The sequence below is a fragment of the Callorhinus ursinus genome, unplaced genomic scaffold, assembly GCF_003265705.2.
Source record: "Callorhinus ursinus isolate GAN/ISIS: 27379988/994484 unplaced genomic scaffold, GSC_fseal_2.0 scaffold51, whole genome shotgun sequence".
Lineage (NCBI taxonomy): Eukaryota > Metazoa > Chordata > Mammalia > Carnivora > Otariidae > Callorhinus > Callorhinus ursinus.
Window position 1 is genome coordinate 9,736,362 of NW_027397113.1, and position 71,895 is coordinate 9,808,256.

The window sequence follows — 71,895 nt, forward strand, 5'->3', positions numbered from 1 at the left end:
ATCCACTTGGTATTCATATATTCAGTTTTTTTGGCTTTTTAAAAAAGATTTATTTATTTCAGTGAGAGAAAGAGAGAGCAGTAGGGAGGGGCAGAGGAAGAAGGAGAGAGAAACTCAAGCAGACTCCATGTGGAGCCCAACGTGGGGCCCAGTCTCACAACCCTGAGATCAGGCCCAAGCTGAAACCAAGAGTCCAACACCTAACTGAACGTGCCACCCAGGTGTCCCCATATATTCAGTTTTATAATGGTTTACTGTTCACCTACTGGATGAACTAGATACTGGAGATAAAAAATAATTTGATGTAGGTTTCATCTATAAGGTGTTCACAATGGTAAGTATACCAAGATATAAATAGATAGCAATACAATTTAGCAAATCCTATTATAGAAATAGATTCTAAGTGCTTTATGGGAATGTAAAAGATGACCTAATTTTGAGTGCCAGGAAATGCTTCATTGAGGAGTGCTATTTGATCCATGTCTTGATGGATGAGTAGGAATTCCTTAGGCAAAAAGATCAGATGAAGTAAGATAAGAATTGAAATCCAGGTAGAAAAAAACAGTGGATACCAAAACACCAGGTTATGTTGCAGCATTGTGTGATGGCAGATGGTAAGCAGTTAGATATTGTTAGGTATTATGCTAGGTGCTATAAATTGAATCTTTGTGTCCCTCCAGATTTATATGTTGAACCCTAATCTCCAATGTGATGGTATTTAGAGGTAGACTCTTTGGGAGGGAGATTAGATTATGGGGCTGTGGGGCCCTTGTAAATGGAATTAGTGCCCTTATAAAAGGACCCCAAAGAGCTCCCTTGCCCCTTACTCCATTCAAGGACACAGTGAAATTACCAGCTATGAACCAGGACTCTGAATATGCCAGGACCTTGATCTTGGACTTCCCGGTTTTCAGAACTATGAGTAATAAATATTTGTTGTTTAAGCCACTTTGTCTTTGGTATAGCAGCCCGAATGGACTAAGACATAAATAGATACCAAGAAGTGGGAGTGCTGCTGTAACAAATATCTAAAAATGTAGGAGCAGATTTGGAACTGGGTAATGTTTGGAGACTGGAGAAGGTTGGAGGTGCATACTAGATAAAGCTTATATTGCTGTGAATGGACTATTGAGGGCAGTTGTGGCGAGGGCCCAGGAAGAAAAAAGGAGAGCCATAGATAAAGCCTCAGTCTTCTTAGAGAATACCTAAGTAATTCTGAATGAAATGTTGGTGGAAATATGAAAGATAAAGGTCATTCTGATGAGGTCTCAAACAGAAATGAGGAATATGGTATTGGAAACTAGAAGAAAAGTGATCGTGGCTATAAAGTGGCAAAGAACTTGGCCAAATTGTATTTGTGTTCTAGTGTTTTATGGAAGGTAGAACTTGCAATAGTGAATGAAATGATGAAATTTCGTGTAGTAAATATTATTATTAATAATTAATAATAAGTATTTTATGAAATAAATAATAAAATTTAGCTGAAGCTATTTCTAAACAGTGTTGAAAGTGAGGCTTGGCTCCTTCAGACAGCTAGTCGTAAAATGTGAGAAGAGAGAGATTATTTAAACATGGAATTGTGAAGCAAAAATGAAGCAGGACTTAATGGTTTGGAAGATTCCCAGTCTAACCATATTGCAAAAATTGAGAACACTGGGAGCATGACCAAGCGACTTGTTTGGTGAAGAAATTGGTATAGGTCGGCCATCTCAACAATAGCCAGAACCTATTCTCCAAAACAGTGGAAGAATGACACCAAAGGTGATTCAGAGAGCATCAGGGCTGCCACTCCTATCATGGGCCCAGAGTAAAAGGCCCTGGGAGAAGAATGGTTTCAAAGGATAGGACCACCTCTCTGGTTCCAAGCTGAGCCAGAATGCCCCCTTTCAGTGTCTCAGAGGCGGGCCACTGCAGAGAGCTGCTGCATGGGCTGCGACCAGCTGAGCCATGGGATCATGACCACCTCCACTGAGATTTCAAAAGATAGTGCTGCCTGACAGAGACATGGGCTTGGGACCCCAACCCAGAAGAGCCATAGACATAGGACTCCAGCCCAGAAGAGCCAGAGGACCCAGGAAGAGAGCTGCTGCAGGGGCAGAACTCAGGTGATGAGTTACCGTGGGGCCTTCCTGCTGAGCCATAGGGGTGATGTCACCCCCACAGTGAGCTTGGAAGTGAGAGCACTGAGCCAAAGAGGATTGTTTGTGAGCCTTAAGGTTTGTTTTGCCCTGTTAGGTTTCAGACTTGATCGGGACTTGAGCTTTATTTTTTTTTTTCCCTATTTCTCCTTTTTGAAAGAATACACCATTGTATTTTGGAATTTTGGTATCATAACATGTTTGGTTTCATAGGTTCACAACTGGAGGGGAATTTGCCTCAGGATGGATCATATCAACGTTGAGTCTTACCCCTATCTGATTTAGATGATATTTAGATAAGACTTTGGGCTTGACTTTAAAGTTAATGCTGAAACAAGATAAAACTTTTGGAGCTATTGGGATGGAAATGATATATTTTTCATATGAAAAGGACATGAATTTGGAGAGCGGGAAGGGATGGAATACTACAGAATGAATGTGTTCCCCCTAAATTCATAAGTTGAACTCAATCCCCACCGTGATAGTATTTGGAGGTGGGGCTTTTGGGAGGTGATTAGATCATGAGGGTGAAGCCCTTATGATTGGAATTAGTACTTTTATAAAAAGAAACCCAGACAACGCCTTTTCCCTTCCCTCCTTGTGAAGGCACAATGAGAAGACAGCATCTATGAACCAAGAAGTGGGCACCCACCAGGCTCTGAATTGACTAGCACTCTGACCTTGGACTTCCAGCCTCCAGAACTCTGAGAAATTTTTGTTATTCAAGCCACCCAGTCCATGGTATTTTTGTTATAGCAGCATGAATGTACCAAGACACTAGGCCAGGAAATTTGAGCTTGAGCTTAAAAAGTTTTTTAAACAACTAAATGACAGCAACTGATACCACCTTTAGCCAATGCTTCCCATTCTTCACAATTTTTCTTTCTTTCTTTCTTTTTTTTTTTTGAGAGGGGTTGTCATTACAGACCAATCTACTGAGTCTTGTCAGCCTGTGTCCTTTCTAAGGTCATCCCCAGAGTCAGAGTAGACTACTTGTTCTATTTGATGAAGTGATTGGAACTCTGAGTGATTAAATGACCTAATTATGTTTACCTATTTGATTGATGGCTGGCCTAAAATGAGTCTTCATGTTCTGTTATACTACACATTGTCATTCCCCACCTAATTGGTTTTCACATCTATATTTTATCGCCATTGGAAGGCTATCTATGTGAGGATTAATAGCACTTTAAGGGACATTTCTGCATTTTTACTTTCAAAATTTGTTTCATTTGAATAGTAATTATTAAATTACTGTTCAAAGATTTGGAACCATGAATTATAATTTCTTTAACTTTATTCAAGATTTTAAGTGTACTCATCAGTGATTACCAGGTGCTAGACAAGGTTCCAAAGTCATCTCAAGTAATAGTTATTGTATTCCTATGAGGTTATTTGAAAGAACTGAGGTTCCAGCCAATGTCACAGAGCTATTAACTTGTGAAGCTAGGAGTCATATACTGCAGTTGAATTCTAGGTCCTGTGCTTTTTTTCTCTCCATCTAATCTATGCTAATTTCTAATACATGCTTCTTTATAATAACCACTTAAATTACACCTTACTCCGGGTGGCTATGACTGAAGACTATATAAAATAATGCTTTGGGCGTGGTGATTGGCACAGAGAAGTTGATCTGTAAATAGTAAGAGTTCCCTTTCCCTTTCTTCTTGAGATCAGGGTGCATATTACATAGTACCTTTGCATTCTCGTACTTTGCACATTGCTATGCCATTAAAAAGCCCTTTTGGTGGAATTAAATTGATTAGTTATTCAGTGTGAGTAATTTGTTTTAATATTGCTCCTAAAAAGTTTCATACTCTTCTGTGGTTGTATCAAGAAAAGAACAATACATCAAATACCTGGGCTCAGATAATATAATAAAAAAATGCAAGCTTGAAATAAAAAATTATAAAAGTTGATACTCATTCATGATAAAATGTTCTCTATAAATGAGGATAAGTTTAGTCTATGAAAACCCTATAGGTAACATCATACTTAAGGGTAAAATGTAAAACTTTTCAGTCTGTGGTTTGAAACAAGAAAAGATTGGGTATACTCAGCATTAAAAAAAAAAAAAACCCAGCATATTCCTGGAGGCTCTACACAGTACAATAAGTCAAGAAAAATAAAGAATAAAATTTGCAGATAAAAATGTTTTCATTTACTGGTATAACCATTGTCTACTTAGAAAATTCTAGGAAATCTATACAGAAGCTACTAGAATTAATAAGTTCATTAAAGTCTTAGTATACCAGTATATAAAAATAAATTACATTTCTATATGTAGGAATGGATGTTAGGAAAATAAAGTTTTAAAATATATGTATGATAGCAAGAAAAAACATGAAATAGGGATAAATTTAACAAAATATGCAAAAGACTTATACACTGAGAACTATAAAATATTGCTGAGACAAATGAAAGGAGATGTAAGAAAATGTAGACATATTCTATGACATGGGCAAGCAGACTAAATATTACTAATAAGTAAATTTTTCCTAAATCATTTATAAGTTTAGTGAAACTCCAATCAAAATCCTAGTAACATTTTTTAAGAATTGATAAACTAATTCTAAAACTTATATGGAAATGTATAGGATGTAGGACAGCCAGAAATTATTTTGGAAACAACAAAGTTAGAAGATTTACACTATCCAATTTTAAGAATTATTCTAGGGGAACATCAGAGAAGGAAGCAGAATAAGAAGCTCCTGGAATCTCTGTTCATCTAGACAACAGTTGTACTGGCAGAAACACTCTGAAATAAACTACTTTGCAATTCTGGAGTCTATGCGAACACTTGCAGCTTCCAGAGGAAAGGTTGGCTGGTAAATTCATGGGTTATGTCAGTCAATTTAAGCCTTCAGCATGGTAGTGACTACTTATCTCCCACTCCAAGCCCCTGACAGGCAGCTGGGAGATGGCAACTCATGTTGCTGGAGCCAGGGTGGGCAATTAGGATCATGTCTTCCAAGTATCAGGTTTCTTTTTTTTTTTTTAAGATTTTTTATTTATTTATTTGACACAGAGAGACACAGCGATAGAGAGAACACAAGCAGGGGGAGTGGGAGAGGGAGAAGCAGGCTTCCTGCGGAGCAGGGAGCCCAAAGCGGGGCTCGATCCCAGGACCCTGGGATCATGACCTGAGCCGAAGGCAGACATTTAACGACTGAGCCACCCAGGCACCCCTCAAATATCAGGTTTCTGTATTCTTATTGCAGATTGCTGTTTCTGATCACTGATGTGTAGACACAGAGGCTAGATGCCATTATTTCAACCCGTACTGGCTGAAACCACTTCTAGAGAAAATTATTCAACTTCCAACTATTTTTGTTTTTTGGGTTTTTTGGTTTATTTTGTTTTCTTGATATTTAAAAACAATGGTATTTATGGGAGAATGTAGAAACCCACCATGCATGAAATGTTTCCCCCTGAGATCAAGAATCAGATAAGAATGCCGGCTTTCACCACTGCTACACAATATTGTAGTGGAAGCTCTAGACAGTACTGTTAAACAAGAAAAAAAGTAGAAGTCATCCAAATTGGAAATGAATAGGTGAAGCTATTTCTTTTCACAGATGCCATAATCCTATATAGGGAACATGACAAGGAAACCCAGGAAAGTTATTAGCACTAATAAACAAATTCAACAAAGTACAACATACAAGACCAACACACAACCATCAGTTGTGTTCCTGTATACCAGCCATAAGCATTCTGAAAAGAAAATTCAGAAAGCAATTCTATTTACAGTTCCATCTAAAATAATTAAATACTGAGGAATAAATATCATCAAGGAGATGAAAGATTTCTGTGCTAAAAGCTGCAAAATATTGCTGAAATTAATTAAAGTATGTCTAAATAAATGGAAGGGCATCCCGTGTTCATCATAGGAACAGTTGACATTGTTAAGATGCCAATACTACCCAAAGCTATCTGCAGCTTACATGCAATTCCTATCAAAATTCCATCAGCCTTTTTCTCAAAAAGGGCAAAATCATTTCTCAAATTCATATGGAATTCCAGGGGACCGAAATGGTCAAAAAACATCTTGAAAAAGAATATGTTGAAAGAATCACACTTCCCAACTTTGAACCTTAATACAAAACTACAGTAATTAAGACAGTATGGTACTGGCATAAAGGCAGACATACAGACTAATGGAGTCGAATACAGTCAAGAAATAAACCCTCACATGTATGGTAGATTGATTTTTTTTTAAGATTTGTTTATTTGAGAGCGAGAGTGCGTGGGAAGGGGCAGAGGGAGAGGGAGAGAGAATCCCAAGCAGACTCTGCCCTGACCATGGAGCCTGACACAGAGCTCAGTCCCACCACCCCAAGATCATGACCTGACTGAAACCAAGAGTCAGATGGTCAACCAGCTGCGCCACCTAAGCACCCTCATAGATTGATTTTTTTTAAGACTTTATTTATTTATTTGACAGAGAGATAGAGAGCACAAGTAGGCAGAGCAGCAGGCAGAGGGAGAGGGAGAAGCAGGCTCTCCGAGGAACAGGGAGCCCGACGTGGGGCTCGATCCCAGGACTCTGGGATCATGACCCAAGCTGAAGGCAGCCCCTCAACCGACTGAGCCACCCAGATGCCCCATCATAGATTGATTTTTGACAAGACTGCCAAGACCATTCAGTGGGGGAAATGATAGTCTCAACAAATAGTGCTAGAAAACTGGATATCCACGTGCAAAAAATGAATTTGGAGCCCTGCCTTACACCATATATGAAATTGAACTCAAAATGGATCAAAGGTCTTATGCTAAAAGTAGCGAAAGCTATAAAACTCAGAAAATATTGAGGGAATTCTTCATGACATTGGATCTGGCAGTGATTTCATGGATATGACACTAAAAGCACAGACAACAAAAGAAACAAGTAGTAATTGAACCTCATCAAAATTAAGAACTGTCATGAATTGAAAAATACTGCCAGAACATGAAAAGACCACCTACAAAATGACAGAAAATATTTGCAAATCATATATATACTAAGGGCTAATATCTAGAATGTATAAGGAACTCCTATAGTTCAACAACAACAACGAAAACAACCCAATTAAAAATGGGCAAAGGACTATATAGGTATTTGTCCAAAGAAGATATATAATCAATAGGTGCATGAACAGCTCCTCAACATCACTAATTCTAGGAAATTCAAATCAAAATCACGAGATATCTACCACTGCATACCCATTAGGGTGGTTATTATAATGAAAGGAAAGGAAATAACAAATGTTGGCGAAGATGTGAAGAAATTGAAACCCTTGTGCACTGCTGATGGGAAGGTAAAACGATGCAGCCATTGTCAAAACATTTTTACAGTTTCTCAAAAGGTTAAATACAGAATTACCATATGACCCAAGGAATCACACTCTTAGATATATATATATATATATATCCAAAAAGAATTGACTAGAACAGATATTTGTATACCAATGTGCCTAGCAGCATTATTCACAATAGCCAAATGGTGCAAAAAAGCTGTGTCCATCAACAGATGAATGGCTAGACAAAATGTGGAATATACACAAAAATGGACTACTGTTCATCTATAAAAGGAATGAAATTTTTATAGGTGAATATGAATGAACCTGGAAAACATTATGTTTAGTCAAGTAAAGCAAATACAGAAGGATAAGTATTATATGATTTCACTTTTATGAATTATCTAGAATAATCAGTAGATAATGGAAAGTAGGTGTAGAGACATAAAATAGACTAGACTTTACCAGGGACTGGAAGGAGAAGGAAAGGGGAGTTATGTTTATGGTACAGAGTTTGTATTGGGATGATGAAAAAGTTTGGGCCATAGATAATGGTGATGGTTACACATCATTCTGAATATATTTAATGCCACTAGATTGTATACTTAACAAATGGCTAAAATGATAAATCGTATGTTATGTATATTTTCCCACAATAAAAAAGGTTACTATACTAAAGCTGCAGAAATTAAGACAGTGTGGAATATGTGGAAGGATAGACATACAGATCAATGGCACAAAATAGTGTCCAAAAGAGACCTATAAATAAGAGGTCAATTGATTTTCAACCAAGGTGCCAAGGGAGTGGGGGAAAACAATGCGTCTTCAACAAATAGCATTGGCATAGCTGAATATCTCCATGGTGGAGGGTGTATGAACGTCTTACCTCACAGCTATATAATATGTAAAAGTTAGCTTGAAATCTGTTAACAGACCTAAACACAAAAGCTAAAACCATAAGACTTCTATAAGAAAATAGAGAAGAAAATCTTTACAATCTTGGTATAGGCTAAGCTTTGTTAGAACACGAAAAGGACTAACTATAAAAGAAAATATACCGTAAGTTGGACTTCAACAAGTTTGTTATTTGAAAGAAACTATTAAGAAAATGAAAAGGCAAGCCAAAGCTTGGAAGAATATTAGCAATACACATATCTCAGAAAGGGACTTGTATTAAGAATCATTTAAGTTTTTATAACTCAATAAGATAATGCAATAAAAGTTGGCTAACAATTTGAACAGACACATCTCCAAAAAAAAAAAAAAAGATGTACAAATGGACAATAAACACACAAAAAAACTCATCATCATTTGTCATCAGGGAAATGTAAATTAAAACTACAATGAAATTCCACTTTTTCCCCACTAGAAGAGCAAAATTATTAATACAACTGGCAATTCCAAGTGTTGGTGATTATATAGAGCAACCTGGCAGGGAGAGAAGGAGCTATGTCTGAACAGAGACGACTGGATAGCAGAAAGGACAGGAAAAAGAAGTATAGTTATCTCAAAGGGTGGAGTGAACCGTCAATGTTATATACCTCTCATATATTGCTGATAAGAATGCAAAATGATATACCACTTTGGAGAACTGTTTGACATTTTCTTACAAAGTTAAACATCCACTTGCCATCTGACCTAGCAACCAAATCCTAGATACGAGGCTCCAAGAGAAATGAAACCATATGTCTACACAAAGACATGAACTCAGATGTTCATGGCAACCAAATGCCCATCAGGAAGTACATGGGTAGACAAATTGTGGCGTACCCTCACATAAACTCTCACATAAAAAGAACATAGTATTGAGACATGCAACATCATGGATGAAGCTCATGAATATGTTGCTCGGTGGAAGAAGCCTAGACACAAAAGTACTATTTATGATCCATGTATATGAAGTTTGTAAAAGTAAAAACTATCAAGACAGAGATAGTGACTGTGAAGAGGTTCCAGAGAATCTTTTGGGATGATAGGAATTCACTATATATTTTTTTTAAGATTTTATTTATTTATTTGAGGAGAGAGAGAGAGAGAGAGAGAGCACAAGCAAGGGGAACAACAGAGAGGGAGAGGGAGAAGCAGGCTCCCTGCTGAGCAGAGAGCCCAATGTCGGGCTAGATCCCAGGACCCTGGGTTCATGACCCAAGCTGAAGGCAGACCCTTAACCAACTGAGCCATCCAGGCGCCCCAGGAATTCACTATATCTTGATTATGATGGTAGCTAAACAGGGGTTTACAATTTGTCTAAACTCCTTGAATTAGGTACACTTAAAATGGGTGCATTTTACTGTTAGTAAATTATACTTCTATAAAATTGATGTAAAAAAGAAAAAACTCCACCTAACACAGGGCATGGAACTGTTTTTTGGGATTTAGAGAGCAGGTTCTAGAGCCTCATTATTTTAGTCAGAACTATGATTTTGTACGACACTGGAGAGGGTACTCTTTGTGCTTTAGTTCTTTCATAGGTAAAATAAGGGAGTGTTGATAGTTTTGATGAGTATCGCTGTTAAGTATTTTTCTTCCCTGCTTCCCCTCTGGTGAGGGGATTGTCTCACACATCCTTATGGCCGAGGTATAAGCTCCCCATGACATAGTAATATGGATTCCCATTAAGTCTGCTTCTCTTCATATATTTTGTCAGGGAGATAAGGAGCTATGTCTGAACAGAGTCTACTGGATACCGTCGAGGGCAGGAAAAAGAAGCATAGTTATCTCAAAGTGTGGAGTGAGCCATCAATGTTAAGCTTATCTCTCCTTGACCCTCTTCACCTTAGAAGTTTTAGTTCAGCATCTGAGAATACTGCTCTGGCAACTAATAGACCAGAGGTCATCCTGCAGTGTCCCAGTGGGAACCCGTTCTTAAAACAACACTGAACGCACCTCATCAGAGTTTGTCCAGCACTTGCTTCTGAAGGAGGCGATAGTCACAGCAATGCTGAGCTCTGCTATGCTGATGATCAGTAAGACTGACAAAATTCCCTGCAGATGAGGATAAATATATGGCATTTGGAATGAAAGCTGTATCATATTAAAGATATAAGCCAAGAACTACTTAACACTGTATGACCAACTAGGGGAAAATCCACATTTTAGATGCTTCTATAGCCATCAGTGAGTGAACAATTTTCATCTTATGTCTTTTTGATAAGCAGAGAAAACAAACTCCAATGCTTATAGGGGCTAGGCAACCATCCCAAATGAGTAGAACAGTTAGGAGGGGAGACAGTAGAGAATAAGGGTATTCCTAGAATGTGTCCGTTAATCAGTTCTGAACAATAGTTACCACGTGGGAACATGGGCCCATGATGATGTTTTTTTTTTCTTTCCTAGGAAACTGGATATGCATGTTTTTTAAAAGATTTTATTTATTTATTTGACAGATAGCAAGAGAGGGAACACAACCAGGGGAAGTGGGAGAGGGAGAAGCAGGCTTCCCACTGAGCAGGGAGCCTGATGCAGGGCTCGATCCCAGGACTCCCAGGATCATGACCTGAGCCGAAGGCGGTCGCTTTATGACTGAGCCACCCAGGTGCTCCTGGATATGTATATTTTTGTGAAATTTTCCAGCTATTCATTCACTTGTGTGAACCAAATAGAACATATCTGCAGGCTGGATATAGCCCACAGATTGCTGTTTTGCACACTGCTTTAAGGTGATAGACCAAAAAAGCAGGGTGAGAAATAGCATGGTGTCCAGAAAGCTTGGGCTGGGGAGACTGGAAGAGCTGGGTGTGGTCAGGCCACACTTAACCTGGCCAAGCAACTGAGTCTGTCTGAACCTTGGTTTCCCTGCAACAAATTCAGAAGCGTGGGTATTCCCCCATTTATTGGTAAAACTGAAATGTATGAGGTGTCTACCGTAAATTTGCTATTGGACAAGATAGACATGCTCCTGGTCATTGTGGAACTTATATCATAATAAGGGAGGCAAACAGTGGCATTAGACATAATTAGACAATTATTTACTTAACTAAGTTAGAATAAGTGCCATGAAAAAGTATTGGGAGCTATGTACTACTGTAATGGGAGATCCAAACGGGCTGGCACTGAGAAGGGTAGAGGTGCAATCAGGAAGGACTCCTCAATGAAGCTTAGTTTAAACTGAGGTTCAAGAACGAGGAGGAGTTTTAACTGGGGAGGTGGAAAAGGGTAGGCACCAGGCTGGGAAACATTGGAAGCAAGAGAAAGCTGGTCTTATGGTCCTGGGGCAGTGGGTATTTAACACATTAAGGAATTTGAGGAAGTCCCAGATGTATGGAGTAAGAAGGATAAAGACCTGGAATGATGTTGGAAATGTAGGCAAGGTAGGTGTTATAGAGTCTTGTAAGCCTTTTAAGATTTGTGTCTTAATTCTGTGTTCCACAAGAAGCCATTGTGTAATGTGCTCAGATTTGCATTTTTAAATGATGGCTCTGGCCATAGTGCAGACAGTGGATTGATTTTTTGAGACAGAGGTCCATTCAGCAGATGTCTAGAGCCCACTGTTCTGCTTTTTTTTAAAAACTTATTTATGACATTTAAATTACACCAAGGAATTGTGGAGTCAGACACGTGAGATCTTGGAACAGATTCTCCCTGATTCTGTATATAGAAACTAATCCTGCAGTTGCCATCCATGCACAGTCAAAAATCTTTCAGTATACAGTTTCTTCCTGATACATACTAACATAATGTACAGTAGTGGTCTCCAATCCACTAGAAAAAAGAGTAATGGATTATAATGTTGTATGTCTCGGCCCAATTAGGACAGGGTTGTATTCCTCATACAGTTTTCTGGCTTTCCTTAGTAACTTTTTTTTAGTCTAATTCTGGAGTTTATCTCAGAACATATGAGAGTGTTCTTAGGCTTGCTTTTATGGGTGATTGTGAGGATTAAATAAAATCTCATATCCAGGAACTGATAGCTCTTTTCTCTTTACTTCTTTATTGGGGGAGACAATTTTCCATGATTCTTTTTCACTTCCATCCAAACAGGTCAAACCTCATTAACGTTCTAGGACCAAAGCCTTCAAGATGTGGCTGACAGAAATAAAATGAAAGCCCAGGATTTACTTGGGGAAGTAAAGGGCAAGGCTTTTTGGAGTCATTGACATGCATAAAAATGATGTCATTGAATGCTTATTAGATATATACTGAAAATTACACCTGCAGTTGTATTTCCTGGCAATGATACATCTCATCCGCTGTAATGAATAAAATTGCTACATTTGTGTATAATGACTTATGTTCTAAAATTGTTAAAATACTTTATTAAGTGGCTCAAACATCTGCTCCCACTATATTTTTTTTCAGTATTAATTGGGTAAACTTTATTTTTTTAAAGATTTTATTCATTTATTTATTTGAGAGAGAGATGGCGAGAGAAACCGCACAGGCTAGGGGAGGGGCAGAGGGAGAGGGAGAAGCTGATTTCCCACTGAGCAGAGAGACTGATGCAATGCCAGGCTTGATCCCAGTACACGGAGATCATGACCTGAGCCAAAGGCAGCCGTTTAACCAACTGAGCCACCCAGGTGCCGCGATTTAGGTCATTTTGTTCCTCACTAATTCTTTAAAGGTAAAATTTAATCCAATCCTTGTCAGTACTAATAGTAATAGCCAAAACCTGTTGACTGTTTACACTGTAGCGGGCAGTGTTCTAATTTAAGTGATGCTCATGACAACCCAATGGAGGATGTATCTTATCATCTTCATTTTCCACACACAGAAAACTGGGGCTCAGAGAACTTACAAAACCAGGATTCAGATCCTGAATCACAATATACTTCTCAACAGTCAGCTCAAATGCTAACTCAACTTCCATTATTGGAATCAAAATTAATGAATTGATGCATCATTAACATAGTCCAAGTAAGATTGTAGATTCACCATACAGAGTAGGACCACTTACATTGAAAAGAATTCTACCTATAACACATATTCCTTCGAGGGAAGGCATCTGGCAGTACTTGTGCTGGTATCTGTAGCTGATAATGGTTAGAGTAATCCCAGCCACTGCAACGAAGGAGCTGATAACGTTCATGGCCGTGACACCTCGTCTCTGAAAAATAGTTTTTAAAATAATATTAAAATAAATAAAAACCAAACCGAACCAAAAATACCTTGTAAGACATTCTTAGTGCCTTTGTCTTTCCAGATACCCTTCAGGGATGAATTGCTCCGTCAGGTCAGTATGTCTGAAAGGCATAAGTTAAATCCTGATTCATTCAAGTCAAAAGACAAACTAAATTTTAGAATGAGCCAGGAAGCCAAGAAAGAGAACAGGTAGAGAAGAAGGAGTGCTCTATGGTTAATGCTAAAGAAAACATTCATTTTCTCCTAATGCATGGTCTTTCGTAATCTACAAGCAAAACGGTGTGTTAGGAAATATCTTCGCCTTGTAATTAGACCTGATTTTGAGTCCTGGAACTAGGACCTTGTGCAAGGTAACTTAATCTCTTGGAACTCTCAATTTTTACCTCCAAAAATGAGAATAACGTCATTTTAGGGCAGTATCCAATTATTCATTTATTTTAACAAGTGTTTAGTGTGCCCCAACTATGTGTCCAAGCACTGCATTAGGCCCATAAGACACAAAGATCGACACAGTAGATGAGGTCCTCCCTTTGTGAGGCTTACATTCATTCCCCCAGGGATTCAAACAGTAACCAACCAAATCACTAAAATATTTACTGATGGCAACAAATTTAGGCTGGGGTCTTAATGATTTCCATTCTTGACTTCAGTGTCTCAACATGGAAGTTATAAAAAGTCCAGATTGCCCCACCAAATTCCCTTCACTCTTTAAGGAAAGGAAAACGCCAGGAAGGGGGAACTGTCTTATTCATACCTACTCCCAGCACTGCTATTGCTTTTTTAGATGAAAAACAAAGAAAAGCCTCATATCTCAATTCAGTAGATGCTTACTATATCTTGATTGTGTATGCCTGTTGTGATACGTAAAGCAGTGGTGCATTTACACAGCCTGTCCTATCCAGGAGCAGCTGTGGCTTAGTGTGGCAGGACTTGGAAGTGTACCTATGACAAATGCTCACCCCAAGCACAGGTCTTTACTACAGACAGGCATTTTGGTAGAAAATGCACAGGGACATACAGATATTCTATCTCTGTCCTCAGTCCTTTGCTCTTTCTGGGCTCTGTTCTGGCTCCCGTAGGACATTTAATGGACAAAGATTTCTAAGTAAGCAATCCCCCATATGTATTGGGCTTCATGGTTTACAAAGAATATACCCAGCCTTTGTCTTATCTGATCCTCGTTACGGTTTTGTGATGTAGGCAGATCAGTTGTTATCCCCACATTACAGCTGAATAAGGTTCAGGGACTAAGTGATTGTGAGTAATCCTGCAGTTGGTGGAAGAGCTGGGATGGAAAGCCACATCTTCCGATGCCCAATTCAGTGTCCTGCCTCCGTGGTGTCTTGCCTGCCTTTGTCTGTGTAGAGCTCAGTGAGTCAGGGGTCAGTCTGCCTATCCTTAGTTTATTCCTCAGCTCTGAAGGGAATCGATATGGAGAGAAGAACAGCATTTAGGCTTTATCTGCATTGTCTGTATTTATTTCTACAGGTAGAGAAAGATGGTAGCTTTCATCCTCTCAGAGCTTTCCTATGGTCTATAGCTATCCCTAGAAGAAAATGGCAAAGGACCATAAAAACACAGTTAAAATGGCTTTAAGAGAACCCTTTTATCTCCAGAGCCTTAAAAAAAAATAAGTTGTTAGAAGGGAGTACAAACTTTTAAGTATCTTTTATACATAATATCTTTTTTTAAAAGATTTTATTTATTTATTTGAGAGAGAGAACAGAGCAAGAGAGAGCACAAGCAGGGGCGAGAGGCAGAGGGAGAGGGATAAGCAGACTCCCCGCTGAGCAGGGAGCCCAATGTGGGGTTTGATCACAGGACCCTGAGATCATGACCTGAGCCAACCAACTGAGCCACCCAGGTACCCCTATACATAATATCTTACTAAATTCTCAGAATAACCCTTTGAAGTAGGTACTTTTCCCTTCAAGTTGACACAGCAATGAATGATAGCCTTGATCCCATCCCAGAATGTTCTGGCATCAATATCAGACTCTTTCCTTTAGACTTTGAGCAGGTCCCAAAGAAAAGCTTCTGTTGGCAGCGGTGAGGGGCAGGGAGATTACAGGGATTTGGTTTTGGTTAGAGTAGGGTTTCTCAAACTTTGCACTACAGACATTTTGGGCTAGATCATTTATTTTTTGTTATGGTAGACTTTTCCGTGCATTTTAGGATGTTTAGACACATTCCTGACTTCTACCTGTAGGTAACAATAGTACCCTGCAACCCAGTTGTGACAACTAAAAATGTCTTCAGATACTGTCAGATATTTTTGGGGGAGGAGGCAAAATTATTCCCAGTTAAGAACCACTGAGTTAGAAGAATGTAGAATGGTTTCCAACAAGTAACTCTTTCAGATTACTTCACCAGGGAAATGGAAACTAGTAGAAGGGTGAAGGCTAATGGTGACATTGGCAAATAGGAATGCTTTAAACTGCAAATTTGATGTCTAAAGATTTTCTTGGGAGATCCTTTATTTTATTTTATTTTATTTTTTTAAAGATTTTATTTATTTTACAGGGAGAGACATAGCGAGAGAGGGAAGTGGGAGAGGGAGAAGCAGGCTCCCCACTGAGCAGGGAGCCCAATGTGGGGCTTGATCCCAGGACCATGGGATCATGACCTGAGCCGAAGGCAGACGCTTAATGACTCAGCCACCCAGGCACCCTGGGAGATCCTTTATTACTAAAGGCTTTACATACAAGATGATGTAAAACAAGTAGAAGGTCATAAATTACATAGAAGTCACAAAAGCAACTTACCAGACGTTTTTCCTTGTCATTGATTCCTGTGAGGTATCCTGTAATAACATACTGTTAAGAAGAAAAGAAATAAAAGTTAACAGGAGATGTGTTTGATTCCCTTGTAATATAATCTCCAAAGTAAATTATATTGCAATATTATATATTATAATTTCCTTTGGAGATTATATTGTAGTCGATATGTCTGTGACTATCCTTGACCATATAGTCTTTCCATCTAAGCATCAAGAAGGAAGAGTAGGCACTGATGTAAGATGAAATATTGTGTCGGGCATACTTAGCACTGAACAACACCCCTTTGCCAGGGTCATCTGGAAGAGGCAGGCCCCTCCTTAAGGTCCCAAACATACCACCCAGATGTTTTGCCCAGCTGGGCTCTAAATAGAAAGATAATTCTGGGCTCTGGGCCTGCTGGAGGGAAGGGACAGGTGAGCTGTGTCTGCTGTAGCTGATGGAAGGAGACTTTCTCATGGCAGAACTCTCTAAAGGCTGATATGGGGGCTTGAATCTAGTATAGTTATCTCAGCTACTTCTTTATCTGGAACATAAAGAGTCTACCTACCTATCTATGGCCCCTTAGGTTGCTCCCATGTCTTGGCTCAATGTAATCCCTATCAAAATACCAATGGCATTTTTCACAGAACTAGAACAAATAATACAAAAGTACTAAATTTGTATGGAACCACAAAATTCCCTGAATAGCCAAAGCAATCTTGAGAAAGAAAAACAAACTGGAGGTATCACAGTTCCAGATTTCAAGATATATTACAAACTTGCAATAATCAAAACAGTATGGTACTGGCACAAAAATAGTTTTATAGATTAATAGAACAGAATAAAGAGCCCAGAAAGAAACCCATGATTATATGTTCGATTAACTGTGACAAAGGAGGTAAGAATAAACAATGGGGAAAAGACAGTTTCTTCAATGAATGATGCTGGGAAAACTAGACAGCTACATGTAAAAAAAAAAAAACAAACTAGACAGCTACATGAAACTGGACCACTTTCTCTAACACCGTACACAAAAATAAACTCAAAATGGATTAAACACCTAAACCTGAAACTATAAAAATCCTAGAAGGGAACATAGGCAGTAATTCCTCTGACATTGGCCATAGAAACATTTTTCTGGACATGTCTCCTAAGGCAGAGGTTTCACAAAAGCAAAAATAAAATTATTGGGACTACCTCAAAATAAAAGCTTTTGCACAGTGAAGGAAACAATCAATAAAATTTTAAAAGATAACCTACTGGATAGGAGAAGATTTTTGCAAATGATATATCCAATAACAGGTTACTATCCAAAATATATAAAGAACTTATACAGCTCAACACCAAAAAAAGCAAACAGTCTGATTAAAAACTGGGCAGAGGACCTGAATAGACATTTTTCCCAAAGAAGACATACACCTGGCCAACAGATACATGAAAAGATGCTCAATGTTATTAATCAATGCAAATCAAAACCATAATTGAGATATCACCTTACACCTGTTAAAATGACTAAAATCAAAAAGACAAGAAATAACAAGTGTGTTGATGATGATGTGGAGAAAAAGGAACTCTCACGCAATGTTAATGGGAATGTAAATTAGTATAACCACTGTGGAAAATAGTATGGAGGTTCTTCAAAAAATTAAAAATAGAAATGCCATATGAACTAGTAATTCCGCTACTGATTATTTATCCAAAGAAAACAAAAACCCCACTAATTCAAAAAGATACATGCACCCCTCTGTTTATTGCAGTATTATTTACAATAACCAAGATATGGAAGCAACCTAAGTGTCCCTTGATAGACAAATAGATAAGGAAGATGTGATATATACAGTGGAATATTACACAGGTATAAAAAAGGATGAGATTGTGCCATTTGAGACAACATGGATGGAACTAGAAGGTATTATGCTCAGTGAAATAAGTCAAACTGAGAAAGACAGATACCATGTGATTTCACTCATATGTGAATCTAAAAAGAATGAATGAACAAACAAAAAGCAGATTCAGACCTATAAATACAGAGAACAAACTAACAGTTGCCAGAAGGGAGGGGGGAGGGGGATGGAGAAGATGGGTGAAGGGGAGAGGGACAAACAGGCTTCCAGTTATGGAATAAGGAAGCCATGGGAATAAATGGCGTGGCATAATGCATACCGTCAGCAATACTGTAGTAGAGATGCATGGTGACAGATGGTAGCTACAATTGTGGTGAACTAGCATAATGTATGAACTTGTCAAATCACTATATTGTACACCTGAAACTAAGGTAACATTGTGAGTCAACTACACTCAAAAATTATCTACTCTCAAACTCCATTTCTGTATTTGCAAAGGAGAAGGTAGGGTATTTGCCCATCTGATCTCCCATTGGTAGTAAGGAGCAAATGACTTGTTCTACACACAGGGCTTTGGAAACTTTTAAACACTGTACACCTAAGAGCATTATTACTGTGATGATGGTGATACAATGACCAAACGGGGTCACTTCTCTTGCCACAGAAGGGACTGGTTATCTGGTCTCCTTGGGGACCATATTCATGGGATTCATTATTCCAGAACCTGAGGCAGTTCAAACCAGTTGACTGTAATTTGTCAAAAGCTCCTAACTGACAGTACTCACAATAAGTGCTCCCCAGAATGGATATCCTGTGAGGAAAACGAGGGGAAATTTCTGGGAGAAATTGATGTAATTAAATGCAAATATAGTTCCGACACCCCCGGTGATCAGTGCCAGCAGGATCTGGATAGCCTGTGAGGGAAGAAATGGGTCCATGAGATCACAAGTGCCCCAGCCTCTTTGGACTCTTCCAGATCCCTGGGGCATCCCGCTATGCTTATGTCACACCTCCCTCCACGTGAATGCCTTCCTCTTCCGTGTGCCAACTGCCTTTAGATTTGCAGAAAGTCCACTGTCTCTTTCCTCATCACACTTACATGGGTCCTTCAAGTTCACATTCGTCACTGTCATCTTTCACTACCTATTATATCCCCTGTATTACCAATTTACCTTGCACCAGACAGATTTAACTATAAACTTGCAAGCTTCTTGAGGACAGAGACTGCAAACCATTCACCCTTACCTTTTTTTCCTTCTGTAGCTCCAGCATCCTACTTTTATCTCCACCCCCCAGCGCACATTTTCCACATCCAATATATGCTTTTGGAGTTACGGCTCAGCCCACTTCTCTAAAAGTTTGAAGTTTGCTGATCTAGAGTGGAGAAGCTGGGGTGAGTTCTATGTCTCATCTGCTCTTCAGGCAAGGGCCTGCCTAGAGCTGAGAGTAATCCAGTGGCTTTATCAGCCTGTTAGGAGTCTGCACCATGGTGGTCTTGGGGTTGGCAGCTCTTCTCAGGACAGAGCTTCTCCTCAAGCATTCCGGGTTTTTCCCCAGGCCACAACTCTATAGCTCTGCACCACAAGTGGTGATTTTCCTCTTGTACCAGGGATGAAAACTGTGTGTATAGCCCTCCTTTAGGTACATTTATGATTGAAAAATTTTTTGTCTACCTTGTGGCTCACTATGGAGCTTTGAATATAATTTTCAAAGAAGTCTCAATGCCTATAACAGCACAAAAGGGAAGTTTAACCTCTCCATGAATGGCTTTTAGCTCCAAGGGAGGTGCCACCACACCCTGAAGTCACCTCCTCAATAAAATATTTGGAAAAATTACACCAGTTTCAGGCATCCTCTCTGTTAGGATTCAGAGAGCAGTACTAACTCCTCATGAAATAGCCTGAGGATTTCCTTATTGTTAGAAAGTTATAGCCAAACTGTGGAAAGAGCCTCGATGTCTATCAACAAATGAATGGGTAAAGAAGATGTGATCTATATCTACAATAGAATATTACTCAGCCATCAAAAAGGATGAAATCCTACCATTTACATTGACGTGGATGGAACTGGAGGGGATTATGCTAAGTGAAATATGTCAATCAGAGGAAGACAGTTATCATACGGTTTCACTCATGTGGAATTTAAGAAACAGCATGGAGGATCATAGGGGAAGGGAGGGAAAAGTGAATGGGAAGAAATCAGAGAGGGAGACAAACCATGAGAGACTCTTAACAGTAGGAAATAAAGTGAGGGTTCCTGGAGGGGAGGTCGGTGGGGGGATGGGGTAACTGGGTGATGGGCATTAAGGAGGGCAGGTGATGTGATGTGCAACTGATGAACTGAACTCTACATTTGAAACTAGTACTATATGTTGGCTAATTGAATTTAAATAAAAAAAGAAAGATGCTTTCTAAATAAATACATAGGGGCACCTGGGTGGCTCAGATGGTTAAGCGTCTGCCTTCAGCTCAGGTCATGATCTCCAGGTCCTGGGATCGAGCCCCATGCCGGGCTCCCAGCTCAGCGAGGAGTCTGATTCTCCCTCTCCCCCTGCCTCTCCCCCTGCTTATACTCTCCCTCTAAATAAATACATAAACAAACAAACAAACACTCTATTTCCCAGAGTTAAATAATCCCCCAGAAGCATTTCTAAGACATGCTTATAAATAAGACATTTCTAAGGCACACTGTGTGCATTTCTAAGCAGAACTTTTATTTCTCTTGTTTATCAAAATCTAAGGAAATGGTATTATTGGCTACATATTGGCTCTTCTACTGATGATCAAATTATTTGTACAAGCAAGTGACTTAGAGGTTTTTATGATTAATCAAGATGGAAACACTATAGACAAAAGGTAAGAGAAAAGAAGGGGAATCAAATCCCTTCCTGAAAAAGTACCCACGCAGACACACCTGGAAAAATATCTTCTTTTCTCCCTTCCAGGAAAACCCATGGATGGGAGAGGACTTACCCCTAAGACTTTTGGTTCTCCCTTCAGGAAATCCAACAGAGAGGTATGAGGTTCATAGGGAAATGCAGTCAGTACTGTATCATTTGGTTGTATAGTGATGACTTGGGTCGATCTTTTGACCTCGGATGATGACTCCATGATTCAATGGTAGAACTCTGTTAGAAGAGTGAGTGCTTGAACATTGCAGCTAAAATCATGGTCTTCCATCAGTTTCACATGGAGTCCTTAGCAATGAGTCTTAGTGATTGCTCTCCTCACTCCTAGAACCACAGAATCACAGTCATTGAGTCACAGAGTCTTAGAATTCTAGGGCATATCCAGGCCCTGGATCCTGGTAAAGGATCAGTCTGGTTTTCCAGAAGACCTACTTTCTTGTCAATTTGATTAGAAGCAGTTGGTAAACACAAAATAAATAGATGATGTACTTGAAAACAAATCCCAGTACCTATGTTCATGAGATATAAAGGAACTGAAACTTATGGAATATCCATTATGTTCTAGGTACTGTAGAGAGTGTTTTGTTTTGATATCTATTAACCCTGTTAACAATTCTGTAGTGTCAAAACTGAGGTACAGAAAGACTACGTTGCCCACGGTAACATACTAAGGGATTGGGAAAGGAAGCAAACTCCACCTGTCTCTAAAATCTGTGTTTCTTCCACCCTCTTTCGAAAGGAGTTTCCCACTTGTTGATGAATTGTCTCACTTGCTGTTTAATCCTATTCCCTTGTAGTGTCAAAATCCATATTTAAGGAGGTATAGGACCAGATGTAGTTGCCACTTTAACAGAGAATATTTTAGCTTTCAGAAAGACAGGTAAAGCTAATGCTGCTGAAAGCCCTCCTGATTTAAACTACGCAAGTACAATGAAAAGAACAGAAAGTGCCTTTTGGAATTTTGCTTCCCACATTTAATCCTTAATGATCCTGTATTTGTTATGATTTTAACTATCAAACCACAAAGGTAAATGGTTTCACAAATCCAAAAAAATTATATGTACACATGTTATCTTGAGTATTTCCTAGTTTGTGGCAACCATGGCTAGCAGCGTTTCTCAACCTCAGCCCTGCTGGCATTTGGGGTCTGCTAATTCTTTGCTGTCAGGAGTTGTTTTGTGCATTGTAGGATATTTGGCAGTGTCTCTGGCCTCTACTCATTAGATGCTACTACCACATCCCCAGTTGTGACAGCCAAAATTGTCTCCAAACATTGCCAAATGTCCCTTGGGGGTGGGGAGCAAAATCATTTCAGGTTGAGAACCCCTGATGTAGAGAAATAATTGCAGACAGTGTTCTCGTTAATTTTTTTTTTCTGATAGAATGACTCTTTGTTTTCACATCCAGACTTCAGAGAGGGTACATATTTCTCAATACAACATTTTTCTACCAACATTTATTCAAGTAAATTTTAATTTAGGTACCCAAAGTGGAAGGCAGCATTTTATTTTTTTTATTTTTTTTTAAAGATTTTATTTATTTATTTATGAGAGACAGAGAGAGAGAGGCAGAGGGAGAAGCAGGTTCCCAAGGAGCAGGGAGCCCGATGCGGAACTCGATCCCAGGACCCTGGGATCATGACCTGAGCCGAAGGCAGACGCTTAACCATCTGAGCCACCCAGGCACCCTGAAGGCAGCATTTTAAACAAAACAAAGTGTGGGACAAGTCTGTATTTAAATTGTAAGCAGAATTGATAGATCATCAGAATCATGTGGAGAAGTTTTGAAAAGCATGCTGTGTCAATAAAGGGGTAGTGTCCCCAGGATGGTACTGACTCAAACTGCAGCCATGCACTGCAAAAAAAAAAGCATCAGTTTGTTACCAACCATTGTGATTATTTGGTGATCAAGGAATTATAGTACTTTAAGCATTTTTATAACCTGATCTGTTAATTTACTATTAAATATTACTATTTAATATTTATTATGACTAGATATTTTACTGCCTCTTACTTACACTTTGGGACATTGGATGGGAGTTTGGGTTGACTAATAGCATATGGTTTTTCCTTTAAAATGGTGGGAAAGAGGCACCAGAGTTTTGAACTGCACTGCCGAGGCTGGAGTAGGCGTCCTCTGCGTGGTCGCCTGGATGCAGCTCGCCGTGGCCGGACCCTCCCTTGAGGAGCTGGACTCCTTCAAGTATAGCCACCTGCAGAACTTGGCCAAGAATCTGGGCCTCTGGGCTAACCTGAGGGCACACAAGTTGTTAAAAGCCTTGAAAGCCCGCCTTAAACACGAGGTAAAAAAAGAAAATGATAATCGGGATGGAAGTCAAACTTCCGCATCATCTTGTGACCAGGCTGAGATGCAGAGCGGCAGCCAGGAACAAGCTGAGAGGGAGCCGGTTGGCCATGGCACCAAAACCAGGAGAAGGTGCAGGACGGTCCACAGGAACCCGGACTCCCAGCAGCATGATTCAGAGATCAAAATAAGTGATCACGCTGAATTGCAGAATCAAGAGAAGCAGGAAAACCAGAATCTCAGAACAGTTGCAGAAGTTCCTTCACCACCAAGGAGAGCCAAGGAGAGGAGAATGCTGTTTCCTCAGGAAAAAGAAGAATAAATGGTAATGAAGATTCAAAGGTACCTTCAGAAAGAAAGAAGCCTCTCTACACAGATGGGTTTTCGAAACCTGGAAAAAGCAAAAGAAATATAAGCACTACTCCAAACTTTAAGAAGCTTCATGAGGGTCATTTTAAGGAAATGGAGTCCATTGATCAATACATTGAGAGAAAAAAGAAACATTTTGAAGAACACAGTTCATTTAATGAACTGAAGAAGCAGCCGGTCACCAAGGGGGCAGTGGTGACTCCAGTTCCTCCCTGGGGAAGGCTCCCCGCGGCTTGTACCAGGGCCGGCCCCTGGCCGCTGCAGGTTGGAACACCTTGTGTGGGAAGGGCTCCGCCAAGCGATCCCTTCTCTCAGCGACTAAAATGAACGTCAGGTTTTCAGCTGCTACCAAAGATAATGAGCATAAGTGTTCACTGACCAAGACTCCAGCCAGAAAGTCTCCACATGTGACCATACCTTTGGGAGTACTCCAAAAGGCCAGGCTGCGCTCGGGACGTACAAATTAAAGACCACAAATGGAAATTTTGCTTCTGTTAGCCCATTAAAATTGACAACTCAGGCAGCACAGACTCCCGTCTCCAGCAAGAAGCCAGTGTTTGATCTCAAAGCAAGTCTGTCTCGCCCCCTCAACTATGAGCCACACAAAGGCAAGCTGAAACCATGGGGTCAGTCTAAAGAAAATAATTCTCTGAGGGAGCATATAAACAGAGTTACCTTCCACAAGAAAACTTAAGAACAGCCTCCTCTACAAGACTAGGGAGGAACAACGAAACAATATGAGCAAAGACAAAAGGAGAAGAAAGCAAAGGTTTTAGGAGCTCAGAGAGGCCTCATTATGGCTGAAGATTAATTTTTTAACATCCTGTAAAAAGTATTTTATTCTGAACCCATTCTTTATTGTAAATATTTTTCTACCGTCTTCCCCATTTTAGTCAAAAGACTTTTTTCTGCTCTTTGTTCACTATCTACGTAGCGTTGGTGGTTCTTTTCACATACTACATCCCTGAAAAGATGTTATTGACCTTAAAGCTCACGAATTCTTTGAAATGGTTTTTACCTAAGTCTCTGTACATTTCAGTTTTCTAATGAGACTCATCCTATAGATTCTTGACCTAGATTTTTAATGTCAAGTTCCCTCTGCTGACAGAACTGGAATCCTCTTCTAGACAGAAGCATTTACCTGAGGGTAGGTAGTTCTACCACAAGCTTTAGTAGAACCTAAACCACTAACAAGCTGAGAAAGCCACCTCATCCTCCTCCAGAGAATCTAATTGTCTTAATGAAACAGGGAACCAAATGGGTTGGTAATGGCATAAATATTCTACCTATGTGAAGTGTTTTGTTACCTATGCACATTTGTTCCAATCACTTGATGGAATTGCCCTCTGTCACTCAATATATTCTTAAAAACTCTATTGCTCATTCTAGCCTTAAAAATACACAGGGCCATACTGAAATCTGAGGATTGCTGCTTCAAGGATCAATGTACTCTGTCAGAGTTACATCTTACTCACTTTATGGAAAAGACTAGAGTTGCTTAGTCTCATAGCCATGTTTGTTGCACCTAAGTGGAGCTTCAGAGCTTTGTGCTGTTTAAGATTTTCATAAATGTTTTCTCATGGTGGTAGATTCTTTGTAAATAAATTTATTTCATGATTGAGTTGAAAAAAAATAAAAATAAAATGGTGGGAAAGAACTGTCTTCATGCAGAATACCTGATTTTTAGGAAAGAATAAGTGATATTAAGCAGGAGACACTTAAGATTTCATCTGCCTTGGTTATTTCAAAAATGCATCTCATTTTATTATTTCAACTAGGTTATAGTTGTCAGCCTCAGCCCTTTGCCCCTGCTTCTGACTTTCAAGCTTCTTAAAGATGGGTCCTCTAATATCAGTCCACAGACTCAAACCAGAAGGCAGGAACTAGGCTATTCCATGGAGAGGTGAAATGACAGGATCTCTGTGGGACAGCTACAAGCTGGGTGATACTCTTTAGGTGGAAATGGCATTCCCTCTTGCTTTCCACCTGCAGAAGACCACACTTAGCATTTGACAGGTAACACCTAGCATGTGCCAATGCTGCTTTAAATAAAATGAGGTATTTACTCCCTCACTAAACTCCTTCTGCATATACTGTCACATCCATTTTAAAGAAGAGGAAACTGAGGTCCAACGTTACTGCTGGTAAGGGTTGAAGCCAAAACTGAGCGTGGCCTACCCCCTTTCATTTTCCATGCAACAATCTAGTGTGTGTTAGTTTTTGTTTGTTTGTTTGCTATTAATTACCACAAATTTAGTGGCTCAAAACAACATATATTTATTATCTTATGATTTTCATGGATCAGGAGTTGAGGCATGGCCTAGCTGGGTCCCTCTGTTCAGGGTCTCACAGGGATGTCTAAAATCAATGTGTCAGACAGCCTGTATCTTCATTTAGAGGCTCAAGTGGGGAAGATCCACCTCCAAGCACAGTGAGGTTATTGACAGAATCCATTTCCTTGTCCTTGTATGACTCAGGGCCCTGGGTTTTGCCAGTTGAATGCCCTGTTCCTTGCTTTCTCAACATGACTGCTTATATCAGGCCAGCAGGGAGAATCTTTCACCCCCTATTCATTAAGATGGGAGGAAGGACAGAGAGTTTGTGATAAGGATTTGGGTATGTGCGGCTCAGCCACTAATTTTGAGTTGCCTTTTGGGGAACCTGCAATTTTTTTCTAAAACATTGAGAGTACACAGAATTCTAGTATGTATGTTCAGTATCTGCAGTGTCTGCTTGGACTTGGGTGAAACTGTTCATTCCTTTTCTTGCCATGAATTTATTCACCTTTCTTGCCAGTGGTTGTTGCCTAATTGGGTCCCCAAAGGGAATATGGTAGTGAGGCAAAAGGTGGAGTCAAAAATGGCTCCTAAATTTCTGACTTTAGAAATTGAGTCGATGGACATACCATTTATGAAAGACAACCAGGCTGGGGGAGTGTAGGGATGTTGCAAATGAAATATTCGTTGTCCTTACTGCACCTACTATCAGTTTGGAATATTATTCCAGATAATTCTGAATATATTCCAGATAGTATTACTTGAAGTATTATTCCAGATAATTCTAAATATAATTCTTCAGATATTCTGAAGAGCCTTCCTATTAACAGAGAAACAAACAAGAAATAGGTCCTGGATTAAATATTTTATTGCATTGCTTGGCTTACAGAATGAGGAGGAATCTCCAAGGCCCTCCACCCCCAGTGTAAGATACTAATACACACACACACACACACACACATATTTGAAAACACATAAACAGGAGCTGAAAACCTCAGTGGAGAGTAGTAAGTGAGTGTCCTAGCTTACAGACTAGTGGGGGTAGGCATACGATTAACAAACAAAGAAAATACATAGTATGTCAGATGGTAGTGAGTGCTTTGGGGAAAAAATAAAAAGTGACTGGGAGAGAGGCCCATAATTTTATGTAGGTGGGTGGGGGAAATTTTACTGCAATTAATAGATTTGAAGAAAGACTTGAAAGAAGTGAGAAATAAAGCAATAGAAGTAATTGCAGGAAAAGTACTCCAGGTAGAGAGCCCGCCAGGGTAAAATTTCTAAAGAAATGTGTCAAGTGACAGCAAAAGGCCCATGTGACGGACTGGAGTAGAGGGAGCAAGGGGGAGTAGTCAGAAGGTCAGAGCAGATACGAGAGTTCAGATCCTGTAAGGACATTTAGGGACTCTAGCTTTTATTTGGAATGGAATGGAATGGGTTTGAGCAGAGGAATGACATTGTCTGATTTTAGATGGGGAAAAAAAAAATCTGCTGTCTGCTATACAGAGAACAAACCGAGTGGCGTGGGTGCCCAGCTGGTCGCCTGTTGCAATAATGCCAATGGGAGACAAATGAGCCAGAGTACTCGTGAGATGGTGAGAAGTAATCAGACTCAGTATTTTTTGATGTTTTAATGATAGACTGGATAATGGTGTGTGAAAAATATAGAAGAGCCAAAGATGACTCCAAGGTTTTTGGAAGATGATGTTTCAAAGGAAATTGACTATGGAGAAGTGAGGGATGGCTTAATAACTAGATAGACCAAGGGGGTCAAAAGTAACTTTTTCAAAAACATTTTTATTCAGTTATAACATAGAAGCAAGTGAACACAAGTCATATATGTATGACACCAGCATCCAGATCAAGGAAAAGAACATTTCTGCAAGCCCATAGACCCTCTGGGTTCCCTTCCAGTAACTACCTACCCCCCCAAGGGTAACCACTATCCTGCTTCTAAAACTACCTACTAGTTTAGCTTCTAAAACTCCACATAGAATCACATACAGGATATACTCTTTTATACATGACCTTTTCTCCCCTGAACATCATGTTTGTGGGATTTATCTATATGGCTGCTGCACCCTCCCCTTGGGATAAGGACTCAAGGCCTAGACCCAGGGGACAATATTGGGACCCTTTTTATTGGGTAGGTCATGTTGTTTATTCCAATACAGTAATAAAGTAGATATTATTTCTATATGGCTAATTACTTATTTGGTCTAGAACTTAGGTGGGGAAGAGCATTATGATAAATAATAATCTTTGAAGCCAGATTAAAGTCATTAAATGAGACAGAATATTGAGCCACATTCAGTTGACAGAAATTCACTTCATTCAGTTGGCAGAAATGGAGCCATGTATGTTTAAAGTACTTTTAAAAGTTTTTGCAATCTCTAATATCCAATGTTTAAGCAATATAAGTGTGAAAATACTACAGGAGTGGGGCGTGCATAGCCACGAGACTCAGCCAGTTCACACTAGCACAAGAGTGCACATTTTCTTTTCTTATTCATGGGTAGATGAATTGCTTTCTGTTCAGTTTACCCACCTGGGCTTTTGAGAGATTGTTTTCAAGAGCAATGAAATTACTAAGAGTGAGCTAGTGCAAAACAAAGGCTGTTTTCTGAAAGTTTCTTTCAGTGTGTAAAGTAGCTGAAATTTCAGGAAAGTCTAATCACACTTTGCCAGGAGCACTGCATTTCTCCTTTTTCTTCTGAGGCGTTACTTCTATCCATGACCTTGAAGAGCTTTTTGATGTGTTGGATATGACCTTGAAGAGCTTTTTGACGTGTTGGATATAACCTTGGCAAGGAAATTCACTCTAGAAAAGAGAAAGTGTATTAGCAGATATTAAAAGTCTGATTTTGGAGGCTTTCTTTGATCCATATTTAGAATGCATTCCCCCCACATGTTGTACAGTAGTAGCCTTTCCAACTTTACCAAAATATATGATTGCATCAATATTAGTTTCAAACAAATTTCATTCTTCGATCTGTTAATCATGTTACCATTTACTAATAAGACCATAATTGAATCATTAGTCTGTCCCTTTAAATAATTTCTTTTTTTAAAAAAATTATGGCTTTTAGAGGAAAGGCAAGGATTTTTAAATTGTGATGACATGCCCTAAGAGGGTTTACGAAAGAACACAGAAAAGCATAAACAGAACAGAGATGCCCTAGTAAGATCTCATCACATTAACAAAGGAATGGGGCCATGGAGACTCTAGGGAGGCAGGTGGCTGTGTCCATGACAAGAAGAAGGAGATGCAAGCTTTCATTCTCAGCCTGTTGGTCTGTATCACTCAATCTCCAAGTGATTTTATCCAAGCCTCAGTTCTTTCTTTCATAAGAGATTGGGGCAGGTGATTTCTTTTTTTTTTAAGATTTTATTTATTCATTTGAGAGAGAGAAAGCACAAGTGGGAGCAGGCACAGGAGGGGCAGAGGGAGTGGGAGAAGCAGACTTCCTGCTGAGCAGGAAACCCGAATCAGGGGTTGATCCCAGGACCCTGAGATCATGACCTGAACCAAAGGCAAATACTTAACCAACTGAACCACACACCCATCTGGGGCAGGCAATTTCTAAAGCCATTCCAACTTCATATTAAGCAGTTCTCTAACTGGCTTGCTGGCCAGAAGGCACCCACTAATAATCTCAGATACCGGGGTCATCATGAAGGAACCCATTCATAGAACTCTCTCCTCACTATGAAAGTCACCTACATGAACCACATGATCAATAACTGACTCCTCTTTCTGACACTTTTTCTCAACCTGGATCATCACAGCTCACATATTGGGACCCAATAGGTGTCATGTGACATGTCGAATACTCACCCCAGGATTGTTGGAGTACACTTGTTTCCACCAAAGGATGGAAGCATATGCAGCCAATAAGAGCTCCAGCACAGTGAAGACCAGCATCACCACCAGCACCCCCTGTGAATCAAGCCAGGGATGGTTGGTGTCTGACTAGAGCAAGGAGACTGGGGGGTGAGAGCTCTAGCAGTGGACAGAAGCAGGGAAATACGCAGCAACAGATAAAAGAAGTAAACCCTGTTGTTTTTATTGTTATGATGTTTCTAGTGTGGATTTGTTTTTATTTATCCAGGAACAGTCTCCGTTCATACCTTCCATCTGAAATCTCATGTCTTTAATTATGAAAATTTGCTGGTTATTTCTCTTTGCGTATTTCCTCTCTCCCTGGCCATCCTCCTGGAGTTCATGTTAGATGTGTATTGACCTTTTTTGCTTCACTCTGTCCTCCCTCTCTGTTAACCAGTCACTCATATTTTTCAGATTTCTACTATAATGTGTTGTGCTCTTGTGTTATTTAATCAGACCTAAATTTCATCTCACTGTTTTTTTAATTTTATTGTATTATGTTAGTCACCATACAATATAACATTAATTTTTGATGTAGTGATCCATGATTCGTTGTTTTCATATAACACCCAGTGCTCCATGCAGTACGTGCCCTCCTTAATACCCATCACCGGGCTAACCCATCCCCCCACCCCCCCTCCCCTCTAAAACCCTCAGATTGTTTCCTGGAGTCCATAGTCTCTCATGGTTCATCTCTCCCTCCAGTTCCCCCCCCCCATTTTTCCCTTCCTTCTCCTAGCGTCCTCCCTGCTATTCCTTATGTTCCACAAACAAGTGAAACCATATGATAATTGACTTTCTCTGCTTGACTTATTTCACTTAGCATAAGCTCCTCCAGTCCCATCCATGTTGATGTAGAAGTTGGGTATTCATCCTTTCTGATGGCTGAGTAATATTCCATTGTCTGTATGGACCGCATCTTCTTTATCCATTCATCTGTTGAAGGGCATCTCAGCTCTTTCCACAGTTTGGCTATTGCGGACATTGCTGCTATGAACATTGGGGTGCATATGGCCCTTCTTTTCACTACATCTGTGTCTTTGAGTGCAATTGTTGGGTCATAAGGTAGCTCTATTTTTAATTTTTTGAGGCACCTCCACACTGTTTTCCAAAGTGGCTGTACCAACTTGCATTCCCACCAACAGTGTAAGAGGGTTCCCCTTTCTCCACAACCTCTCCAACATTTGTTGTTTCTTGCCTTGTCCATTTTTGCCATTCTAACTGGTGTAAGGTGTATCTCAATGTGGTTTTGATTTGATTTTCCCTGATGGCTAATGATGATGAACATTTTTTCATGTGTCTGTTAGCCATTTGTATGTCTTCTTCAGAGAAGTGTCTTTTCATGTCTTCTGCCCATTTTTTTTTGACTTGATTATTTGTTTTTTGGGTGTTGAGTTTGAGAATTTCCTTATGGATCTTGGATAACAGCCCTTTATCTGTAGTGTCATTTTCAAATATCTTCTCCCATCCTGTGGGTTGCCTCTTTGTTTTGTTGACTCTTTCCTTTGCTGTGCAGAAGCTTTTTATCTTGTCGAAGTCCCAAAAGTTCATTTTTGCTTTTGTTTCACTAGCCTTTGGAGATGTATCTTGAAAGAAGTTGCTCTGGCTGATGTCAAAGAGGTTACTGCCTATGTTCTCCTCTAGGATTTTGATGGATTCCTGTCTCACATTGAGGTCTTTCATCCATTTTGAGTTTATCTTTGTGTATGGTGTTACAGAATGGTCGAGTTTCATTCTTTTGCATGTGGCTGTCCCAATTTTCCCAGCACCATTTATTGAAGAGACTGTCTTTTCCATTGCATATTTTTTCCTGCTTTGTCAAAGATTATTTGACCACAGAGTTGAGGGTCCATACCTGGGCTCTTTATTCTGTTCCATTGGTCTATATGTCTGTTTTTGTGCCAGTACCATGCTATCTTGGTGATCACTGCTTTGTAATATAGCTTGAAATTGGGCAACGTGATGACCCCAGCTTTGTTTTTCTTTTTCAATGTTTCCTTGGCAATTTGGGGTCTTTTCTGATTCCATACAAATTTTAGGATTGTTTGTTCCAGCACTTTGAAAAAATGTCATTGGAATTTTGATCGGGATGGCACTGAAGGTATAGATTGCTCTGGGTAGCATAGACATTTTAACAATGTTTATTCTTCCAATCCATGAGCATGGAATATTTTTCCATCTTTTTGTGTCTTTTTCAATTTCTTTCATGAGTGTTCTGTAGTTCCTAGAGTATAGATCCTTTAGCTCTTTGGCTAGGTTTATTCTTGAGGTATCTTATGGTTTTTGGTGCCATTGTAAATGGAATTGTTTCTCTAATTTCTCTTTCTATAGTTGCATTGTTAGTGTATAAGAAAGCAACTGATTTCTGTGCATTGATTTTGTATCCTGACACATTACTGAATTGCTGTATGAGTTCTAGTAATTTAGGGGTGGAGTCTTTTGGGTTTTCCACATAAAGTATCATGTCATCTGGGAAAAGAGAAAGTTTGACTTCTTCTTTGCCAATTTGAATACATTTTATTTCTTTTTGTTGTCTGATTGCTGTTGTTAGGACTTCTAGTACTATGTTGAACAATAGTGGTGAGAGTGGGCATCCTTGATGTGTTCCTGGTCTTAAGGGAAAGGCTCTCAGCTTTTCCCTGTTGAGGATGATATTCGTTGTGGGTTTTTCATAGATGGATTTTATGAACTTGAGGAATGTTCCCTTTATCCCTATACTCTGAAGAGTTTTAATCAGGAAAGGATGTTGTATTTTGTCAAATGCTTTTTCTGCATCAATTGAGAGGACCATATGGTTTTTCTCTCTCTTCTTATTAATGTGTTCTATCACATTGATTGACTGATGTGTTTTCGTTCCCATTGATTTCCATGAATTGTTTAAGTTCTTCTTTGATTTCCTGGTTGACCCAAACATTCTTGAGCAGAGTGGTCTTTAGCTTCCAAGTGTTTGAATTTCTGCCAAATTTTTTCTTGTGATTGAGTTCCAGTTTTAAAGCATTAGGGTCTGAGAATAGGCAGGGAATAATCTCAATCTTTTGGTATCAGTTGAGACCTGATTTGTGACCCAGTATGTGGTCTATTCTGGAGAAAGTTCCATGTGTGCTCGAGAAGAATGAGTATTCTGTTGTTTTAGGGTGGAATGTTCTGTATATATCTATGAGGTCCATCTGGTTCAGTGTGTCATTCAAAGCTCTTGTTTCTTTGTTGATTTTCTGCTTAGATGCTCTGTCTATTGCTGCAAGTGGAGTACTGAGGTCTCCTACAATTAACGTATTGTTATCAATATGACTCTTTATTTTGGTTAACAGTTGGCTTATGTAGATGGCTGCTCCCATGTTGGGGGCATAGATATTTACAATTGTTAGATCTTCTTGTTGGATAGACCCTTTAAGAATGATACAGTGTCCTTCTGTGTCTCTAACTACAGTCTTTAGTTTAAAATCTAATTTGTCTGATATAAGAATTGCTACCCCAGTTTCGTTTGAGGTCTGCTGGCATGGAAGATGGATCTCCATCCCTTCACTTTTAGTCTGGATGTATCTTTAGGTTCAAAATGAGTCTCTTGTAGACAGCATATGGATGAGTCCTGTCTTTTTATCCAATCTGCAACCGTGTGCCGTTTTATGGGAGCATTTAGGCCATTCACATTGAGAGTGATTATTGAAAGATATGAATTTATTGTCATCATGTTGCCTGTGAAGACCTTGTTTTTATTGATTGTCCCTGTAAATTTCTTTTCTATATCACTCTTGGAGTCTTTCTCCTTTTATAGAACCCCCCTTAATATTTCTTGCAGGGCTGGCTTAGTGGTCACGTATTCTTTCAGTTTCTGCCCGTCTTGGGAGCTCTGCATCTCTCCATCCATTCTAAATGACAGCCTTGCCAGATAAAGTATTCTTGGCTGCATGTTCTTCTCGTTTAGTACCCTGAATATGTCTTGCCAGGACTTTCTGGCTTACCAGGTCTCTGTGGATAGGTCTGACGTTATTCTGATGTTCCTTCCTCTGTACTAAGGAATCCCTTCCCCCTAACTGCCCTTAGGATGGTTTCCTTGGTTCTAAGATTTGCGAGTTTTACTATTACATGCCAGGGTGTTGGCCTATTTTCCTTGATCTTGGAAGGGGTCCTCTCTGCCTCTAGGACATGAATATTTCTTTCATTCCCCAGATTTAGGGAAGTTCTCAGCTACAATTTGCTCAAGTATATCTTCTAGTCCTCTCTCTCTCTCCACCCCCTCAGGGATTCCAGTAATTCTGACATTGGAATGTTTCATGGTGTCACTTATTTCTCTCATTCTATTTTCATGGATTCTGAATTGTTTTTCCCTGGCCTCCTCTTTTCCCTTTTTATCTATTAAATGGTCTTCCAGGTCACTAATTCGTTCTTCTCCCTTGCTTACCCCAGCTGTTAGATTATCTAGATTAGATTGGATTTCATTGATAGCATTTTTAAGTTCTGCCAATTCAGCTTTCATTTCTGCCCTTAGAGACTCTATGTTGCCATTAATTGATTTCTCCATTCTAGCTATTGTCTTCACAATTGCTAACCTGAATTCCATCTCCAACATCTTGGTTATATCTGAATCCATTTGTTGTTTTTTTTTTAAGATTTTATTTATTTATTTGAGAGAGAGAGAATGAGGGATAGAGAGCACGAGAGGGAAGAGGGTCAGAGGGAGAAGCAGACTCCCCGCTGAGCAGGGAGCCCCATGCGGGACTTGATCCCAGGACTCCAGGATCATGACCTGAGCCGAAGGCAGTCGCTTAACCAACTGAGCCACCCAGGCACCCTATCTGAATCCATTTGTAAATCTATGACATAAGTCATAATCTCTGAGTCTTTCCTATTTTGGGGGTTCCTCCTCCAAGTCATTTTGTTGAGGGGTGTTTGAGGGAATGTATAGAGTCCAAATTATTGACCACAACCCAAGCAAGATGCACCTGTTTTTTAAGGACCTTAAGGTTGCTGGCCTCTTGTTTTCCCAGCCTGTCTTCTGGGGGAGAGGCCTGCTATGCTGTTACTCAGGCAACCCTGTTTGGGCAAAGTTGCCCTGCCCCCTGTGGTGGGGGATGGGCTCAGTGAAAACTGGTTTTGGGGGGCTTTTGTTCTCCGGCAGCTTTCCCTGGTGGCTTTCCACATCTATTCTGAGAGTCAGAGCAGAAGAGACTGTTTCCAACCCTCTGCCTCAGAGCAAAGAGATCGTAGTCTGTTCTTCAGGGAATTCTCCAGGCCACACTATCTCCATTTCTGTCTATGCTTCTATAAACTGCAGTGTCCTGGGTTGTGTGCCCCTCAGCAGGGCTCCCAGTCCTCACCTCCGGGTCAGGGCATGTCTCTGCCCTTTGTGTTTCTAAAACCACCAGCCGCCCCCAGTTCACACCCATGACCCTGCCAATCCGGTTTCCGTCAGAGGGGCTGCCCTAATGTCCTTTCCTCACCACTACCAGTCTGCGAGTCTGTGCCCGGTCACCAGCACGGGAGGCTATTGCTCACTGGTGGTGCAGGATCCCCACGGCCAGGCTCCCTCCCATTGCCGTTTATCCTCTGATATCTGCCCGTGGAATCACGTCTTCCTGCTTCAAACCTCAAAACCAACTGCCTGTGATATTCAGTTTGTAGAGATCCAGATCTATCTTCTTACATCTCAGGCTGATTTCGGGGTTGTTCAGAGTGGTCTGGTAGATATCCAGCTCAATTCTGGGGACCGTTTGGAATAGGGTCCCCTACTCCTTCGCCATATTTTCCCCCTCCCCTCACTATTTATTTCTTTGTATATGTTGAATCTACTGTTTAACTGATATGCTAAATTTTTAGTTTCAAAGAGTATAATTGCATTTCTGATCATACTGTTTAGTTTTTTTTCAAATCTATTTGTTTTTATCTTACTGTCATGTTCTTTCATTTTGGTTTTTATTCCTTTTTTATGCCTTTAATCATTTAAAATATATTTTCATTATAGTCTTCCAAATTAGTATATAACCTCTAATTCTTGAGCAACTAACTTTAATATTTGTTCCATTTTGGGCTGTTCCCCATTTTTTCTCATGTTTTTAAGAACATTTTACTCTTAGATGATATCAGTATATAGGTGGATGGGGGAAATTTTTTAATATATAGGAGACCCATTGGTTGGGTTTATGGATGCCTCCCTAGTGGAAGTTATAGATTTGATTCTGCTGGAAGCTCAGGAGTTCCACGACCCAGGAAGTTTTTACGTTAATCCTTGTATTTGAGGTTCCTTTATTTTATACGTAATCTTGGATTTGGATACCGTCCATTCCTGCCCATGGCTTGGTGAGATGAATTCATCCTAGAAACCTTTATGGCAGAGTTTTTAAAGCTTCATGGGATGTTGGGCAGAGTTTTCCTTGTTCTGTTTTCTACATAGGGTAAATATTCAGTCTCTGCTTCTAACGTTTTTGCAGGTCACTCAGTGTGGGCCTGAAGAACTTCAGATTTGTCATGGGCATTAAAATACTATTATCCCAGCTGGTAGCACCTGTGTTCCCACCCAGACCTCTCTGTTTTCTGGTCCCAGCTCTTGTTTGGTTACCTGGCTGTAGGATCCTTCTTAGCTCCTGGAATATAAGATACCTTTCTTCCTTGATTTTTTTCCTTCTTTCCACCCTCCCTTCCTTTCTTCTTCCAACCTCAGATATATATTTCAAATGTTTTGATGCATTACTTTGCTCAGGTTATGTTTGTGTTAATAAAGAGTGGGTGTTTGGGGTCAGTCCTGGTGCAACTTCTCTGATTTTGCAGGATGTTCTCTGGTTGTCTGGGAGTAGGAGACAGTTTGGTGTATTGAGAGTAGTTTTCATTGAGTTAAACCGTCAAAGTCTGGGCAGGAAGGATGTCTCCCTCACCCTCACGGCTTTGCCTGATGTCTGCCTGCACCAGGGTTATGCTGTCTCATGGACTTCCTTGCACTGATTTCTAATCAGATGCATTTCTGTGCCTTTTCACTTCCTCAAGCTCCAGGATCAAAGGGGTTGCTTTTGACAACCTCTAGGTTGAATGGGCAGAAACTTGCACACATTTTCTGGGATTTGTGAGACAGATCCAAGGGAATAAGAGATATTACATTTGTCTCCCTGGCTCCTGCTAGTGGAGTCACAAAGGAAGAAATTTTTCTCCTTAAAAGGCCAAAGTTTATGGTTTTAAAACTATGAGCCTGTATATAGAGGATTGACTAAGCCAGGATTTTTACCGTCAACAGGTGATGACCATCCAGCTTGGGAAGAATTTTGGCAAGAAAATGCTGCCCAGAGATGTTGGCATTTCTGCAAGGAGTGGAATCCATGGGTGGGTCATCTCCCATCCCCTTCTCCCTCTGCCAGCCCTGCTGGGCCAAAGTATAATAATTAAAGTCCAAGTTCTACAGCTAATTTAATGTGGCTACATTAATCCCAAATCAAATAAAATTCAAATAAAGAGGGATATTTCTGCCTGTGTCAAGGGGGAAAAATGCCTGCCCAACAAAGGGGGCACCCTGAGAACTAAACCTATTGAGAATGGAATATTTTTTTATGTAGGAAAGACTGCTGACCACCTCTTCTTTATCCATTCGTCTGTGGATGGACTCTTAGATTGCTTCCATATCTTGGCTATTGTAAATAATGCTGCAGTAAACACAAGGGTCCATATATCTTTTCAAACTAGCATTTTTGTTTTCTTTGAGTCAATACCCAGTAGTGGAATTACTGGATTGTAGGTATTTCTATTTTTAATTTTTTGAGGAACCTTCATCCTGTTTTTCAGAGTGGCTGCACCAATTCACATTTCCACCAACAGTGCATATTGTTCCCTTTTCTCCACATCCTGACCAACACTTGTTTCTTGTCTTTTTGATACTAGCCTTTCTGACACATGTGAGTTGGTATCTCATTGTGGTTTTGAATTGCATTTCCCTGGTGATTAGTGATGTTGAACGTCTTTTCATGTGTTTGTCAGCCATCTGTATTTCTTCTTTGGGAAAATATCTATTCATGTCTTCTGCCCATTTTTTAAATTGGATTATTTGTTTTTCCAGTGTTGAGTTGTGTGAGTTTCTATATATTTTGGATAGTAACCCCTTATAGAATATGTCATTTGCAAATATCTTCTCCCATTTAGTAGGTTGCCTTTTCTTTTTGTTAATGTTTTCCTTTGCTGTGCAGAAGCTTTTTTATTTTGGGTGTAGTCTCAATAGTTTATTTTTGCTTATTTCTCTTGCCAGAAGAGACATATCTTGAACCCACAGCCCTTCTTGATTTCCTATTTTGACTTCGCACAATGTCAAAGTCAAACTTATATTTTGCAGTCTGCTGACAGGACTCTTTCAACCACATTTTTTTTTTTCTGTCTACTTCCAGGCATTCAGATCAACAAGATACAGACAGCTGAAAAAGCAGAAATTATGCAAAGGAGAGAAGCTGAGATTTCACATGGCAGGATATTGAGTCTGAGGCTACTTACTGTTAGACTGACACTAGCCAGGAGACAGTCCTTGAATTCATATATCGAATAATAGTACATCGAATAAGGCAGTGTGGATAGATATTCCCTTTCTGAGTCGCACCGTCGAGAGGCAATCTCCAGGGATGCCAGGCCATCAGCAAGGAGGAAGAGGCCTGCTCCAGCAGCGAGAAAACTTACTGCACTTGAGGTCAGGCTGCTCATGGCCTGAAAAAGAAATTCTGCATTGGGATTTCATGGCAGAAGCAGCATGTGATACAGTTATTTCTCCATCCACTACACTACAGTGATGCTTCCCTGAATCTCTTTCCCCTCTAAGCTGTGTACTCCTGGGGGCACAGATTGTGTTCTGTATGTCCCTCTTCACTATCTGTTTATCACCTGATATAGTTAGCAAATGTTTGTTGAGTGCAAGAATGCATGAATAATTCCTCCTTCAGAATAGGGGTTCTGGCCCCTTGGCTCTCTGCAGACAGAGGTGACACTGCTCAAACCACTACCAGTATATTCCTTGACTTCCTCAACAGCCTTAGAATCATTCTTTTGCTTTAAGATCTTCTAGAATATGGCCTTTGGTCCCTCCTAGACCAACCTATGGCTTTTCTTTCCATAAAAGAGAAAACTGGAGAAGCTAGAATACCTACCTATAGGTGGATGAAGCCTGAGAACCACATGCACCACACTCTCTCCTGGGTCATATTCTACATTTCAGGGTAAAGTGTTCTCACAGAATCTGGTTCCTCTGCAAATACACTGATGTGCTGGATTCTGTGCCAGGTTCCCAGCATATGCTCTTTTCTATTTGAACATCATTGTAGGATACTGTGGGTTGGGAGGATGGTTGCTCTGCCCCCTACTCCCTGGACCTGGTAGCTATGTGGCTTCAAGTGCTGAGTTACCAAAGGAAGAGCAGACGGAATGAGCAGTGCATTTGCCCAGAGCTGCCACATGGGCAATGGAGCCCACATATTGTCTTGCGTCCTATATGTGGAGCCCATATCATACCGGGTCATCCCGAGTATTGTTTTCCCTTTTAGGGTGTTCAGGACACTTGGGAAGCCACCTGTGAAATTCACATGTTCATCTTCCACATTTTATAAATGAGGAAAGTGAAGCCCAGAGAAGGAAGGAACTTCTTTGAGCATACAGATGGGTCAGTGACAGAGCTGGGACGAGAGTATAGGTTTCCTGGTTCCAAGTCCAGAACTCTGACTCCGTCCAATGAGGTGAACATTTCAAAATTCTGTCCACTGGTTCTGGGGTTTAGATTCTAGCTTCAAGTATCAGGAACATATACCAGCCTCATACAGCATCTTAGGTGCCTTCATCCATAGCTAACTACACCCTGGATCTTCCTGAGTCAGGATGTGGCTTTTCCCTAAGTCATCTTTGTGAGTGTGTGGCAGGGGAAAAAAGGGAAAGATTGTTATGGAGAACATCAAAGACCCCACCCACACATTCCTGACTTTTGTCAGGAAAGTGGCTACAGTCTGATAATTCCTTGTTTCTGAGGGGGTGGAGGAGCTAACCACAGGATCTAAGCCCACACACCTGTGCCTCTGATCTTGCCATTTAGGGAAATTGACTCATTATGAGACCGGTTTTTCCAGAAAAAGGATCTCTAGGATCTAGCTGGGATGGTCATCTACCCTATTCAGGGCCAAGATAATAAACTATAAAGACTCCATGGTATATTTAAAAATTTCTACTGTTTAAGCAACTGAGGTAAATCTCCAGGCTGGGAATATGATCCGGGCCTACACTGTGTAGCAGAAGAACACTGGTCTAGAAGGCAGGGAATTGGGGGTTTACACCCAGTTCACCAGTGGACCAGCAGTGAGAACTTGGGTTCTCTCCCTGCTCAGAGCCCTATTTTCCTAAGTTGTGAATGGAAACTTTAAACTAGAGTAATTAATCCTCAAGTTCCCTTTATTCCAATGAGCTGAGATTTGATAGTTCTCATACTTACAAAGGGCTTAGTTGACTTTTTCCCAGAAATAATAGAGAGGAATCCAGTAATGGCAAACTGCTCAGAAAAGAGAGAAATAATCAGTTCAGTTGTCTTGTGGAAATGAGGACACCATGTTACTATTAATCAATCAATAAGTAATGTAAAACTTTTAGGGGAGATAACACTGTAGGAATGGTGTGGGTCCATATTGATAAAGTCCTGATTTCCACTCTCAGGATGCTTACATTGACTTTGAAAAATAGGCAGATGCACATAGGATCTGGGTTTCTGTTAGCAAAAATCACTGTGAGCTGAGGTGGCCCAGAGAGAAGGTGTACAGGGAGGGAAGAGAGTAGTGCTGAATTACAAGGTGGGAAGAGAGGAGGTTGAGAAAGACCAATGACTTGAAGCGATAGAAAGGTCAGAGCAGCCAACAGAAACACTTAGGGAAGGGGCTCTGACGGCACAAGGTACAGAAACATGTGGGCTTCAAGTATTGGTGTAGGGGGCCTGAGTTAGACTGGGAGCTGAGGAAGGTGGGAAGTACAAGGATAGATGTGAGGAGTCTTTCAGACTGAAGCCCCAGAAGCCAGTATTTGAGCCCAGTGGTGGTCAGGATCCAGCTGGTGGAGGGAGAATATTCTGAAAAGCTGAAACACTGGGTAAGCTTGTGGCTTTTAGGAATTGGTAGTCACAGACAAAGAGGGTCCAGCATGACCTATTTATACCTTTCATAAGGGAATGTGGGAGCCACAACTACTGATCAGATAGAGATATACGGGCAAATTATGCTCTGGGGACAAGAGAAGTGCTGCATAGTTTGTGTTTACACAAAGGCTCTATCCATACAGTGGTGGTGCCTTCATAGAAATCAGCTGCCCAGAATGTGTGCTTCCTCCCCCCCCTTTGTACAAGATACTACGTGGAAAATAAGTGGCCCTTTGTGGGAGGCATGACTAGGCCCTGGCTATCTCCAAAGAAAAGGATTGACTAGGCCCTTCTCCATGAGTAATTAGATGGAAGCCAGCAAAAAAGTTTTCCAAATTCTCAGGATTACTTCTGAACACATAACAAGTGTCCTTGCCTCCCATGAATTTCATTACCAGTTTAATTCTCTGCAACCTGTGGCATCTACCAGTGGTGCTCATTCTATCTTAAAAATGATCTTTTCACTCGTTACCTGGCAGGTGGATGATTCTTAAACTGAAGGAAATCCAATGACCTCATCAAAGGCCCAAAAAAGAATGTGAAACATTTTCCATTTTTCCAGAGATAGGCTGGGAGGCCAGGTACGAAATACTGTACTGGTGTGCCCACTGTATTACCCTCTTGCCTCCTGCCCCAACCAGCCACTCCCTGGGATGCTGACACAGGAGGAGGGATTAAGCCCCTCTGCTGCTCTTCCTGAATTAGAGAAACGTGACATGGGACAATGACAGAGGGAAAGTCAGAGGCCTTGGCTGCCTTCTCCTCTATCCCTACCTCTTGGGAGTCATGGAGTGACTTAGCACCTACTTAGCATTTAGAAAGCATATCCTCTCTTGGAGACCCCACTCTACTCACACATAGAGCTCCTACAAATGGGTACCCAGACATCAAAATGGTGGAAATTGTTGGCTTGAAGTGGGAAGAGTGGGGAGCAGAAACCAAAATGGCGCCCAAACTTGAAATCAACAGGCAACACAGGATCTGGATAATCTACAAGAGACAAGAAGGAAAATTCTAGGAACACACTTTGAACAGATGAAAGTGATTGTTTGAATATAAGTTGTGTTTGTAAAGAGTATAAAATATGCTATAATTGGCCATGTTAAAAAGGAGAAAAAGGGGCATCTGGGTGGCTCAGTCAGTTAAGCCTGCTTAAGATTCTCTCTCTCTCCCTTTCTCTCTGTTCCCCCTGCTCCACTCATGTGTGCTCAATCTCTCTCTCTCACACACAAATTAATAAAAAGGAAAAAAAGGTGTTACAAGGAGCCAGTAGGCATTCTCTAAGAGAAAGAAAGTCATGTATAACTAACCTCTTCTCTTCTGATAGGATTATTAAACTAGCAAGTCAGGAAGTGATCATATGCACATTTTAACTTTATTTTGAAAAAGATAGTTGATAATTTGTTCTTGTTCTAGGAAAAGCAAATGGAGAAAATTTTTCTGGACACTAGTTCAGTTAGATGAATGTAGAAAGCAAACTTATCAAAGAAGAGTGAATAAAGGACTCAATTTCGTTTGAAATAAAATAGAGCAGAAAGTCTCTAGTGCATAATCCATCTTATGCATCATTGGATTTTAATAATAATTACTATTTTCATGACACCAATGATAATAATAATAATCTATATTTGTTGAACACTTTCTATACTCTGATTATTCATCTCATCTTTTTTATGGATGAGAAAAATGAGGCACCCGGATAAAAATAGTTTGTACAAGCCCACACAAATGGCCGAGTGGAAGATCTAGGATTTACCCCTGTTACTTTGATCTAGAACCCACACTCTAACCCACTGTTTAATGCACATGCAATTGAAAGATGATGCAAACATAGGAGAAATAACCTGAAGTCAAGAGAATTCCACCATTCATATAATTAATATGTATTAAATATCTGTTGTGGGCCAGCACCAGGGAAATGAAGCAAATGAAAATCACTGCCACTGGCCATGTATTATGTACTTTACAGATATGTTCCTTGGAAAGTATAGCATGAGTTCAGAGCAAAGTCGTAGGAAATGAGGTCCGAGAAGTACTGGGGGCAGGGTGCAAACCATATAGGGCTTTGTAGGCTATTCTACCTTTCATTGCCTTTCATTCTGAGTAAAAAAGGAAGTGAAGTGGATAATTTTGAATGAAGAGATTACATGATCCAATTTATATTTTCAAAGGATCATTCTACCTGCTGTGTTGAGAATAGATTATAAGGAAACAGAGCAGGGAGATCAATAAGGAGGGCGTTGCAGTAATTCACATGTGAGATGATGTTGACTTGAAAGAAGATGTTGACAGTGGAGATAGTAAGATGTAGTTGGATTCTAGATGCATGATGAAGATTAAACCTGTAGGATTTGCTGAGAGTTTGTGGATTATAAAACATAGGAATGAAAGTTGCCTCCAAGGGTTTTGGCTTGAGCATCTGAAATGATGGAATTGACATTGATCTGAGCTGGGGAATGTTGTATGAGGGGTGGGTTTGGGGACAAAGATGAGGATTTCAGTCTGGGACAGGTTAGGGGAGAGATGTCTAGTAGATATCCAAGTGGAAATGTATATAGGCTGTTAGACATATGAGTCTTAAGTTTAGAGGAGAGAACCAGGTAAGGGATATATAGTCTTTTTCCCCCGTCATAAGTGAAGATAATATTTAAAACTATATTATTACTGGATGGGATCACCATTGCAACAGATACAGAAACAAAATGGAATCAAGGACTGAGCTATCAAATACTCCAAATGTAGGATCCAAGAAATAAATAGAAATAGTAAAGGAGTATAATAAAAGGAGCAGCAAAGAGGGAAAGAGGAAAACAAGAAGAATGTGGTTGTCCAAGAAGCCAAGTGAGTAAAATGTTTCAAATAGGAGAGAGTAGTCGGCTGCATTAAACACTTCTACTAGTTCAAGAACATTAATAACTAAGACTTGGAAATTAGGTTACTAATGTGGAGCAATGGGACAAGTGCCATGGGGTATGATTCAAGAGAGAATATCATTTCAGAGGACTTGGAAACATTGACTTTCTCTACCCCTTAGAGGAGTGTTGCTGGGAAGGCAAGTGACCAGCGGGCAGTAGCTGAAGGGGGTGTGAAGTTTTAGCTATTTGTTTCTGCTTTTTTGTTCTCAAGATGGGAGAAATTACAGTAAGATTCTGTGCTCATGGAAATGATAAAAAGATTTGCAGAGAGAATAGGAAGAATTACTGGAACAAGTGATAAGGGATGGAATCTACTGCACAAAGGGAGGGTTATCATCAGTTAGAAGATGAACATCATATTGGTAATGGGGAGAGGAGAGAGAAGAATATATGGCACAGATATGAATAATTTCAGATGTGTAGCAGCTTGTGGACATTCTCTCCAGATTGCCTCAATTTTTGTAGTATTTTAGGAAGCAAGGTAATCAGTGGAGAGGGACGAAACCTCAGAGGTTTCAGGGGATAGAATGTATGAAATAGTTTTCTGGGGTAGTAGGAGAGTGAATGGATGAAGGAAAGATCATGTTCTTTTTAGACAGCTTTTACAGTCCATTTGAGGTTATGGTCACAAATCAGAAGTGGAGTCCATGTGTGTGTTTTCAGCCAAGGTTAGTTGCATGGGTTCAGGTGTAGAATAAGCAAATGGGCAGAGCTAGAATTAAACCACTGTCGCAGTTTTTCCTGAAGATTATGCCTTAAGTTGAGGAGCACAAGGCTGTTGAGGGTGTTCACAAGAGTGAACTATGGGATCTTGGCTAGGTGAGAGAGGCTCTGTGAAATAGGAATATTATCAATAAGTCTCAGTGAGGTTAAAGAAAGAGTCAACATAGAGTCAGAGGGAGTGATCTGGAAAGATCAGAGTCGGTGGAGTATGGGATGCTTGAAATGTAAGTAATGGTGGCTTTATTGCTTTTAGTACTGATAAGGCCCAGGGTATGACTCGCAGAATGTTTGTCTAAGGAAGGATGGGCAAGATACCTGCGGAGAAGAGGTCAAGGAACAGAGAGGACGTGATACTGGAGGGATCGTAAACGCAAAGATTGAAACGGTCAAGGCTTATGATAAGACCTCTCCTGGAAGGAGTGACAGTGATTGAGGACAGTATCTCGAAAAGAAAAGGCAAATTACCCAGGAGAGTAAAAAAAGTGGCAATGATCTGGAGTCCCCCTGTACAGCAAGAGGACTCTGCGAATGGGGCTCTGGTTCTTTTTTCTTCTAACTGTATATTTCGCCTATTATCCTAAGTGTGTAAAATAGTGGCCGGGACATTTTAGGCGCTCAAAAATGGCAGCTGAATGTATGAATGAATAAACACAGTAAAACGTGTTTGTGATTCTAGGCCCATGTAGGCTAGATTGTAGGGAACAGGGTAAGCCTGCAAGGAAACTGTTGTTTGGAAGAAGTAAATTGAGGAGTGAGTACTAGTAAATGATAGCAGGAGGACAAACATTAATTGGTTTTATTTTCAAGCAACATGTTCATCAAACGATTTTTCTAAGGATGATCACTTTTCAAATTTGCCAGTACATCATTTAATTTTATTTTCTAAAACACTGATTATTTTTACATTTTTAAACTAAACTCAGTCTTCTGAAATTTTAATTCTCCTATCAATTCTCGATTATTCCTAATACTAGAATTACCTAATAGAATGTTTTGAAGTTCATAAGTGTTTAAATTGCTGGAGATAATTATTCTTTCCCTTGCTCAAAATATAGATGACTTTTTAAAAATATCTTTTTTAGGGGTAGAAGACTCAATTAGGATTTTTTAAAATAATACATAAAAAGAGTTATTATGTTTGTTTGTTTTTTTAAAGTGGGAATGAGGGGCGCCTGGGTGATTCAGTCAGTTACACGTCTGCCTTCGGCTCAGGTCATGATCTCAGGGTCCTGGGATTGAGCCCCACATTGGGGCTACCTGCTCAGGGGGGAGCCTGCTTCTCCCTCTCCTCCTCCTCCCTGCTCATGCTTTCTTTCTCTGTCAAATAAATAAATAAAATCTTCTAAAAAAAAAGTGGGAGTGAATTACTTATTTGGATGACATGAGATTCTAAAGTAGGAGCTTTTAGAGAATGAGAGAAGATTGATATTGAAGTGTTCTTGAGAAGCAAAGAGACTGCCTTCACTTCCAGGCCCAGAAATGGCGGGTCGCAGGGGAAACAGTGCCATTGGGATCTAGGTTTCTGTTTGTACAATAGATGAGGAAGCCTTTGAGAAACAAATTGGGGAATGAAGAGGATTATGTGGTGAACTGATCCTGAATTCCAGAGGCCCCAACTAGGCAGGTTTCCAAAGTTGGAAATGAATAGGAGTCAGGTCTTAAAAGAGGATATTCAGAGCCAGGTAGGAATTAAAGTCCTGGATATGAAGGTTGATGACCCGGAACACATGGTTATAGTTAGGCAAACAGGGAGAAAATGTACAGTGAGGTTAGTCCAGACTGTCTCATCTCAAAATGGTTAAGAAATGAGCTCAAAACAGACTAATTTAATCCTATTGAGTAAAATCATGTGGTTAAATCCAAAATCTACTCTGTTAAAGACAAATTGCAAGAGACTTTCTTGTACAGATTTCAAGTAGACACCTAGTGGTTTTAGTTTACAGAGAGGCCTGAGTTGGATAGCGTCTTCCCATAAAGCTCCATTTCATGTTCCAGTTAGCCTGGAGTCAGACAGGAAAAAAAAAAAAATGAAAGACTCTCCCAGATCCACTGTAGATCTGTAGTCTGAAGACATTCACCACATTTTCCCCAGTGTTCCCCTTACAATGACATCAACTTACTCCAAGGACTGTAGCTTCTTTCTGCAGACTGTTCTGTGGGTTATCTTCTTTTTGGTAGCTGTGTTTCGGTTTTTCTCTTTTGAGGATGATAATGCCATTTGGAGTAAAGGAGTCAAAGGCTCCCTTGGTCTTGGGCTGTGATAGCATGATGCTGATGATGCTGGAAGAGGCAATGAACTCAGTTAGGACCCGAGGTTCAACCTGAAGATGTGAAACCATTTAAGATTTTTCTCCGTTGTCCAAGGGGTGACCTGTCCTTTGGGAACAAAACTGAACGTGGGGAGTAGTGGAAGCATTGGAAGACCAGCATGCTTGGCAGAGTCCATCCATTGTGGACAGAAAGCATATCACTGGGACAAAATTAAACATTTTGAGGAGTCCCACATTCGAGAGGTAAACAATTCAGACAGAACTTGCCTTGCAGCCTTGAGGTTTTCCACGTCACTGTCCTTCCAACAAGCCCTGCTTCCAGCCTCCCTCTCGCACCCATGTACCTCTGCTTCACCTGTGCCGCATTCCCATGCCGCATGTCCTGATATTGTACTTTTGTGCTGCACCTGTACTGCTCAGTCTCCCATCATAGTCTTGTTTTCTTTCCCTCAGATGTTGATTAATCCTAGTACACATCTCTTTCTTGTGTAGGTCCTGTCCCACACGGAATGACCCCCTTGTCTCTACTAGCTCAATGATTGTTAATATAAACACTTATTTAACTCCTGCTACATTCCAGGCACTAGGCCGTAGTAGCTCTAATCTTTATAACAACATAGGTGTTATTAACTCCACTTTATGCATTAGAAACTCGGGACTGGTAAGTTCAAGTGATTTTCATTATCTGAAATACACAAAGTGCTTAGCCTGGCACATTGAGAGTATTTAATACATGGTGTAGCAAATATAATTATTATTATCCTGTATTTGCGTCACGGTCTGAACCAAATCGATCTGGCTCAGAAGCTTGTGATAGTTTTCTCAATACCACATTAATTCTCCTCATCTTCCCTTCTTTCTTAACATTGACAGTTCCAATGTAGACTCAAGGGTATATCGTCTGCTGCTCACCAGCTCAGCAGTGTTGCTGAGCCTCTGTGGTATGAGCAGCAGAGTCCAGCTACTGGGCTGCTCCTTAGATCTGTTCTCAGCACAACATTCTCCCCCTTGACGGCCATAGTTTGGACAAAGGCTTGTGATAATACGATGGTGCCACAGTTCTGTTCCCCAGTCCTTCTCCTCAATGTCCAGGTTCTCTTGGAGGGAGTGCATAACATATAAAGATGGGAACTGGCATCTACAATCTCATTACTAGTGAGGGAGATGGGAAAGGACATTGAGCTGGAAGTAGAATGCCTTAGCATCAGTTTGCACATTTGAGCATGTGTCTAAGAGTCCAGTCCTATGCTTATATTCTATACACAACAGTTGTTACTAAGCTTACCATAAGCAAGTTGTTTTAGCCACTTCATAGGTTCATGGTGAGGGAGAGGAGATGATGCATGTGATGGGTTCAACATAGAACAGGGGCACATGGTATACTCTCAATACATATTAGTTATATCTAAACTCACTGGAATTCCAGCTCAGGTATTTATCAGTTGGCCACAGGCAGGTTATTTCCCCTCATTTATCCTGTTTCATTATGTATAAAATAGGGATAATAATAATGCTCTCCTGAAGCACTCTTGTGAGGATTTGAATGACGTGATTTAGATGAGTGCCCTGTTGTGTCCCTGTGATCTTTATCAGGTGCTCCATATCACTCAATAAAAGATTGGTGACTCCACCCCATTTCCACTCATAGATCCATGCCCTGGTCATTTCTTATGCTCTCTGGGCCTCAGATACCTTTGAAAAGTTATTAAAAATACAGTTCTCCTTGTTTAAGGAGTTTTCTTTTTTGGGGATTTTGGAATCTGAACAGAAGTATGGTCGCGGTAACATGAATAAGGAGGGGAATAGTGTTGACGCTGAATCCTTTGTGGTAGAACTGGGGCAGAGAGGCCATGGGTGAGCATTCTAGCACATCTTTAAAACCAGAAAGGTAGAAAAAGTATCAGGTTAGGAGAGATTCTGGGTTTCAAAATCAAACAGTAGTTCCTGATAAAATGATAATAATTGCTAACATTTACTCGGCACCCACTGTGAATCTGGCATTCTGGTAAGAGCTTTGTGTAGAGTCTTCATTTAGCCTACACAACGACTCTCAGAGATAGGTGCTATTGTTACCTGAATTCTACAGATAAGAAAATGAGGCTTATATTTTCCTCTGTGGTCAGGAACAAGACAGGGATGTCCACTCTCACCGCTCTTATTTAACGTAGTACCAGAAGTCCCTGCCACAGCAATCAGACAATGAAAAGAAATAAAAGGTATCCAAATCCAAATCAGCAAGGAAGAAATCTAACTTTTACTATTTGCATATGACTGATACTCCATATAAAAAACCTGAAAGACTCCATCAAAAAACTGCTAGAACTGATACATGAATTCAGTAAAGTTGAGGATAAAAAATCAACGTACAGAAATTTGTTGCATTTATATATACCAATAATGAGGCAGCAGAAAGAGAAATCAAAGAATCGATCCCATTTTTAATTGCACCAAAAACCATAAGATACGTAGGAATAAACCTAACCAGAGAGGTAAAAGATCTGTACTCTGAAAACTATAAAACACTGATGGAAGAAACTGAAGATGACACACAAAAAAAATGGAAACACATCCCATGCTCATGGATTGGACGAACAAATGTTAAAATGTCTATATTACCCAAAGCAATTTACACATTGAATGCAATCCCTATCAAAATACCAACAGCATTTTTCACAGAGCTAGAACAAACAATCTTAAAATTTATACGGAAGCACAAAAGACCCTAAATAGCCAAAACAATCTTGAAAAAGAAAAGCATGGCTAAATTAACAACAGGAAACAACAGATGTTGGTGAGGAGGAAGAGAAAGAACCCTCTTACACTGTTGGTGGGAATGCAAACTGGCACAGCCACTCTGGAAAACAGTGTGGAGGTTCCTCAAAAAGTTAAAAAAAATAGAGCTACCGTATGATGCAGCAATTGCACCATTAAGTATATAGCCAAAGGATACAAAAATACTAATTCAAAGGGATACGTGCACCCCAATGTTTATGGCAGTATTATCTACAATAGCCAAATTATGGAAAGATCCCAAATATCCATCAAGTGATGAATGGATAAAGAAGGTGTGTATACACATACACCCACACATACACACAAATACATGCACTCAGTGGAATATTACTCAGCCATCAAAAAGATTGAAATCTTGCCATTCGCAACAATTGGATGGAGCTAGAGAGTATTATGCTAAGCGAAATAAATCAGTAAGAGAAAGACAAATACCATATGATTTCACTTATCTGTGGAATTGAAGAAACAAAACAAATGAACATGGCCGGGGGGAAAGAGAGCAAAACCAAGAAACAGACTCCTGACCTTAGAGAACAAATTGATGGTTACCAGAAGGGAGGTGGGGGAGGTGGGTTTAATAGGTGATGGGGATTAAGGAGGGCATTTGTGATGAGCTCCCAGTGTTGTATGGAAGTGTTGAATCACTAAATTGTACCCTGAAACTAATATTACACAGTATGTTAATTAAGAAGAATTTAAATTAGGGGTGCCTGGGTGGCTCAGTTATTAAGTGTCTGGCTTCAGCTCAGACCATGGTCCCAGGGTCCTGGGATCGAGCCCCTCATCGGGGTCCCTGCTCGGCGGGAAGCCTGCTTCTCCCTCTCCCACTCCCCCTGCTTGTGTTCCCTCTCTCGCTGTGTCTCTCTCTGTCAAATAAATAAAATCTTTAAAAAAAAAAGAAAAGAAAATGAGGGTCAGAGAGGATAAATGGTTTTCTTAAGATTGTATATCTAGCCTATAATGGAGCAAGATTTGAACACGGGCAATGTAATGCCTAGGCTCTTCTATATCCCCAGTAGGTATGGGCCTGCCCACCTTGCCACACATAATGCTCAGCCCCTCTGTCCTCTCTCCCTCATAGCCGAAGTCCATTGGCTACCACTCTCTGGCCATTCTGACTGGAGTGAGGCGATATCTCATCATAGTTTTGATTTGTATTTCCCTGATCATGAGTGATGTTGAGCATTTTTTCATGTGTCTGTCGGCCATCTGTATGTATTTTTTGGAAAAATATCCGTTCATGTCTTCTCCCCATTTTTAACTGGATTGTTTTTTGGGTGTTGCATTTTATAAGTTCTTTACATATTTTGGATACCAACCCTTTATCTGATATGTCATTTGCAAATATCTTCTCCCATTCCATAGGTTTCCTTTTAGTTTAGTTGATGGCTTCCTTTACTGTGCAGAAGCCTTTTGTTTTGATGAAGTCCTAATAGTTTATTTTTGCTTTTGTTTTCCCTACCTCAGGTGATGTATCTAGTAAGAAGTTGTTGTGGCCAATGTCAAAGAGGTTACTGCCTGTGTTCTGGATTTTAATGGTTTCCTGTCTCATATTTAGGTCTGTCATCCATTTTGAATTTATTTTTGTGTATGATGTAAGAAAGTGGTCCAGTTTCATTCTTCTGCATGTGACTGTCCAGGTTTCCCAACACCATTTGTTGAAGCTGTTTTTTTTCCATTGGATATTCTTCCCTGCTTTGTCAAAGATTAGTCGACCATAGAGTTGTGGGTTCATTTCTGGGTTTTCTATTCTGTTCTTTTGATCTATGTGTCTCTTTTTGTGCCCAGTATCATACTGTCTTGATCATTATAGCTTTGTAATATAACTTGACGTCCGGAATTGTGATGCCTCCAGCTTTGCATTTCTGACCTTGGACATTTGTTCCCATATTCTGGTAAATTGGTTTCTGCTGTATTCCTGTGGTTTACTAGCCCAAATGTGCTAAGTAGACCCCTTCCTCTTTCTAGTCTTAATCCCCAGTCTCTCGGGGTTCATTCGCATTGTCACAAATTGCAGGATTTCTTCCTTTGTAAGGCCGACCATGAGGACGCTGTGCTAAGTGAGTAAGCTGGCCACAGACGACAGAACACTGAGTGACTGAACTTACATAAGCTATCGAAAATAGGCTCACTGAGGCAAAGACTAGAGTGGTGGTTGCCAGGCTCTTGGGGAGGAAGAAATGGGGAGTTGTTGTACAACGTGCATAAAATTTCAGTTGTGCAAGATAAGTTCTAGAGATCTCCACAGCGTTGGGTTTATAGGTAGACTGACGGTATTGTGCATTTAAGTCTGTTAGAGAGGAGGTCTCATGTTAAGTGTTCTTACCACAATAAAAAACTAAAAAAATAAAATCCCAACTTAAGGATTTAAAAACAAAAGTCTCTAGTTCTGGATCCTTTCCTATAGGATTTCTATAGGATTCCTTCCTATATTTTTCAGTCCTCATACCTAAGGACTACAGGATATACTTGATTCTAGTCCTGACGCTAGGACCTGGAAGCCTTGTTGGTACACTTATGATACTCTGGGTACCATGTACCTTTATTTTCTTTTATTATTTTTTAATTGTTTTGTTTAAAAGAGTGTATAACAACAATGGAATATTATGCAGTCATCAAAAGGAATGAGATCTTGCCATGTGCAACGACGTGGATGGAACTGGAGGGGGTTATGCTGAGTGAAATAAGTCAATCAGAGAAAGACATGTACCATACGACCTCACTGCTATGAGGAATTCTTAATCTCAGGAAACAAACTGAGTGTTACTGGAGTGGTTGGGGGTGGGAGGGATGGGGTGGCTGGGTGATAGACATTGGGGAGGGTGTGTGCTATGGTGAATGCTGTGAATTGTGCAAGACTGATGAATCACAGATCTGTACCTCTGAAACAAATAATGCAACATATGTTAAGAAAAAAGAAAAAGAAGAAGATAGCAGGAGGGGAAGAATGAAGGGGATTAAGTCGGAGGGGGAGACGAACCATGAGAGACGATGGACTCTGAAAAACAAACTGAGGGTTCTAGAGGGGAGGGGGTTGGGGGGATGGGTTGGCCTGGTGATGGGTGTTAAGGAGGGCACGTTCTGCGTGGAGCACTGGGTGTTGTGCACAGACAGTGAATCATGGAACACTACATCAAAAACTAATGATGTAATGTATGGTGATTAACATAACAATAAAAAATTATTTAAAAAAAGAGTGTATAACATAGCAAATACAATGAAAAAGGAAATACATTTTGAAGAAGAGAATGAAGTTCCTTAAATCTCAATTTCTACACAATAACTGGTGTTTCATACATATCCTTTCATTCTCGCATTTTCTCCCCCCTCTTTCTTTATATGTGTTTACACGCGTTCATCGTTCTACATAAACAGAATCCTTCTATCCATGCCAGTTAGAAATCTTTTTGCACTCAACATTATTCTGTGAACATCTCTGACACTAATGAATGTAAGCAATAAAAATCCTAAATTTAAAAGCCAAATGGTACATTCTGACACATGATACCGTGTGGATGAAACTTGAAGACAATATGCTAAGTGAAATAAGCCAGTCACAGAAGGACAGATATTATACGATGGCACTTCTGGGAGGCAGCTAGAGTACTCAAGTTCATCAAGACAGAAGGTAGAATGATGGATACCATGGGTGGGAGGAGAGGGAAATGTGGAGTTAGTGCTTAATGGGCATGGAGTTTCAGTCTGGGAAGATGAAAAAGTTCTGGAGTTCAGTTGTGGGGATGTTGCACAAGAATAAGGATGTACTAAATACCACTGAACGATACACTTAAAAATGGTTAAAATGCTAAATCTTGTGTTATATATATATATATATATATATATATATATATATATATTACCACAATAAAAAAGCCAATGTATCCAAATGAATAGATGTTTCAAGGTTCATTTAACCAGTGGAGGTTATTTAGGTTGTTTCTCTCTCTCTCTCCCTCTCTCTCGTCACCATTATGAACAATGCTATAGTGAACATCTGTGCACTTCTGTGGTGCCTCACCTATTCAATTATTTCCTTAGAGTAACATTTAGAAGTGGATTTATGAAGTTTAAGGCTATGATACATGTATTGGCTACTTTTTAGGGGGAATTCTATAGAGCCAGCATTCTTTATGGTTCACTGGAAGTCTCCAGACTGATGCCATCATCCCCAGACTCCACAGTCTAAGGTGAGAGGGATTGCTTGGTCCCCCCACATTCATCAAGTGGAGTCACACTTGCGGTGGCCCACAACTTTTCCAGACAGTTCTAAAACCCCCGCTTTGGAGACAAATCATAGCTTAGAAGACAACTGCTCTGCATGCAACAATTTTCTCTATGACAGAAATAGAATGGAACCTTAGGGTCCTAACGCAGGATTCAGTCTAACTACACAGTATTTTCTGAGAGCATATTCTGTTTAAGACTGAGTGACATATGAAGAAATGCAGAGAATTGTAGAAAATCATCACCCCAAGTCTTGAAGGAAACCTAAGGATTGTTTCACCCAATTCTTTTGTTTGGAAAGTGGGTAAACTAATGATCAGAACAGGGAATTAACTCATCAGTCATGCAGTTACTCAGAAGAAAGACAGAATAAAAATCTGATTCCTGTCTGGCTATTCCAAGGACAGTCATCTCCCCCTCCCCCCCAAATTCAGGATTCAAACCAAGGTGCCCACCTGTTCTTGTAGCCCAGTCCTGTAAGTGGTGGCTGGTGGGCCAGCTCTCTGCTGGGGAGCCCTCAGGCAGAACCTCCTACGGGCTCTTCCTGCCAGAATGATCTTGCTCCTCTGCTCTCCAGCCTCTGAGACTTCCTGCCCCTTTCTCAGAGCACTAGTTATGATTACACAAGATATGAGCTTTGCTGTACTTTCGGCCAATGCTGTGAAAAGTACCTCTGCTTCCTTTTTCTAAATTTCAAGGACTGGAAACTGACACAAAACACGGTAACACATAAGAATAAATAGCTTGTGAAGACTAGTGACTTGCATGATCCCGGTTAGAATTCATTTCCCCATTCCTGTAGTTAAGTCAACTAGTTTATCTTAGCCTGAGTTTTCTGTCTGCTTAAGTAGGGGTGGATAATAATGATTCCACCATTGGCTGTTGGGAGGACTGAAGAGAAAGGATGCAAAGAGCTTACAAAAAGTAGGTACTCAGTAACTAGGGATAACAATGATGTTCATTTTGGATTTGGGAGAGTTTCTTTATTTTCCCATTTCCCAGGCTCTTGGCAAACTGAAAGCAACCTATGGGGACTTGCTGCCCAACTGTCACTTCTTTGGGTGCCTCTTTCTTCTCTGCCTTTGGCTCCATATCTTCCTAAATAACTTCATGCTCAGGCAAGTCCAGGCACACCTTGGGAACAGCCATCAAGGCTGCAGACAAGCTCACATGCTGGGAAGTACTGGGTATTGAGGGGACACTGTTGCCCCTTTAGCATTCCTTTCAAGATCGCTTAGAGAACAGCTTCTGCTCAGAAGGGCAGGGATTAAGATGGCTCTGGGAAGTGTGGCCTGCAGCAATAGCTGGCTGCATGATGTGCTCCATATTTTCTCAATTTCCTGAAGGTCGCAAGGCTGTCCCCTGAGAGAGGAGCAAATCTAAGCCAGGGGTATTTAAGAAACTCATAAAATCCTTGGAGAGAATTTTAGTCCAACCTTTTTGTTCTCCAAATGAGGTGATACTACTGAAGGAGCCTACCACAGATCACTCGTCATGTCAGCAGAAGAAGTAGGACTAGAATCCAAGTCTCTTGGCATCTGGGTCAGGTGTGCATCAGGGCCATCGTCTGTCACTTTGTCATCATCTCCATCCCCACGGCCAACGTCATCATCACTGAGGAAAACCCTCATGGTCCAGACCTTCCTCTGGGTCTGTGACCTGCTTTGAACAAACTGTCAAAGAAGGATGTTGGTCAGTGGAATTCTCTCACACCTCTTCTGAGTCTGAGAAGGAATTTGTGGGAAAATCAGTTAAAATAACCAGTTTTTCATATATAAAATGATAACAAAGAGGTTTTCAGAATTTCTGTGAGGATTTAGTCATATATTAAGTCATGTATATAAGTCTATATAATGTGCCCAGCATAAAGTCTCTCATATATTAGAATTCATAAAAATCTGTGTTCTTTGCCCAACATCTTCTCCCACCCCCTTTATAGGAAAATGTATTTCATGTCTAGGTTCATCTCTGGGCTCTATGTGTAGTTTTTCTACATGTATTCTAAATCCATGCTCCTGTGTATTGACTGGAATATCCTCAGCCCTTTTCAGAGTCCTAGTGCTCTAGACGGCAAATGACTCTCGGTACTAAGCTTGCTTCAAGGGTGAAGTCCAGGAATTTCCCAATTCCTCACCCTCCCCAGCCCAGGCTGACCCTGAAGTTAGTGAACAGGGAAGTGCATCTCAGATCTATGGTCTGGAGCAGAGATGACTGAGATTTCTTTTCTCCCGAAACAGGGGATGCAGACTATCCAGGAGAGGTTCCCCAGATCATGGCTCATTGTCCTCTTTGACATTTGAGCTCCTCCTTCCCATCTTTCTGCTCAGCCATCCATAACTACCTAGGATTTCATCCTCATGGGAGCTGTATGGTAGGAGCAAGTTGGGGCTCCACCATCAGGAGGCAGAAGAAAGATAACAAAGAGGAAGGTAGAAATTGACACATTCCCAAGAATCTCTTAAGTCTCATTGGCCAGAACCATGTCACATTGCCATTTCCATCCATAAGAAAAGCTAGAAACTATCATTTTTTTCAGTTGTGCACTACACCATTCCTGAATAAAGTCACCATGATTTTGTAAGAAAGATAGGGAGACCCTACAATGAAGAAGCAAATTATCTTGCTACAATTAGTGTTGAATTTGCAAGGTAATTTCTGTTGAGGTGTGTGTATTCATCTTGATGAGCTGGATTCTTTGCATAGTTCACATAAGCTGGTTATGAACTCATTTGAAGATATAGCTGAAAACATTTGAAAAATTATGAAATGACACATTTAAGGCTTGAGAAGATTTCTTCCTATTTTCTTAAACCAGATAGTAGCAGTGTAAGGATATGAAACCATTTTACCATTTATTTGCAGATTTTATTAAAATGCATTTGGAAGAATTTTACATTTCATTTTTAGACGCTTACACACACACACCTCTCCATTATATCAAATTTTAATGGCATTTTGAAGACCAAAATTTCTTCATCAGTTTTTTCCTATAATTTTGGCTGGCAAATAATTTTAAGTGTGAAAGGCAAATATTTCTAGGAAATAAATTAAACTGAATATTGTGTCTCATAACAACTGATTCAACCAACTGAAGCTGATAAATGATTATAAACTTTGAACAGCAGGACTTGTTCTAAGCAACTCGTTTTCCCCATCCAGAGTGCTAGGTTTCAGTCTTCAGTTTACATAACCACCATGAAATGTCCTTCTTACTAGGTGGAAAAATCCTTACTTTCCCCACTCAGTGATTTCTTAATGAATTTCCTCTCTTGGGTACTTCCTTACCAGGCACATGCATCAACCCATAACTCTTCCTTCCTCCCTTCCCTCCCTCCCTCCTTCTTTCTTCCTTCCTTTCTTTCCTATGTTTGGTAACTCTGATGATTTTTTTTTTTACTCTGACACATGTCAAATCTTATCAGATAAAATCCTATGAACCTTTTGTGACTTGAGATTCTTAATATCGCTTAAATTTTGAAAAAGCTACCTTATTGATATGAAATGTTGCCTTCATTTTAAGTAAGTGGTACTCAGACAAAATCCCTTCACCACTTAACCAGTTATAATCATACTGATTCTTGCCATTAAATAGTCAACTAGATTTATTGCTACAGATATTTCTTATTTATTTAATATGCAATGACTTTCATATAAAATTACATTTACTTGTGGTTATTTTTATTGTAACAAATAATACTGCGCAAAAATGTACAGTGATGACATTTATTTTTTAATGCATTTATTTAAGTAGAAAAAGGGAGTTAGTTAAAATAGCTAAATAAAAACTGGTTTACAGCCATGGTTCTTTAATTAGAATTTGGGGATAGAACACTTTTCTAAGATGGGCACTTAGAAAAATCCCGGTTCTTCTCCAAGCATCCCATGGTGTTAGGAATTTAATGGCTCAATTTCTCAAGCATGAGTGTATGCAACATGGAGAGCACAAAAATAATATAGCACTGGGGAGCCTGGGTGACTCAGTTGATTAAGCGTCTGCCTTCGGCTCAGGTCATGATCCCGGGGCCCTGGGATTGAGCCCCACAACCAGCTCCCTGCTCAGCGGGGAGCCTGCTTCTCCCTCTCCCTCTGCAGCTCCCCCTGCTTGTGCTCTCTCATGCTCTCTCTCTCTCTCTCTCTCTCTCATAACTAAAGAAAATCTTTATTAAAAAAATAATATAGCACTTTCTCTTTTTGTGTTTTCAAAATCTTTGCTACTTGTACTTAAATAAGCAGGACTCATAGAATTCAAAGAAAACAACCTCATTCTCTCCTCACAACTGTCCTATCCAGACAGACATCCTCAGTAGGACTAGATGTCCCCAGCTTCTGATTTAAAATCTCAAGTAAGTTGCTTTCAGGGAGTAGAGAATTCTAGCCACTTGAATATTTAAAATGTACTGTTTTACATAAGAATCAAATTTCAGCTGTCATTTATTGTGAAAGCTTCTCTGTCAGTGTCAGTCTGCTCCAGACAGGATGTCTACTGTGGGAAGGAGGAAGGAGGACTCTCTTTTTCTCTCTGACCGTCCTCCCCAGCTTGCTGACAGGGATTTCTGTTCCTTGCAGTCAGGGGCAGAAATGAAGAGTGCTGAGAGGCAGAGAACATCAGTTGGTACTTTCCCACCCTGATGTCAGGCTGCAAGGGGCTGAGTGCCCCAGGGCTCCATCACTGGGATTCCTTGGCTTGGCCCCCTTCAGTCCTCTAATGCATTTACTCAGCCAGTGGCTCATGATTCCTCCTGCGTCCCACCCTTGGGTGTCCATCGAAAATCTCCAGCCTCATTCTCTTCAAGGTCTCCTTGCTTCTCCTGGTATCCTTTTGGAGCAAGGTCGAAGACCACTCAGGTTGGGTTTCTTTCACATGGCTGACTTGTGGAAGGACAGGCCATCCCAATACAACCCTCTCCTGCTTTGCTGTGACAGACAGACTCTAGGGTGCTCTAATACTTCCTGCCTCCTGGTGTTCATGCCCTTTGTGATTGCTTCCCCTTGAGTAGAGGTGAGACCTATGACTTGCTTTAAATAAATAGAATATACAAGGTGACGGAATGTACGTGACTATGTGCACGTGATTGCATGATCACATTGCAGGAGATTGTGGCATGTCTTACTGGTGTCTCGTTCTCTTTCTTGCTAGCTTTGAGGAAGCAGGCAGCCATGTTGTGGAGTTCCACATGGCCAGGGACTATGGGCAGCTGTTAGGAACTTAGAGTAGGCTCTAACCAACAACCTACAAAGACTTCCAGGCAACACCCAGCCAAAAAAGAAATGGAGCCTTTGGTCCTACAGCTGCAAGGAACTGGATTCTGTCATCACTGTGGAAGCTTGAAAGTGGATCCTTCCCCAGACAAGCCTCATCTGAGACCAAAGCCCTGCCAACACCTTGACTGCAGCCTTGTGAGACCCTGAAGTGAAGAGCCCAGTTAAGCCATGCCCAGCCCTGACTTGTAGAAACTGTGAGATAATAAAGGTGTGTTGTACTAAACCTGTAAGGTTGTGGTCATTTGGTATACAGTGATAGATAATACACCAGCCATCAGAGTTAAAAGCCCAAACCTTAGTCTCTTTTGGTTCCTCGGAGTGTGTTAGACTCAAGTCTACCGTCTTCCCCAAGTTGTGAGTCTCCACATTAAGTTCCCCACATGGTCCCATTGCAACATCCGTTTCTGAGACTAGAGGTGAGGAAGAAGTCCTCCTTCCTTCTCCTACGGTGGGAAGAGGGGGGAAAACCCCATAGAACCTCAACAAGTTTCTTCCAATGAAATTCTCTGTAAAGTTTTCAAGTGATATCCTGTGGCTAATGAAATTCTCTGAGTTCCAACTCAGTATTTAAATTTCTTGTATAGGCCGGTTGAGAAACTCTTTTTGGCTATTTCTTTTGCAATTTCTGCTTGGGTGAATGGCATTTCATTCTGTAGGTTGGGGGCAATTATCAACTCCATTGGGGTGGGGGTGGGTGATGGGCATAGTCCCTCCAAGGGCAGGCAATAGGGGGAAGAATTGTCTGTAGAAAATTTTAAAATAATTACAAAATTGCCAACTGCCTTATGTCATCCACATGCAAGCATTCTAAATAATATTGATAATAAAATGCTCTCTGAGAAAAAATCTTTCATTGATAAAAATTCTAATATAAAAGTGGCGTATTCCTGGGGCAGATCTCTCCCACTGCCCTGCCCTTGGCACAACACTGTGTTATCTATTATCTTTGGGCCTCAGATGAGACGGAGAACAATGTCCGGCTATGTGAGTCCTGTTAACATCCAGATGGGCAGCTCAGTTTCTAGCCTTCACAGTGCCTTCTGCCCTTCCTTGGGCCACTTTGCTGCCATGTGCTGGTGGTACAGGATCATAGGGTTCTTGTCTCACGGAATGGAAGAATGAATCTTGCGGACCAAAGGAGAGTGATCAAAGTGATAGAGTTTTATTAAGCAAGGATACAGAAAAAGGTCTCTAGAGTGAGAGGGGTCCCAAATGGGTTGCCACTGAGGGTTTTTAGTGGCCCATGCTGAACCGATCACTGCGGTGGGAGGGACCAAAGGCGCTGACTGACAGCCCGGAACCAGAGCACTCTGGAGAGAGCGGTGGTCAGTGCCTCAAAACCGCAGGGGTCTCCAAGCACAAGTCATCGGCTCTTGGGAAGCCCAAAGTGGAAAGTGGATCTGAGGACACAGTATGCAGCCCCATTTTCATCCTGCCGCATTTTCTGATCTCACCAACTCTCACCCAGAGATGCTTCCCTCAGAGTCCGTATGGAGTTGGAGATCTTTTAGCAGCATTTCAACTTTCCTCAGCTCCACATTCACAAAATTTAGAAAGCAAGCACGAAACAAGCCTTTTGAACAGTTATCCCATGAAAAGCTGTGTTTCTAGAGCCCCATAGTTAACCTAGACCTACGACACTGTTTCCCAGCACCAAAGTAGTAGCTCAGAAGTACCGGATGGAAGGAGGGTGGATGGAGGAAAAGAAACCTCGACTTTCGCCCTCAAGGATGCCAATCAATTCCAGTTTTCCCTCTTTGAATTTCTTTTAGTTAGTGAAAGCAGGTACTAATGGAGGTCTTTCATAAAGCAAAGTGGCCTAATGCAAACTTTTGAAACATGGGAGATACCCATATTCCATTGGATCTAGAATAGTTTAATTAAATATCCTGCCTTATATGTGTGTATGAACCTTTTTTATTTTTTTATTTTTTTTTAGGGCTCACGTGGCTATGGAGGTGGGGAAGTCCCGCAGTCCTGCCTGCAAGCTGGAGAACAGGAAACCTGGTAGTGTAATTTCATCTGAATCCAAAGGCCTGAGAATATTAAGAAACAGATTTCGTCTCAAAAACCTGAAAATAGTTGAAAGACAAGTCTCATAAAAACATACCAAGTTTCCAATCATTCCAATCGGAGTGATTCTCAGTAGTCTAGTTTTGAAGCTTCAGGCCAGAACAAATGTTTAAAAATAAGAACCCTTCGTAAAAATCCGAATGTCTAGGGTGTGATCAGTCAGGAATACAGACTATCATTTTTTGCTTCCTTCAGTCCTTGGTGTGTGGCACAAGGGAAACGGACTGAGAGGTCCTCCTAGAGCCACTAAAACAAAAACCTCACAAGGCTAAGAGCCACAGAGCCCTCCGCAAAAGCAAAAACCCTCTTTGAATTTCTATTAGTTAGTGAAAACAGGTACTAATGGAGGTCTTTCATAAAAGCAAAGTGGCCTAATGCAAACTTCTGAAACATGGGAGATACCCGTATTCCATTGGATCTGGAATAGTTTAATTAAATATCCTGCCTTATATGTATGTATGAAGCTTTTTTTTATATGATAACTAGTGTAGTTTCTCTGCTTTGCTTTTAGAAACACAAAAATGATTTGTTTGCTGTCACAAAAACCACTGTCTCTCCAATTCAGATTTTATTTCAGGTAGATAAATTATCTAAATCCTTTACTCTAGACCCTAGAAATGAAGGATAGAAAATAAGGAGAGGAAACCAAGCTGTTCTTGGGGAAAGACATGGGAAGAGGAGCTGGAGAGAAACAGTCAAGGTTTTCTTCTCCAGTACAACCAAGGAAAAAACTGGCGCCCCTCCCACCAGGAGTTTTGGCTTCCCCTCCAGGGACTTCAGCTGGTAAGCTTTTTTCTAGGCTGTAGAAAATTGATATTAAGCTGAGGAATCCACTAAAGGCTGTGACATTTACTTGTTATTTATTAATTTCCCCTAGATTGTGCAGAAGAACTATGTTAAGAGGATGCCTAGTACTGATATCAAGTAAGTACTCCGCCTACGGTTGCTACCTTGTCTTATTTTGTTCTTGCTCCAAATTCAGATCATCTTCCCTGTCACTTCACTACTCTCTTAATATGATGGGATTTTGTTCCATGAGTGAAGACGTGCCTGGAGACAGGTTTGTCAAAGCTCCTCTTCCCTGCTTCACACAGGCTACATATTTGGCGTTTGACAGGTGGTCACGCCATTGTCCATCCATTCAACATTCATCCAGCAGATATTAGTTGAGGGAGTCCTCAGTGCCAGTGGCTGTCTGTGTGAGCAGAATCCTACACGTTTGCCCTACCATGCTACAACTACTCTAGGTTAGTGTCCTACAGGAGCTGCCTTTTACAGGTAATTACCTTATCCAGCCAGTATTTATGAGGTGCCAGCCACGTGCCAGCTATACTGGAGACCAGCGACACATGATGCATAAGATATTGTCCTGGCGCTTAAGCACTGTGTGCAGAGCACTGTGGGAGCACACAGGTGAGAGAAGCCAGTTTAACAAGGGGAAGAACAGGCTTTTCCAGGTGACGTGTAGATGGTACTTTCAAAGAAGAGCCAGGTGCTCAGAGCCAGGGGCTCGTGGCCATATGGATTCCAGGTGGGCAGATCAGTGTAGGCAAGCGTCAGGACCAAGAAGCAACGTGTTATGATTCTGTCACAGAGTGAGAAGTGAGAGACCCGACTGGGAGGGAGGCAAGGTCCTGGAATGCCTCCTGGAGGCACCGAGCTTTGCCCTAAAGGTAATAAGCAGCCATAGGAAGATTTAAGCAGTGTGGTGACAAAATCACATTTGTGTTTCCAGAGGTCTTTAGCACAGTAGTGTTTGCAAAGGTGAGGAGAGGCAAAGATAGGTCAGAAACTGCAAAATAAAAAGGTCAAAGGATGCCGCGTTAACATTAGACAACAAAAAGTCCTTATGACCACATCACATAATAAAAAAAATAATAAAAATAATTTAAAGATTTGCCTAGAGGTATGAGAAACTAACAAAAACACAATAGTCACGAGAGTTTTTAACATGCAGGTTTTGAGAAATATAAGCAAAAAACATAGAGTTATAAAATGCTTGAATAAACCAGTATAAAAGAAACATGCTTTTTTTTTTTAAGATTTTATTTATTTACAGAGACAGAGACAGCGAGAGAGGGAACACAAGCAGGGGCAGAGGGAGAGGGAGAAGCAGGCCTCCCACGGAGCAGGGAGCCCGATGCAGGGCTCGATCCCAGGACCCTGGGACCATAACCTGATCTGAAGGCAGATCATCTTCCCTGAGCCACCCAGGCACCCCAAAAGAAACATGCTTTTTAAGCTCACTCGGTACATTGATGACAATCCACCATAAATTCATCCCAAAGAAAACCTCATTAAATTAAAAAAAAAAAAATCCAGGTCACATTCACTAATCACGCTGCAATAAAGGGGGAAATAGATAACAAACATTTGTTACCACTATAAAACGTTTCAAACCCAATGAAAATGTATAGCTTCTCAAACCTTCAATAGCCAGATTTAAAGTATGAAGTGAATATATTTTGTCCATATTGCAACAAAAGTGTAAAATAATCAGGAATTCACTGAAGCACGAAGGACTTATATGAGGGAAGATACACGTTTTTGATTACGGAACATAAGACAAGCCTTGACTACGTTAACATATTTCTGGAGGTCAGTTATTCCAAAATTTATTTCAAATGTAAATATACTTCCGAAACAAAGTTTCTTGTAGAACTTGACAATGATTTGAAGTTCATATGGAATGAGTTTATCTAGCCAGAAGCATTTTAAAAAGAGAAATGCTGCAGGAAGGACCATATTATCAGAAATTAAAATACAATATGTGTTAAAAGATACCAATTGTGTGTTGCTGAAATAAACTGAATGGTAAGACAGAGTAGAAATCCCAGACAGCAGCCCTGTCTCTCTATATGAAAATAGTATTTGAAAAATGTTAGTAAATGTCTATTGAATGTACTCAATAAATTACTTGCAAACCATGGAGAAAAAAATACAGCTAGGCCTCAAGAAAACTGGTCCAGTTCTCAGAATCCAGCCCAGCTCCCCTTTTATAAAGAAAGCCCTATAGAGTTTATCTGATAGAGGACAGTATCCAGGCTTAAAGTTATAGACCTTCCTGGGGCTGGTTGTCTCAGGGGCATAAGCCAGGATGCACGTTTCACTCTTCCTCCAACAAAAGGAAAAGGGGGTCATGGTTTGGGGGGTGAATTAGGATGGAGGAGCAAGAGAGACCTCAAACACTGGCATCTCAGACAGAGCTGCTCCCTATTGACTACAAACACGGGTGGAAAACAGTGCACCATCTTAAGGTGTCCAGAAATACAAAGGCACACAGTTCTGGTGCCTGCCTTGTGATGGTGACTGTTGTCATCTCCCTGCCTCTCCTCATCTCTCTGTCCCCGAATATCCCCTCACAAAACTTCTGCTATTGGCTTAGCCTATTACTATACCCGAGGGCTGCTTCACCCAGTTCTCTTCTCCTGAATTCTGGTTTTTGTGTGTGTTTTTTTTTTCTTCCTACGCGTGGGACTTCCTAGTCAGTTTCCTTTGGGTAGCTTTTCTCTAAGCTTAGAAAAACACTCATCTTTATTGCCACTTGCCAAGCACCTTCTTATGCCATGCGTCAACCCTTAAACGATTCTGCAATTTAGTGATTAAGTCAACTTTGCATATGTGACGGAACAGTGCACATGACTCACCTCCAGGGAATGTTTAACGCGTTGGATGACACCAAGACAGGATTCACGTAAATGCTCTTCCTGTCTGCGGCCTCCTTCATTACTAAGTTTATTCAGTCTGGTACAGGGATGTGTGGAAGGGGTAAACTTGAGCTTGGAGCCAGAAAACCTAGGTTCCAATGCTGGATCTTGCACTTACCAGCCGTTTTGACCAAGTTCCCTGAGGTTAGGCAGTGCCCTGAAAGGCTCTGGGTTGCCCCCTTGTGAACGCGTGATAAACTGGGTGAATTCAGAGCCCTGCACACACCAGTTCCTTTTTTTGTGCTAGAACAGTGCTAATGTCATGGAGACCCTCGCTGAGGAGTCGCTTAAATAAAACACACACACACACACACACACGCACACACATATAATGTGAAGGTGCTAGAGTGGGCTCTACCTGGGAAAACAATAGGCATCTTAGAAATACAGAAATCAGAGCTAGAAGGGACTTGGAGAGCTCCCTACACTGAAATAGGAGAAAACTGTGACCCCGAGAAAGAAAGTGGCTTGTATCATGAAGGTAATGGATTTACAACCAGTTTCCCCAACTCTCTCCTCAGTAACCTGCCTCTTTTCCTTAACATTGAGTTGGCATACTTAATGAAGCCACGAGAGGGAGACAGTGAGCAGGGAAATGTGCTTGGCATTCCCAGTGTCTTGGGGAGGCTCCGGGAGGCTCTCTGGGAAGGCAGACCTACAGCTGTGGTGCGTGTACTAGATCTGGTTGGATCCTATTTCTATCCCATATTACCTGAAGGTTTAGTGGATAAATTAATTCATCTGAGCCTCTGTTTCCTCATCTGCTCAAAGGAGATACTATTCTATAGAAAGATGTTTGTAAGGATAATGGAGATTGCAGATAAAAAGCTTAGCACGAAGTTGAATCTCAAGATGGGTGTTAGTGATGCCCACAGGTATAGCGATAATGCTTTCATTTCAAAGAGCGCTTTTTGTGCCCTCCAGCCCATCTCATCCCTATACTGTGGGTGAGGTGAAAGCAATCATTCGGACTCGGTCTAATTGTTATGTACTCCGGTCTCCTCTTTACTCCATCTTCATACTCTGGAAAGTCTGAGCACCTGCCAGAGGAAGGAGAGCATGGATTAAGGTAGAGGGAGAGACTGAGACGAAAATCTCACCTGATCCCCTACTCTGTATGATTTGGGTTGTGGGTGGGGCACCAGAGACATTGCCATGTCCTATTTTCCATTTTGTGGAAAGTGGACCTTGCCGTAGGAGGTGAGGGTTGGGGAAGGCTCCAGGATGCCTGGCCAGGTGGCACCACCGCCTGGCTTCCTTCCCTCTCAGTGGAGGCCACTGGCCCCTGATGCAGAAAACAGCCTGACCCTGGCCCCGAGGCTCCTGCATACCAGGACTTGGGCATCTGGAACACATATCATGGAAATATGTCAAGGAGAGACCTTGGAATAACTCACGATCTCTGGGGCTGGGAATGCCTTTGGAGGGGATTGAGCCAACCTGTTCATTTCCACTGAAGCCGACGGATGAGAACAGATGCTCGATGCCATAGAGTGGATCAGCAGAAGAGCCGGGAGGAGATTTTCCCAGAGGCACAGTTGGTAAGTGGCCAGATTACGTCTAGAGCTCACATCTGCTGCCCTGGGATTTTTCCACTGTGCCACACGGGCCCCCATCCCGGGAGAAACAATGAAATGAAACTTGGCTTTGGCTCACAGGGATAATAAATGTGGAAACTAGAAGTACAGGTGGGTGAGAAGACACAGTATCCGCTCACTCCCTTCACTCTCCTCCAGAGAGGAAAAAAGAGGTGACAGTGAGTCTAAACCCCAGTTTTGGATTGAGCAGCTTTCTGGGTCTGCTGGTATCTCCATGGCTCTCCCTGATGTTTTATGTAGCTTTTGTATCTAGAGTCGCCTTCTAATAGAGGATAAAGGCTGCAGCTCACCTAGAGTGGGGAAGGGGGTGCAATTTTGTGACCTTTACCTCTAGGAGTCCCACCAGGTTCTCAGGGTAAAGACCAGAGAAAAATGCCCTTGTGTTTCTGGCTTATCTCAGGCACCATCTGCTCTTTGTTACAGGACACACTGTGACTGGATAAGATGCTGACCTGGCAGCGTGGAGTCCTGCCTGTGTGTGCTGCTGTGTTGCACACAGCTCAGATGAAGAGTGAAGAGCCTGTTCTGTGGGCCCTAGTGTGTGTCAAGGCCTGGGCTTTATGGATCAAGGTGCTCAGGTTTGCAGAAAGAGCAGGCACGAGATACACGTGGAAGGTGGCATTGCTGGCAGGGGAGGAGGTGTTCAGATTAGCCGGTCCATACTAACAAGGAGACAGTCGGATAGGAAGAGCGAGAAGCTATGGTGGCAGCTAACCAGATGTGGAATCACTGGGGCTCAGGTCGGCTGGTCATTAGAATATGTCTCTTTCGGTTCCTGTCTTGGACGATGAAGGAAAAAACCTCACTGGTGTCACTTTGAGTTTAGCAGCTGAGCAGAAAGGAAAATTTGGACCATCTCACAGGGAAGTCCTGTAGCTGCTCATCTTTGGCCCCTTTGCTCCTCAGTCTTCACAGCAACAAGCTCTGGGAGAGAGTCCAGGAGGTGCTCTGTGTTCTGGTTTTCCCTTGCTACCACTGACCATCTCTGCTCCCTATTAGCTCCTGCTCGTACGGTTTTCATACCCTTTTCCTAAAACTCATAGCAAGAGCTCAAATCTTATTGAATCAGGCTTCATTGGCCTATCAAAATGTTTCTATATAGAGTGGATCTTAGTGGTATATATACACAATGGAATATTATGCAGCCATCAAAAGGAATGAGATCTTGCCATTTGCAACGACGTGGATGGAACTGGAGGGTGTTATGCTGAGTGAAATAAGTCAATCAGAGAAAGACATGTATCATATGACCTCACTGATATGAGGAATTCTTAATCTCAGGAAACAAACTGAGGGTTGCTGGAGTAGTGGGGGGTGGGAGGGATGGGGTGGCTGGGTGATAGACATTGGGGAGGGTATGTGCTACGGTGAGCGCTGTGAATTGTGCAAGACTGTTGAATCACAGATCTGTACCTCTGAAACAAATAACACAACATATTTTAAGAAAAAAGAAAAAGAAGAAGATAGAAGGAGGGGAACAATGAAGGGGAGTAAGTCAGAGGGGGAGACGAACCAGGAGAGATGATGGACTCTGAAAAACAAACTGAGGGTTCTAGAGGGGAGGAGGGTAGGGGGATGGGTTAGCCTGGTGATGGGTATTAAAGAGGGCACATTCTGCATGGAGCACTGGGTGTTATGAACAAACAATGAATCGTGGAACACTACACCAAAACAAATGATGTAATATATGGTGATTAACATAACAATAAAAAAATTTTTTTAAAAAGTTCCTATCATGAGAAAAAATGTTTGTAACTATGTGTGGTGACAGATGTTAACCAGACGTTGTGGTGATCATTTTGCAGTGTGTACAAATGTCAAATCATTCTGCTGTACACCTGAAACTGATAGAATGTGATATGTCAGCTATGTCTCAAAAAAAGAAGTATTAAATGCAGAAACCCAACCTCATAATTCACTGGGAGAGCTTTTGTGCTGGGGGCGGTGGGGTGGCAGGGGAACAAGTTGCAATCAGCTTGCATTTGCATAGTGCTTAACAGTTTTCAAAACACTTTCACACCCTTTGTCTCTCTTTATCACAGACACCAGAGCCCAGGAGGGCAGATAGATTCCTTCGCTGGGGCTCTGAAGAACTCTTGGGGCTCCCCCGTGAGCTTGGCATGGAGGCAGAGGTCCTTACCGATGAAGAGTGGGGGCTCTTCAAAGACCCGTATCTCTAGTTTCAAATCTGGACTTAGCCCTCATGTGCTTTGTGATTCTAGCTTTGTGTCCCAACTTCTCTGAGCCTCAGCCATGACATGGTGCTAATGATACCTTCCTTGTACAGTTGTTGTGAGGCTTAAAGGAGATATGTAGAAAGCATCTGGTCTAGCACCCTGCTCAGAATAGACCCTTGATACCCCGAGTCAGCTTCTCTGTTACTGCGATGGCACATTCAGCCCACAGCCCCAGTCCCCTTGGCTTAAAGAAAAGAAAAAAAAAGTTTATATATAGTTTTAAGTCATCTACTATTTTATTTATTAAAACAAGTTATAATGAATGGCTGCTGGAGAATAACATTTGTTTGGATTAATGAATATACTAGACGAAACTTGAGATAACTGATCATTCCAGGTTCAGAATTTAGAGGAAATGACACCGGGAGAAATATTGTTATCAAGCCACTGAAGTTGGATTTGGAGAAATGCTAAGATCTTTTATTTAGCTTTTTGTGGAATTTATTTTTTCCTGCTCCAAGGTTACAAGATAAAATCCAGCATACCAAAAATATGTCTTTATAACTCTTGATAAAACGGAAGTGTTGGGGGGAATTACTTGCCATAGATTGTTGGTGTTTATTATTTGCTGTGAAACTCATTCAAAAAAAGTGAGATTAGATTTCCCTGAAATTGTAGGCCTTTAGAATTCACCTTTTGAAAAAAATAAGAAGCAGTGCTACTGTTTCCTTTTAAAACACACGCAGACACACACACACACACACACACACACACACATGTTCAATTTGAGTGGTTTGATTGATCTAAAAGACATTCTCTAAGAAGTTCAGGTAAAAACCTAATTTACAAAATGATTGCAGAGCAGTAAATGAGCAGAGTTGAGTGAGCTGACAGTAGTAAAGAAGAGAAGAGAAGACTGTAATGTGTGTATATTGCTTTGATGCTGGCGTGGGTTAGTTGGGCTACTGTCACTAAACAGACTCTGTCCATATGGGTCTCTAACAGTTATGTATTAGTCATGTATAGGCACAAGTGTCTGAGGTTATATAGTAAGCATTTTCAGAGTGATTTCTTAGGAATAATACTTTTCTTTCCTGCATATTTGCTATCTGCAGAACCATTTTGTTCATAATCATAGAGGAAGCCTACACAGAAAAATATGCTACGTTTGTGCTTTTAATTTGGAATTATACAAACACCAGAAAAAAAATCTTTTATTAAGAGAAAGCAAAGCAATATCCTTCCTAGATTCAACACAGTGAAGAGCAGTTAATAAATATATCGCCTCAACTTTACATGACCCTCAGTTTCTAATATATTTGTCCTCACATTTTCCCTCTGCTCTGATCTTTAATACCAGATGTCTGAGGCTTTTCCTTTGTCTCTTGCTGAGGTTGGAATTTAATTTCCTCTGATGATATATCTCAACTCCCTCCTAATGCATCACCTACAGCCACTCCCTCCTTTGACCCAATAGCATTCAATAGAAATGTCCCCCTGTGGTACCAGATACCATTAAGTGAAATCAGAAAAATAAATAAGATACATTCCCATCTTCAGAGAGGTATAATAGACTTGTAAGAAAACATAATTTTTAAATGATGGCTAATCTTGGCAGATTAAACACATCTAATTCTGTTGCCTCATGAAACCTAACAAAAATGACAGTAAGAGGTAGGAAGAAAGTTATAAATCTACAAATCCAAAAAATATGAGAGAAAATGGTGTCACATTTTTTCAAATGTTAGTAAGCAAACGGGTAAGTAGTAAAAAACTTAGCAGCCCACAGAAAGTGTAAATCTTACTGATAGAGCTAGAAGCCTGGGAAAAGGCTGATCCTCATTGGTAGAAGTCAGTAAGTCTCAAGAATTGGAAGTGCCTCCAGCTGGATGTATCACTGGACACGGTGAAGCACTGGTTCTAAGAAGTTAGTGAATTAGTAAATTAAGTAAATTCACTAGGAAGAGTGAATTCAGATCTCAGAAGGCCTAGAGGGTAATCATTTCTAACTGGAACAACAATACAGGGTTCCAGAAAGAATGTCTCCAGAAAAAAATAAATGAAACTGATGTATTATCCTATGAGTCTGCAGACATTGAGAGATTTGCATTCATGGCGGCGTATTTGGGAATTAATTCCTTTTAGGTATATGACTCCAGGAAAAGAAATGGTTGAAAGAAGATACAATTATAACAGGCATAGTAATTTAGCTATTAATGTCTAAAACACCATCTATCGATCCAACTAAAAATTATGATAAAACTCTATTGGGAGGATGAGGGAAGAGAAAGTGTTATTGTGGGGAGGGGCATCCAGAGTAAGGGAGGAGGACGTAGGGGTTAGTCCGTTGTCTTCAATAATGGGGATTTAGTTATAAAAGCCCCAAATTAAAAATAGTATTAAATACATTGTCTTAGGGGCACCTGGGTGGCTCAGTCTGTTAAGCATCTGACTTTGGCTCAGGTCATGATCTCAGGGTCCTGGGATCCAGCCTCCTGTTGGGCTCCACGCTCAGCAGGGAGTCTGCTTCTCTTTCTCTCTGCCTCCCCCATCCCGCCTGTGCTCTCCCTTCCTCTCTCTCTCAAATAAATAAAATCTTTTAAAAATAAATAAATACATTGACTTAGAACTATGGAAGTAAACACAAAGTGAAACAACTAAAAATTTAAATGCTTGCTTCTAGAGAAAGGAAATTAGTTGAGACCAGGGTTAGGGAAGACTAATGACCTTCTGGCTAAATCCAATGAACATTTTGTTGTTATTGTCTTTCTTCTCTGAATTCTTTAGTATTAATGGGAATATTTCTTCCTGTTGAAATATTTCTATATTAACAGTGTTAAACAGTTTATGTATGTTATTTAAGATAATCCTCTCAATAATCATATGACATATTATCTACATTTTGCAGGTGAATGAACTGAAGCTCGGAGAGCTTACTGGTCCCAGCTCACACAAGGAATGAGACTCAACCCTACCTCTGTCTGAGTCTGGAGTCTATACTCAAGATTACTAGTACTGTGGCCCTTTCTCTTCCTTTAAAGATAATTTGATCCTCAAAATTGCCATGTACTATATGTTGGCTACCTTGAACATAATAAAAAAAATCAGAAAAAAATTGTCATGTGAATTTATTTCAATTATTATTTTTTAAATAATGCTAATGCAGCTACCTCCTATAGCAGCCTCTTGGTCCATA

General features: G+C 40.7%; 2 protein-coding genes, 2 long non-coding RNA genes and 1 pseudogene across 5 annotated transcripts in view; 3 read left to right on the top strand and 2 right to left on the bottom strand.

Moving 5' to 3' along the window:
• MS4A14 (membrane spanning 4-domains A14) overlaps positions 1-21,333 on the bottom strand; it is a 23,864-nt gene extending 2,531 nt beyond the window's left edge. Inside the window, exons 1-5 of the mRNA XM_025878191.2 lie at positions 21,074-21,333; positions 18,887-19,015; positions 16,264-16,314; positions 13,314-13,463; positions 10,304-10,402 (exon numbers count right to left, since the gene is read on the bottom strand). Coding sequence (XP_025733976.1) covers positions 10,304-10,402; positions 13,314-13,463; positions 16,264-16,314; positions 18,887-19,015; positions 21,074-21,211 — 567 coding nt within the window. The 5' untranslated portion in view covers positions 21,212-21,333. The remainder of the gene's footprint in view (positions 1-10,303; positions 10,403-13,313; positions 13,464-16,263; positions 16,315-18,886; positions 19,016-21,073) is intronic.
• Positions 21,334-23,161: 1,828 nt separating this feature from the next.
• Positions 23,162-24,493, top strand: LOC112829275 (nucleolar and spindle-associated protein 1 pseudogene; annotated as a pseudogene).
• A 3,239-nt stretch (positions 24,494-27,732) lies between these two features.
• On the bottom strand, positions 27,733-54,502 carry MS4A7 (membrane spanning 4-domains A7). Of its 2 annotated transcripts, XM_025878837.2 has the most exons (7): positions 54,338-54,501; positions 46,716-46,875; positions 41,813-41,947; positions 40,268-40,324; positions 38,299-38,505; positions 29,794-29,895; positions 27,733-28,776 (listed from the first exon to the last, which is right to left on the bottom strand). In XM_025878837.2, exons 2-7 carry the CDS (start codon positions 46,860-46,862, stop codon positions 28,630-28,632), a joined length of 795 nt encoding a protein of 264 aa, XP_025734622.1. In that variant the 5' UTR covers positions 46,863-46,875; positions 54,338-54,501; the 3' UTR covers positions 27,733-28,629. The 2 variants fall into 2 exon arrangements, with proteins under 2 accessions (XP_025734622.1, XP_025734624.1); XM_025878839.2 differs by lacking the exon at positions 41,813-41,947 and having other exon boundaries at positions 54,338-54,502.
• A 6,585-nt stretch (positions 54,503-61,087) lies between these two features.
• On the top strand, positions 61,088-62,143 carry LOC141370972 (uncharacterized). The gene is made up of 3 exons (XR_012375516.1): positions 61,088-61,151; positions 61,826-62,000; positions 62,095-62,143. It is a non-coding gene; the product is annotated as an uncharacterized lncRNA (long non-coding RNA).
• Positions 62,144-66,354: 4,211 nt separating this feature from the next.
• LOC141370971 (uncharacterized) lies at positions 66,355-71,815 on the top strand. Its single transcript, XR_012375515.1, has 3 exons — positions 66,355-66,465; positions 66,946-67,100; positions 71,608-71,815. It is a non-coding gene; the product is annotated as an uncharacterized lncRNA (long non-coding RNA).
• Positions 71,816-71,895: the final 80 nt, after the last annotated feature.

Bases quoted from the DNA above. Each gene is read 5' to 3' on its own strand.
- MS4A7 (XM_025878837.2), bottom strand. From the start codon at position 46,862: ATGCTATCACAGCCCAAGACCAAGGGAGCCTTTGACTCCTTTACTCCA. The intron at 40,325-41,812 runs GTGAGTAGAGTG...TTTTCTGAGCAG, and splicing joins CATTTGTAGGAGCTCTATGT to TTTGCCATTACTGGATTCCT. The intron at 29,896-38,298 runs GTAAGTAGCCTC...CTTGATTCACAG, and splicing joins TGGCTAGTGTCAGTCTAACA to GGGGTGCTGGTGGTGATGCT.